This window comes from Oryctolagus cuniculus, chromosome 15 (genome assembly GCF_964237555.1).
Source record: "Oryctolagus cuniculus chromosome 15, mOryCun1.1, whole genome shotgun sequence".
NCBI classification, from domain to species: domain Eukaryota; kingdom Metazoa; phylum Chordata; class Mammalia; order Lagomorpha; family Leporidae; genus Oryctolagus; species Oryctolagus cuniculus.
This window is the reverse complement of record NC_091446.1, coordinates 11158207-11228103: the sequence shown is the minus strand read 5'-3', so window position 1 is coordinate 11228103 and position 69897 is coordinate 11158207. Positions and strand designations below refer to the sequence as shown.

The following is a 69897-nucleotide window of genomic DNA, read 5'->3' as shown; positions in this document are numbered from 1 at the left end:
AGTATCGCAACCTTGCCGCCCACTTGATGGCGAGGGTGACGGCTCCACTGCAGACCCATTCAACCAGGGCAGCCCGAGCTGGTGCGCAGGCTAAGCCGCCTCTTGGGCAGCCCGCATCCCACATCAGAGTGCCTGGCTCTGCTTCTCTTCCGATCCAGCTTCCTGCCGACACATCCTGGGGGCCGTGGGTGACAGCTCAATACTTGGGTTCCTGCCTCTCACATGGAAGACCTGGGTGGAGCCCCAGGTCCGTGGCTTCAGCCTGGCCCAACCTCAGCTGCTGTGGGCATTTGGGGAGTGAGTCGGCCAATGGAAGGTCTCTCTGTCTGTCACTCTGCCTTTCAAGTAAGTAAAAATAAATAAGGAAAAGGGAGCTTCTAGAGCCGGGGGCTCCGGCGTGTGTGTCCGAGTCTCAGCATCTCCGGCTACAACACGGGGACAGTGACAGTCCGGCTTCTGGGGTCATCGAGAGCATGTGATGAGGAGACCTCGCCCCGGGGCCCAGGAAAGGCTGATGTGTGTGGTCACCTCCCCAGCTGCCCGGAGAGGCGGCCGGTGCGAATCCCTTTCACAGAGGAGCAACCGTGGTTTGGTGGCTAAGACAGCTCGCCCAAGGCCACACGACTCAAGGCTGGGACTGGGGTTGACATCCGCCCTGCGAGCCACAGCGCCTGGTGCCTGCCCAGCCTCGCTGTCCTGGTGCCAGCCCTGATGCAGCCGGCCTCAGGGGGCAGGGGCCCTCTCGCTCGCGCCGCCCTCTTGGGCTCTGCCAGCTTCTCCCATCTCTTCTGGAGGCCTCCCTCAGGGCTGGCAGTGGACAGGCTCCTGTGGCCACGGGAGAGACAGGAACCTGTGGGACTTCAGATGTCTGGACCTGGCTTCCAAAGGACCCTGGGGTCAAAGTCCTCGCCCTCCCCCTCCCCTGAGCTGTCTCTTCCTGTCCACTCCTGCCTGCCGTCACCAGCTCACAGCCTTTCTGTCCCCACTCCTCTGCCAGCCACCCAGGCACCATATGCATGCCGCTCAAACCCCGGGGAGGCAGAGGACTGGGTAGCCACGGCATCTCAAAGCACTGGCCGTCTGCCCCCTGGGTGCCCGTCCTTGGTCCGGTCCCTGACAGCCCACAGTGGACAGGTGGGAGAGTGGAACGGGGCCTGCCAGGGGCTGTCCGCTCCAGCAGCTCTGTGCGAGGGTTCCTGACCCTGGAGTCTTTATGCCCTGCCTATTGCCCCCCCCCCAACTCCCCAAGTAGCCAAGACAGAGTCTTGGGGAGTGCAGGGGAGTCCAGGGGAGTGCCCCAATATCAAGTCCATTCTCAGGTACTGTCCTCCTCACATTCCTACTAATATGTCATAGTGCCACATACGCCAGTGTAAGCCCCAGGGTACCACAGTGCAAGCTGCCTCTCCCACCTGCCAGGCCAGCCCTGCAGCCCCGCAGCAGCCACCCGTAGCCTCCGACTCCCGGGACCGCAAGAGAATCGGCTTGGGCTGTGTGAAGCCACTGAGCTGTGGGGCTGTCTATGGCAGTGCTAGGAAGCTGACATAGCCTCCGAAGAAGGAAGAAAGGAAGGAAGGAAGGAAGGAAAAGAGAGAGAGAGAGAGAGAGAGAGAAAGGAAGGGAGGGAGGGAGGGAGGGAGAGAGGAAGGAAGGAGGGAGGGAGGGAGAGAAAGACAGAGAGAGAGAGAAAGGAAGGAAGAGAAAGACAGAGAAAGACAGAGAAAGAAAGAAAGAAAGAAAGAAAGAAAGAAAGAAAGAAAGAAAGAAAGAAAGGAAGGAAGGAAGGAAGGAAGGAAGGAAGGAAGGAAGGAAGGAAGGAAGGAAGGAAGGAAGGAAGAAAGAAAGAAAGAAAGAAAGAAAGAAAGAAAGAAAGAAAGAAAGAAAGAAAGAAAGAAAGAGTGCGCTTAGTTTCTGAGCTCGACATTTTATAAGCCCTCGTGTTTCCCTTGTTTATTTCCCTTCGGGCTTCGTGGCTGTCAGTGCAGTTCCATTCCAGACCCCCTGCCAGCATCCTGGAGCCAAGGCAAACACAGAACAGGAGCCTGCTCAGCCCGCGCTTGGCCAGACGGGAGCATGATGGGGGCGGGGCCCGCCTGCGGGTGGGGCTTTGCAGGTTGCTCATGCTCCCTAAATCTCAGCCTCTTTGTCTCTAAAATTCATCCACCCTCACCCCACAAATGGCCTTACTGGGGCTTACTATGTACTTAACGACGTTCCTGGCCCCAGAGACACAACGCACCAGAGAGGCGGAAGTCCCTGCTGTCATGGAGGTTACCTTATAGACAGGGACACAGATAAACATGTACGGCTGCTCTCCATGCGAATGGGCTCTGCACCTGTGGATCCAACCACGCACCCATCAGAAGTAACAAAAAAAAAAAAAGGAAGCCAGCGTTGCGGCACAAGGGGTTAAGCCTCGGTTTATGATGCTGGCATCCCACAGCAGGACACAGGTTCGAGTCCCAGCTGCTCTGCTTCCAATCCAACTTCCTGCTAATTCACCTGGGAAGGCAGAGGAAAATTGGCCCAGGTACTCTGGGTCCTTGCCACCCATGTGGGAGACCTAGCCATCTGGGGAATGAATCAGTGGATGGAAGATCTCTCTCTCTCTCTCTCTCTCTCTCTCTTTCTCTCTCTCTCTCCCTCTCTGGGCCTCTCTCGGCCTCTCCATCGCCATTACTCTGCCTTTCGAATAAATACATCTTTTTTAAAAAATTGAAAAACTGGGGGCTGGCGCTGCGGCGCAGTGGGTTAATAACACCCTGCTCTGAAGCGCAGGTATCCCATGTGGGCACTGCTTCGAGTCCCGGCTGCTCTGCTTCCCATCCAGCTCTCTGCTATGGCCAGAGATAGCAGTGGAGGATCGCCCAAGTCCTAGGGCCCCTGCACCCATGTGGGAAGCTCGGAAGAAACTCCTGGCTCCTGGCTTTGGATCGAGGCAGTTATCAGCCGTTGCAGTCAACTGGGGAGTGAACCATCAGATGGAAGACCTCTCTCTTTCTCTCTCTGCCTCTCCTCTCTCTGTGTAACTCTGACTTTCAAATAAAATAAATAAATCTTTTTAAAAAAAAATGGAAAAGCATTGCATCTGTCCTGATTGTGTACAGCGTTTTATCTTGTTGTGTTCCCTAGACAACACATTACAACAATGTCCACATGGCATCTACGTGGTGGAAGGTATCGCAAGGTATCCAGAGGTGACTGAAAGACTGGGCTACAACCGTGACCCTGTACACCAGGGATTTCCCAAAACTTCATGGAAAATGCATGTTATGGGGGGGGGGGGAATGGTATGGAGGCAAAACTTTTGCCCCAAAATCAACTTATCTTTTAATTCCATTTTCCCCGAACTTTTTGTAGTGCCTTGTACTCTGCACCTGGCTTTTTTCACTTAAAAGCACAACTCACAGACAGCTCTGGATCGGGCCCATAGATCGGTCTCATCGCCTTCTACCTGTCTCAGAGTCTGAGACACATGACTCTTTCCCAACCATTTACAAATGCTCGTGGGGTGGGCACGGGCTCCAGAGATTCCGTCCCCCGAGTGCCACCAAGGCTGTTGTCCACACCAGGCCTGTCCAGTGCACAAGCAGCTCGGCCATTCCCTCTCCCTGGGCTCGGGCTCTTCATCTGCAGAACAAGGGGGACCTTGGGGATTTCTTCAGGCCCAGCTGCAACCTCTGCTCCGCCCCCCTCCTTCTCGGCGCGGCACACGGGTCCTGCAGGGTGGACAGGAGGCTGAGGCTGAGCAGGTGCAGACCCCCAGGGTGAGCAGTGGCACACCTCCTCCCCGGGGGCAGCAGCACACCGGTGACCCCAGGGACGGGTTTCCATCCCAGTGGCCCAGCTCCGCCTGCCCTGCCCCTCTCCACCTGTGCACCCACCTCTAATCCACTTTGGTTTGACGCTGGGCTGACTCTCCCCCCTCAGCCCCTGTGCAGAGGGCTGGCTCCAGGACACAGCTGAGCAGATGGCACTGCTTCTCCAGGGGCAGGGGCTGCCTCTCCCGGGGCGTGGCAATAAGGTGGCCCAGGGACTCTGATGCGGTGCCCTTTAGACAGCCGACTCGGGTCGGTAACAAGGAGTCCCTTGGGCAGAAAGCAACAGCCAGATGATGAGGCCATGGGCAGGGTGGAAAGTCACCCCAAACCCAGCAACGCTCCTTCACCCCAACCTGGCTAAACTAGGCACTAACTGAACCAAGTAATCTCATTGATTGTCCTCTGCTCCTGAGAAAACAGGAAGAGGAAAAAACGCAGCCTTTGAAGTTTTGGCCTTATGTCTCGAGTGGTCCACACTGCTACAAACCCCCCGAGGCTGCCAACTTATAAAGAACAGAAGCTCAGTGCCCACGGTTCTGGAGGGAGGAGGTGCACGCCCAGGGCACCAGCAGGTGCAGGGTCGGCTGACAGCCCTGTCTCTGCTTCCCAGACAGCACCCTGGACGCCACATCCTTCCTGGGGGAGGAGCGCTCTATCCTCACGTAGCAGCCCTTCCACAGGGCACTAAGCCCACCTGGGAAGGCTCCACTCTCGTGATTCCATCTCTTCCTCAAGACCCCGCCTCTTAACCTGCCACAGAGCCGACCACGTTTCAGTGGATGGATCTGGGGGAAGCAGCCAGCCTTTGGCTCTCTGCATCCTTCGCAGCACGGTGCTAAGGAGCACTGAGTTGGAACATGAACTTCAGCCCACACCAGGTTCCCGGCCTCAGTTTCATCAGCTGTGAAACCTCACGGGTTGCTGCAACAAGGCAGACCCAGCGTTTGTGCAGTGCCCAGCGCGCGCCCACTCCATGTCGCTGGTGTGGCGTGGGCCCTGGGTTCTCTGAAGCAGAGCCCAAGCACTTGGGACATCTGCTGCCGCTTTTCCCAGGATGTTAGCAGCAGAACAGCTGGGGCTCAAACCTGCACCCATAGGTGCCAGCATCCCATGCAGCTGCTAAGCTCACTACACCACAGTGCCGATCCCTTTCTTTTAAAAAATGAAACAGAAGCCTATTCTTACCTCGGCTCTTCCTGTACAAGGCTGTGATCATCTCCATCAGGGAAGGCTGGAGGGCACCCAGCCCAGTATCCCAGGAAAATGTCACCTACAGCCAGAATCACTTGCTTCTGGGCAGAGTGCAGGGGGCACCTTTTGAGATGGGGGTGCGTGTGGCTGGGCCCGAGACAAGCCAGGCACCTCCAGCCTCGCAGGACCCCCCACTCCCACACCCCTACTGTGGCCTCCAAGGGAGGAGGGGAGTGAGGATCGCCGCCTTCCCGGACCTGGGCAGCGGCCATCCTCCAAACCGCCGCCCACATCCCTTCCTCCTTAGGCCGGTCCTGGGGGTGTTCCTGAGAACAGCGGGGCCTGTCTGACCAGCCTGCATGGGGGTCTCTGCTCGAGCCTCTGCTTCCGCCGCTCCTGTCCGGCTCTGGCTCGGACTCTCCGGTCTCTGGCTCCGGGTCTCTCGGCCTCCATCTCCCTGGGACTCTCAGGGGCTCTCTGCATCTCTCCACTTGCTCTCTGTCATGCACCCTCTCCCTCACCCTAACTTCCTGTAAGCCAAACCCCAGCTCTCCAAGTTCCCCCAGGAACATGGGGTTGGGGGTCCCCCAGGAGCCGCACAGTGAGGCCACCGGCGGCTCCATCAGAGGCTGTGACCAGGAGATGCACAGCTTTGCCAGCCTCCTCCTGTGCCCTTGGGGACATGTCCTGCATGGAGGAACAAAGCTCCACAGGTCCCCTCTCCCCGGGGCCCTTCCTCCCAAGACATTTTGTCATCCAAAACTCTCTGGGAGAACAGGCAAGGATGGGGTGGCCTGGTCCCAGCCAGCAGGGCCTGTGGGCACCCAGTTGGGCCTCCTGGGATTTTTTCCATGGCTTGTCCAGCCCACCTCGGTTTGGAGCTGGCTGTGTTTGGCACACCCTGGGTAGAGTGGCATCATGAGGGTGAATTCGCTGTGAACATGGCATTGCTCAGCGTGCTGGGGGGACCATCCGCCATCCACGGAAACATACTGGGCCCCTGGGACTCCCGCTGGGACAGGGAGTAGAGGGTGGTCCCAGCGGGACATGTGGCCTGGCCCTGGTCCCCACACCCTGGCTGGCAGCAGGGCTGGCTTCATAGTCGGCTGGTGGGATTGAGTCATGTTCATTGCCTCGGCAACACCCTGGCTCCGGCTCCACCTGGTCATTGGACCAGCGCCCCAGGCATCTCTCAGCAGTTGCCCAAGACCTTGCAAGTCCGCTGCCTGTGATTTCCAGTTCTGTGTCCGTCCCCACCCCTGGGCAGCTGGAAGGAGGTGGACAGTCACCAAGAGCTCTTGCCCAGTCCTGCACCGTCCAGCGCTTTCTCTGCAGGCTGTCTCTCTGCCTCCCACACCAGCAAGAAGAGGAACAGAGGCAATGATGGACAGGACTTACACCCCGGTATTGGGATTCCAAGAGGTCCCTTTGCCTTGCACGGTCCTGGCTGTCACCAGCACTGTCCTGAGCTGCTGGTCCCACCCCAAGGCACAAAGGCTTCCCCTTGGCCGTGGACCCAGGCTCACCGCTGCTTCCAAACACCACAAGAACGTTTGATCCTGGGAAGCGTCGTCCCGAGATTCCTTGCATGTTTTCATAAACACACAGCATTCACGCGAGCCGCTGGGAAAATTTGGCTGTGGAAACTGGACGGAGTGTGGAAGGGCAAGGTGGTCGCCACCTTGGGGTGGGGACAGGTTTCCAGAAGAGACCTCCCCCTGGTGGCCCTGGTGGGGAAGGTGAGTGCTGGGGCAGTTCCCAGAGCTCTGGGGGAGGCAGTGACGTCACTTCCCTCCGCACACTGCTGGCAGAAGCTCCGCAAGCAAGGCTCACAAAGAAACGACTTTTGAAAATGATCTCTCTCTCTCTTTTTTTTTTTTTTTTTTTTTTTTTGACAGGCAGAGTTAGACAGTGAGAGAGAGAGACAGAGAGAAAGGCCTTCCTTCCATTGGTTCACCCCCCAAATCGTGCTGCGCCGATCCAAAGTCAAGAGCCAGGTGCTTCCTCCTGGTCTCCCATGCGGGTGCAGGGCCCAAGCACTTGGGCCATCCTCCACTGCCTTCCCGGGCCACAGCAGAGAGCTGGACTGGAAGAAGAGCAACCGGGACAGAACCGGCGCCCCAACCAGGACTAGAACCCGGGGTGCCGGCGCCGTAGGTGGAGGATTAACCTATTGAGCCACAGCGCCGGCCAGAAAATGATCTTTTTTATTCTCTACAAAGACTTGGCTGAGCCTTATCTCTGCCTCCCCCACCATTCCAAATGTGCTTAGCAAGTGTTTCTCCATTCTTCACCCCCTGCCCCACTCTTCACGTGCCCACTGCCCGTGTCTCAGTTCGTGGTGCGTGCATTTTGCTCAGTGCCTAGAGCCCAACAGGGATCCATTTCCAGCTTCTTTGAATAGGACCCCGTGGTTCTGTGACTTAAACCTTGTTATAAAGGGGCTACTCAGAGAACAGGAATGCAGAGCTCCGTCTCACACCTGCCCCAGGACCCCTCTGCCTGCGGCTGCCAAGGGCTATCTTGGGGAGGAGGGGGCGCCCTGCCTGGCAGCCTTTGCCCATCTCTGTGCTGCGAATGAAGGTGCATTCGGGGCAGAGGCACACAGCTGGTGCTCACAGTGTGTCTTGCTGGGCCCAGGAGAGTGACCCTTCTGGGGTGGACAGGATGAGCTCCCAGGACAGAAGGGCCCCCACTCGCTGTCCTCCCCAGGGGCGTGGATGGCTTTCCCGCTAGGCGCTTGCCCTCGGCTGCCTCCTACCCTTTCCCCACTTCCTCCCAGCAGCCCAGGCTGCAAACCCATGCAGAGACACTGAGGGCTGTCTCTGCAGACAGTGAGGAGAAAACACCAGCTCGCTGCCGGGGAGTGAGTGGCAGGAAGCGGTTGGTGGTCTCAGGAGAAACAGACTCCTCGAGCCGAGGCTCAAGGGTCTCCAGTTCCAGTTCTGGAAGGTCAAGTCCTAAAATCGTGGAGTTTGTGGTTGATGGGGCTGGGGACAGGCTCGGGGAAAGAAGAGAAAGGCAAATCTTGCTTCACCCTCACTGAGACCTTAGCCACTCCTCATTTCATGGCCTTAAGCTTCCCATGAAAGTAAAAGCAAAGGTGCTCCCTTAAGGAAGTTGGGCCCCTGCACTAGACACCTGCTATGTCCTCACGAGCAACAGAGAGAGAGATGGAGAGAGAGAGAGAAATCTTGCATCCACTGATTGATTTCCCAGATGACTCCAATAGCCAGCACTGGACCAGGCTGGAGCCAGGAGCCTCATCTGGGTCTCCCACCCAAGTGGCAGGGGCCCAAACACCGAGGCCATCTTCTGCTGCCTTCCCAGGAAAAGGCCAGGAGTTGGGAACTCAGTTCAGGTCTCCCACATCAGGTGGCAGCGCCGCAAGTACTTGAGCCACCATCTGCTGCCTTCCCAGGGGTGCACTGGCAGGAAGCTGAAGTTGGAAGTGGAGGAGCTGGGACTTGAACCAAGCGCTCCAACATGGGAGGCAGGTGTCCCAACCAGCGTCTAACCTGCGGGAACACACGTGATTGGCTGAAGCCTCAGACCCATGTTCTTCAGTTTTCCTTGTGAGTGACCCACACTGGTCTGCTCACCGCAGTGCAGGGCAGGTGGCAAGGAGGGGAGCCGACTGCTGCTTCCTCCAGCACAGACTGTCAGGCTGCCCCTCACTGCCCTCTGTTCCCTCCTGAGCCTGGAGGAGGGGCCCAGGCTCCAGCCCCAGGCTCCTGCAGGCACCTCCCGACAGGGGCTCCATCCCACCCACGGGGGAGGGGGGGCGCCATGATCGGGCTCCAGGTCTGGGATTCAGGGCCCTAAGCCCACTGTGGCCTCTGTTAGGGCAGAAGTGGGATCCCTGGCAGATCACGTGAGCTCTGCCCCTCGGCACTGAGCCGGAGGAACACAGACCCGGCAGCCCCGCCCCTCCCCAGGCCTCTCCGGTGCATCATAAGCTTCGCAGACTTGCTTGCATCTTGACATCTTTTACTTTTCTACATTAAGGGGAAAAGAAATCCAGTGAACTGGCTCGACCCCGTCAGAAACTCCATGGTTTGCACAGCTGGAACCTGAGCGAAACTGCAACATCAGAAACTGCTCGCCTCTGTCTCGGCTGTGGAATCCCCCGACCCGCCTCCCCCCAGCCGCCGCCGCTGTGCAGACCTGGGCCAGGAGGGCCCCGGGAGGCTGTCTCAGAAAACACGCTCTGTCGTCCCCTCTTCCTGGCGCCTCTGCCTCGTCTGGGCCAGAGAAGGGGGCTCTCTGAGGACTGCGAGCCAGACCCTCTTGCCAAAGAGCTGCCAAGTGACTGCGTTTGCTTTGCTTTTTCATGTAAACCCCAAAGCCCTCGGCACAAGAACCCAGTTTCCCCCAACACCTCCTTTGAATTGGTTGCAAATTAAGCTGTAGAAGGCTCCGTGTCTCTGTCCCATTTAGGTTGACTTCTGCCACTTTGCTTCCAAGAAATACCCTGGTCCTCCCTCCAACAAACAAAACCAAGAAAGGACAAAGGCAGCGCCCTTGCTGGACTCTGGGAACAGCACAGACAGAGGCAGCCCTGGGCTCCCCGGCCCTGCACCCTCTGCGCGCCCACGCCAGCACTGCAGCGGAGCTGAGGCAGGCAGAGGCACGCGGGGCCATTCTGGAGGGACGGATGTCATTAGCAGTCTCATCTCTTTGTGTGTGCAGAATGCCACCGCCCACGTGGTGCTCTGCCTCTCATTTCCATAAACAACTTGCTAGGGCTTTGAGAGGTGCCTCCAACAAGCAGAGAAAGGCATGGAAAAACACAGATGCCGATTCAGCTGTGAGTTCCAAAGTTAGTTGAAAGTTGCTCTGGGGACAGAGAAGCCAAGCAAACGTGCTCACTCTTCAAGTCCAAGTTCAGATAGAAGGAGCCTGGGGTTCCAGGGGCAGGCAGCAGTGCATTGTGGGAGGAGGGCCAGCTTGGATCATCCAAAGTGAGTGCACCCCCTCTACTGTGCTCCTCGCGCGACTGTCACCTAATGCCTTTGGATCCCACTTTGCACACCTGCTTAGTGGGCATATCAACACTGGAGTGTCCATCTCCTGAGACAGGAAGTCCTTGTGATGAGTTGTTCAGGGGGAGCCTCGAGGGTCTGCACCCACAGAGGCGGCCCCATTCCGAAGGTCAAGCAGCAGAACAGGAAGCCTCTGGGCCATGCCCTCCACCCGGGGCACCCCCCCCAGCCCCTGCTCACACAGTCTGAGGGCTAACAAAGCCACTCACACAGCCCCTGCCTGTCCACCTGTCCAGCCTTGGCAGCTGTGTTTTTCTCCAGCTTTTCCCAAACCCCAAGGGAGAGCCAAATTGTGAGTTCTAGGAATTTCCTGAGCCCCCACGTGTCCCCTGCCGCCCGTGGCCCTCCTCCTGACGGCCACCCTGCCACCTCCCTGCCGCCTCCCTGCGGCCTCCCCTCCGCCTCCCCTTTCACATGCCCACACCCCCCCATCCCCGACACCGGCCTGTGTGGCCAAGCCTCGCCCCGCGCTGCTCAGGGGCCAGCTGGGCCAGGTTAAAGACGGCTGGTATTGGGGAAGGCTCGCAGGCTCCTATGTAGGATCCAGTGTTTCGTCCCAGGACCCAAACTTAAAGGCTGCTGCAAATGTTGAAGCAAATTATGCTTTCGGGCTTCTTTTTCTCTCCGAAATCTCCGGAGCTCACGGCCTGCTTTCCCTCGGTGAGAATGAAGAGCAGTGCCCTTTCTCCAGCAGCCTCTCCCAGCGAGAGGGGGCTCAGGGCTCTGGAGTCCAGTCCCAGTGACGCCTGGATCTGAGGCCGGCATCCCAGCCCGTGACCGCCCTGCCTCTGCCTAAACACCTCCCAGGAGGGGACCGCTGCTGCCTCCTGACATCGCGCCCCAAGCCCTCCCAAGGGCACTCTGGCCTTCCCAGCCCACAGAGCACACTCCCAAGAGCGGGGGGAGTCACGCAAGTGCCCACTCGGTACCTGGTGTCCAGCACGTTGCAGAAGTTCAGAAGGAAAACGACCTAAACCTGATCTGTCGGCATTCTAAACGTCTCATCTCAGATCTGTGACTCGAGCTGTCTTTGGGAAGGGACCCAGGCCCACAATGCAGTCAGCAGCAGGAAGGCAGTGGGGGCACGGGCCAGCCACAGGGCCTGCTCACAGCACCAGAGGCAACACGCAGCTCTGCCAGCCACGGACCACCTGGGGGCCTTGAACCACTCCCACACCGCGCCCCTACCTCTCCATCTCCAAAATGGGCTAACAGTCCCTGCTCGGCAGGCCTCACAGGCTGTGTCTAGCCTCAGTGGAAATGAAGCCTGTGCGAGCTGGAAGGCAGGGACTTTGGAAACACATGGGTCTTTCCCATTCTTCTTCCTAAGGACTAAAGAACAAAGTCACAGAAGGCAAAATCATAATTTTAATAATTCACCAAGAAAATATTGATTTTTTCATAGAAAAGTGCTCCAAACTCCTACCTCCTGAGATCTGGGGCTAACTGCCTCATTTGGGAACTGTGGGGGCTGGGGGTGGCAAGCATCCATTTCCCCGGAAGCAGCAGCTCTGTGGCGTCCACCCCGGCTTCCCGTCATGCCTCGACGGACACTATTTCTGCACCGCTCCGAGAGGCTGCTGCAGGAGCTCGGGCACGGGCTGGGCCTGTGCATCAGGTCTAGCACACCTGGGCTCAGGGACTGGCACACAAGGTGGGCTCAACCAGCACTGTTCAAGAGAATGGGTTATGAGGTGGCGCCGGCACACCGGCTTCTAGTCCCGGTTGGGGTGCCGAAATAGTGTCCGAGCTGCGTCCTCTTCCTGTGTAGTTAAATGTGCTCGAGACTTTTTCCCGGGTCTTTGGGTGCCTGCCTCCGACCCCGGCTGACGGAAGACGGTCAAATGGTGCTCGGCCAGGGTTGCCTGTCAACCCCCACGGAGAGGAAGGCACCTTCTTTACCCACAAGTCCCCCAGGGGCTGGGAGAGTGGACTGCAGGCCCTTTGCATCCTGCGGCCCTTGAACTTGGGCCATCCGGCAGTGTGTCTCAGAACAGGGTTGTACATAGAGAAGTCAGCAGGCCTGGCGTGCTCAAACCCCACCCGTTCCAAAGAAAGAGCTGGCCCTAGACGACCTCCTGGAGCTATGGCCAGGCCCTGGGGTATCTGCGTGGAAAGAATGTCTTCGCATACCTAAGGTCTTGGACCAGGCCAGGCTGATGCTAACAGGTGCTCTCTGGCCGCAGCCACACAATTCACTTGGACCTCCGGGGGAGGCATTCAGAGAGAACCAGCACGTGGGAGACACTCTGTCTCTGTCTTTCAAGTAAATAACAATTTATTTAAATAAATAAATTAGAACATAAGAAGCACTGTGTTCTGTGTTTGCTTTGTTGAGGCAAAATCATTCTGAATACAGAGAGAGAGTGTGTGTGTGTGTGTTAGTTTCGTTTGCCTTCAAAGAACTCGCAAGGCGGAGTTACCAGACCTTGAACCCTTCCTGTGGTTCACAAACTGCCCCCAGGGCACCCAGAGGCCCCGGCAAACCCACAGGGGAAGTCTAGACGCCTCTCCTCTTCCAGGGAAAAGCAGCAACGCTGACGCCACGCGGCCAGGACTCACGCTCAGCCCTGCTACGCTCCTCCCAGAGGAGCTGTCTGTGCAAGGCTGCATTTCAGTGGCTGCTGTGACCAGGAGGAAGCATCGCACGGAAATCGGGTGGGACAGGAGACCAGGCAGTGATGCTGAGCTGACCGGGAGGTCTGCGCAGCTGGGCGATACCCACAGGTGCACACTGCCCATTTGTGAGTGACTTTGGTTATTATAGACAAATAGAAATGCTCATCTCTCTTGCAATTTATGCATTTTTCAAAATAGCAATTAATGGTTACTGTGGCACAACACTTATTAAGTTGTTGGGGTCCAACTTTTTAATAAAGAGAGCTGTCAGTTTTTCATTTGCTTGATCTAAAAATATTACGAGAAAATTACTGAGACACCAAGGGCATCACAGACTGAGACAACTCAGGAACTGCTGGACTGACAGGGAGTCGGCCTGAGTGAGGAGATTTCCTTCTCAGAGTGGAGGAAATACAAGTAAAGCGACATCGGGGCCGGCGCTGTGGCCTAGTGGGCTGGGCCTCCGCCTGCATCCCGTACGGGCGCTGGTTCGTACCCCAGCTGCTCCTCTTCTGATCCAGCTCTCTGCTAAGGCCTGGGAAAATGTAGAAGATGGCTCAAGTGCTTGGGCCCCTGCACCCACGTGGGAGACCCGGAAGAAGCTCCTGGCTCCTGGTTTTGGATGGGCCCAGCTCCAGCTGGTGCGGCCAATTGGGGAGTGAACCAGTGGATGGAAGACCTCTCTCTCTCTCTTCCAACCACCCCTCTCATCTCTCTCTCTGTAACTCTACTCCTCAAATAAATAAATAAAATCTAAAAAAATAAATAAAAATTAAAAATAAAGGGACACTAAAAATTATCCATAAGACAAATCCAGGCGCAGGGCACTTTGCTCTGTATTTGGCTTGGTCCCTTCAAAAATTCAATGCCATGAAATACAAGGTTGGGTTTTCTAAACTGAGAGCCATCACAGCGCAGGCTCCCCGAGTCCCGGCTTCACAAAGGCCTCATCCCAGCACTCTGCAGTGCGGAGGGCTCGAGTACAGGCTGGGTGTTAGGAGATACTGGGAATCATTGCTTATTTCATTCAGCATAAGAAATGTCCTCAGGTGCTGCATCAGGTTTAATCTTCCTTAAAATAGTTTGACAAAAAACATGAAGAACACGTGGCAGTGTTAATAAGCACTGAATATAGGCAATTTTTGTAATTGTATTTTTACTGCTCTGAAAGATTTTTTAATTAATTAATTTATTTAAGAGGCAGAGTTACACACAGAGGCAGAGAGAGAGAGAGGTCTTCCATCCACTGGTTCACTCCCCAAAGGGCCGCAATGGCTGGAGGTGCGCGGATCCGAAGCCAGGAGCCAGGAGCTTCTTCCCAGTCTCCCACACGGGTGCAGGGGCCCAAGCACTTGGTCTGTCTTCCATTGTTTTCCCAGGCCGTTAGCAGAGAGGTGGACAGGAAGAGGAGCAGCCAGGACACAAACCAGCACCCATATGGGACGCCAGTGCCACCGGCGGAGGCTCAACCCACTACACCACAGAGCCAGCCTCTGTTCTGAAAGTTCTGGAGTCTTCCCAGTAAAAAGATTTATTTTTAAAGTGATGGGCGAGTAGCAAACAATAACACAATTCACTGCCATTGAGGAAGTAGGGATGCTGCGATATTGACGAATCCACTGAAATCCCTCCCAACTTTGCCACCAAATTGGACCAAACCACCTCGGCCGCCGAAGGCTTGTGAAGTGACCAGCTTCCCCAGCAGCAGCAGAAAGGGGGGCGGGGAGGAGGAGGAGGAGAGAAAGAGGAGGAGGAAGACGAATAAGGAGGAGGAGGAGGAGCCCATGCAGGAAGCAGGGGCCATGCAGGAAGCAGAGGCCACACAGCGGGACGAGGAGTGGGACAGCACAGAGTTGGGCTTTCTCTACCAGCTGAGGACTGAGACCCCAGGGGGAGTCAGGACCCTCGACCTCCACCCAGCTTCGCCAGTCTCCCGTGAGTGGGCTTCTCAAGAAGACCCTGCAGTGGTCTGAAAGTTCACGACCCCTCAGGCCATGTTCAAGACAATGACAAGTGCAACAGCGACAGGAGGCGGGGCCGTGGGCGGGGTTGATGGGGCCGTGGGCGGGGTTGGCTAGTCTCTGGGCAGGAGCCGCCTTGCCCCTTCCACTGCATGAGGACATGGCCAGCAGGTGTCCACCATGAAGGGAGCTGACCCTCACCTGACAGAGCCTGCCAGGGCCTGGAGTTCTCAGCCTCCCAAGCCATGAACAGATACCGCCCATTGTTTATTCGCCACCCCGTCGGAGACACTATGGCATAGCTGCTCAGATGGACTGAGGCGATGCCCTTAAAAGGTGTGCCCCACGAACACGCGTGTGGCCAGGCGGTGGAGAGGCCGCCTGGGACGTCCACACCCCACGTCGAAGGGCTCGTGTTTGAGTCCCGCCTCTACTCCCAATTCCTGCTCACGTGCACCCTGAGAGGCAGCAGGTGACGACTCGAGAATTTGGGTATTTTCATCCACGTGGGAGACCGAGCTTCAGGCTGGTCCAGCATTGGCAGTTGCGGGTATTTGGGAGTGACCCAGCAGATGGAAGCTCTCTGTCTCTGCCTCTCAAATAAGTAAATAAATAAGCAAGTTGTGCCCTAGATGGTGGAATTACGTAGACCAATGTGGACGTTCACTGAGCCGCCGTCTAAGGTCTGTATACCCTACTGAACATTTTTAACTGAACCTCAGTTAAAAAGAAAAAGAAGTCCCTTCCTCCTACTCCCCAAAAATAAATGCATCCCAGAGAGCCGGGGAGGATTAAGTGGAATTTCAGCCTCTTACAGTAGAAGCTTCAGAACTCGCCAGTACATTAGAACGGACCCCACCTCCCCCAGTTCAGATATTTATTTATTTTACAATAAAGCTGTGGGAAAGGAAGACGTTTGAGAACTCCGCCACTGGGAACCGTTTCGCCCCTGTGCACGCAGCCAGTCACTTCTTGATCTCTGCTAATAGGACTTAGCTACCAGGTCGTTTATTGTACAAGGACCAGCAGTTCTTTAAGTAATAAACTCTCTTGGCCGGCGCCGCGGCTCACTAGACTAATCCTCCACCTTGCGGTGCCGGCACACTGGGTTCTAGTCCTGGTCGGGGCGCCGGATTCTGTCCCGGTTTCCCCTCTTCCAGGCCAGCACTCTGCTGTGGCCAGGGAGTGCAGTGGAGGATGGCCCAAGTACTTGGGCCCTGCACCCCATGGGAGACCAGGAGAAGCACCTGGCTCCTGGCTTCGGATCAGTGCGGTGCGTCGGCCGCGGCGGCCATTTGAGGGTGAACCAACGGCAAAGGAAGACCTTTCTCTCTGTCTCTTTCTCTCACTGTCCACTCTGCCTGTCCAAAAAAAAAAAAAAAGAAAAGAAAGAAAAAAGAAAAGAAAAAAAATTAATAGACTCTCATAAGACACAGTTTCTAAGCATTTCTTTAAAAAAAATAGTATTAATTGGGGCCAGCACTGTGGCGTAGCCAGTAAAGCCGCTGCCTGTAGCATTGGCATCCCATATGGGTGCCGGTTTGAGACCCGGCGGCTCCACTTCTGATCCAGCTCTCTGCTATGGCCTGGGAAAGCAGTAGAAGATGGCCCAAGTCCTTGGGCCCTTGCACCTGCATGGGAGACCAGGAAGAAGCTCCTGGCTTCGGATCAGCCCACTCCAGCCATTGCAGCCATCTGGGGAGTGAACCAGCAGATCGAAGACCTGTCTCTGTGCCTTTCAAATAAATAAATCAGGAAGGAAGGAAGGAAGGAAGGAAGGAAGGAAGGAAGCAAGCAGCCGGCCCACCCTCTCCTGCCCCATGTCAGCTCCTGCGGCACTCACACCTGGAAGCCAGGTGGGTGGTTCTGATTATACCTGGCACAGACCTGGCAGTTCCAGGCCTGCTCACTCTGGGCCTGGGCTCTTGTGAGCCATCAGCACAAGACCCTTCACACCTGGAATTGGGGAGGGGGCTCCACAGAACATCTCTCTGGGGGCTGAGGAGGTTGCTACAAGGATGGGTGCCCTGGGTCTGGGCGGGCCCCGTCTGGGCGGGCCCCGAGTGTCCAGTGGCTCTCTCCCTTTATGGCTCACCAGCTCCCCCCTGAGGCAGAGTCAGGAACTTCAGGAAGGCCGGCCTTGTCCCCAGTGTTTGTCCGCTCATTGAGTCCAGAACATTCTGAAAGGCAAGGACAGCTCTTGCCAAGGGAAAGTCACTGAGGTCCGAGTGGATCCTCGCAAGAACGGCGTGGGATCCCCTTCCCCTTCCTTCAAATGCAAACTCTCTGGAGAGGAGGCACCTGGCTGTGGGTTGGAAGCAGAGCCACATCCTGGGTGCCAGGGGCCCTCGGCCTCACTCCTCTGAGCACCCAGCCGCTTTCAAGACTGCAGTCGTCTGAGCAACGCTCAGATCCAGCCAGCTGGATGCACGCGAGCATGCGTGTGCCTGGGGAAGGTGGGTGACCAGGAACGAGCCCCAGCCAGGGAGTCAGGGTCAGACCAGACCAGGAATCAGTTGCCCATCCCGGTGGAGCCTTGGACAGAAGACTCCACCTCTCTGTGGTCGGTGGCCCCATGATAATCACTGACCTGCACTGTCCCCTGCAGGCCAGACCCCACTCTGCATGCACATGTGTTCTCGTGGAATCCTACGTGTGCTGGGTCTGAACATTCGTGAACACACACGTGGACTCCTGACACCCGACGTGATAGGTGGGACGGGGCGATGAGATCAGCAGGAGGCAGACCTCAGGATGAAAGTAGGGCTCTTGTAACAGAGGCTGGGGGGTGGGGCTCGGTTGTGGCTTCTGACGCATGGGGACACGAGGGGAAGGCGCCCTCCCTGGGGAATGGGCCCTCGGCAGACACCCAATCTGCCGGCGCCTTGATCTCGGGCCTCTGAGCCTCCGGAGCCTGAGCAGCACATTTCTGCTCTTTGCTGGGTTCCCGGTCTGGGGAGCTTGGGTACCGCAGCCCGCGCCGACCAGGGAGATGTCACCCCCATCTCCCAGGGTCACACGGCTAACGGGGACAGAGCTGGCTCAGAACCCAAGCAGCCGACCGTCACGACAGGATCATAATCCAAACCCTCACGCTAACAGTGGCAAGATCATCACAGCAAACTTTTAAAAGATTTATTTATATATATTTGAATAGCAGAGTTATATAGAGGCAGAGGGAGGGAGGGAGGGAGGGAGGGAGGGAGGGAGAGAGGGAGAGGGAGAGAGAGAGAGCTCTTCCACCTGCTGGTTCACTTCCCAATTGGCCGCAATGACCAGAGCTGGGCCAATCGGAAACCAGGAGCCAGGAGCTTCTTCTGGGTCTCCCACATGGGTGCGGGGCACAAGGACTTGGGACATCTTCTACTGCTTTCCCAGGCCATAGCAGAGAGCTGGATGGGAAGTGGAGCAGCCAGGACTCGAACTGGCGCCCAAATGAGAATGCCAGCACTGCAGGGGGCAGCTTTTACCCACAGTGCCAGCCCCTCACAGCAATTTTTAAAAATGGCAATTGGCAGAGGTTCTTCCACTGCTAACAATCCGGGAAAACCTGCAGAGCCAGTAAAACAAAGGTGTTCCTTTGACCTTGCCCAGCTAGGAGGACACAGATGCCCCCTACCGGAGGGAAGGGACGGGCTCCGGGGGGCCCAGGCTGCCCTATTTGGCCAGGACCCGCCTGGGGCATGGTGCTCGTCCCATTCCCAGCAGGGTGAGGGGCGACCGGGGACCCAAGCCACATCCTGGCACAGTCAGCTCTCCTGGGCTTTTCCCAAGAAACGATCGTACGAGGCAGAATCTCCTCTCGGACAATCCCTTTGCCACAACAGTTTAAAACATGGAGTTTCGGTGCTTAAATAAGAAGAAAACAGTTTGCCTGCGTTGCAAAACGGCACATAAACTGTGCTGGAATTAGCACAGGGGAAACATTTATCTTCCAGATAATCTCAAAACAGGACTTCTTTGGGATGGTGTATAATTGTGTTTACTGGCATGGAAAGATGCTCATGACGTATGGCTAAAGGGGAAACACTGGTTGCAAAGACAAAGCCAGACTTTTTCCACGGAGCAGGAGCTCAGCTTGGCTGGCTGCGGCCAGGCTCTCTCTGCTAACAGAAGAAAAGTGGGACTGGATGCAGACAGCTGGGAGAACAGGGACAGAGTTGCACTGTGCAGCTGGAGCGACCAAGGGTGAGCCTGAGCTGCAGCCTGACCCTGGTGGAGGGCGAGAGTTGCGGGGCTCCACAGCCCTGGGTCCGGTCCTGCCACGGACCTCGCCCCCCTATGACCTGGCCAGGGTCAGTTCCAGGGACACAGTGGAAGTCACGCCCCTGTATGCACACCGGGGAGGCGCTCAGGACGCGGTGGGCTCCTCTGGGCCTGTGTTTTTGTGACAGTTGCATACATTGGGAGCCACACTGAGGCGGCAGTGAATGAGACCCCGGCCATGGTCCCGCAAGCCCCACGCCGGCCATGCGCCCAGCACCACCTGTCCGCGGTGCCCACTGCTGCACCGCAGGAGACCCTCGGTGGGGAAAAGCCACGGAAGCCCTCGGCGAGCTAGCGGTACGGGACCGTGGAGCACTTTGGGAAATGCGAGTCCTCGGACAAGTACAGCCGAAATGAAAGTAAATAACGCCCGAATGTGAGTCATGACCGCCGGCCTCGCGGTTCGCGTTGCTTGTAAACAATGCGGCCTCCCAAAGTGGGAGCCATGGCCTGGGCGCCCGGGACCATGCCTCGGCCCCCCTGCGGGAGAGGACCCGTGTCCTCAGGAGCTGGGCCCCGGGGGCCTCGGGGGATGACCCCGTCGTGATCTGGCCAGAACAGAGCGCTTGTTTTCACGTCTGGTCAAAGAACGGGCCTCACCGCCAGCGTCAGCATCCTGATATTTAGGGGAAAGGCAAAACAACTCAGCGGTGAACTTTGGAGATGAACACAGCCGACGGCTCACGTGCCCCGGGCTCCCCTGGGGTGGTGGTGTGGGGGGGTGCTGGCCACTTTCTGTCTTGAGGCAGTTTTGGGGACGATCCCACATGGTCTCTGACCAGTTACTGCCAAGGGCCCCCGTCTTTCATCCCCCTCCATTCCTGGGTCTAACGTGCAGTAGACGCTCACTGAAGTTTGTTCCGAGAGTAACCGAGCGTCTTTGCTGCAGGCCGACATCCGCCCCAGCCCTGGCTGCCTGGAGACAGAGTGGGCGCTGGCCTGACTCCGACCCTCACAAGCAGGTGCTTTGTGCCAGTGTGCAGGGAGTTGCAAGGGGACCGCAGCACGCCTCAGGGGAGTTCTGTGATTGAGAAGGCAAGATCCGCAGGACTGTGGGGAGAAACGAGACCATAGCTTGCTCTCAGAACGCCAGGCCGGTCAGCAGAGCAGGGATGGAATGCGAGGTCACAGAGGAAAAGGCTACAGGGCTGTGTTCCGTGCACACGGGCAATGAGATCAGGGCCCAGATTCTGGAGCTATCAGATAACACACATGTGAGGCCTTGCCGTAGGGCTACAGGAACAGTGGCCCACTGGGGGTTGCACAGGGACTCCGCCTAAGGCATTGACTGGCATTGGAAGATTCAAAGCAGGTGCCCCAGCGGACACAGCAAAATGAACCTGTGGTCTGCAGGCTGAGCGTGAGACCCCTGTGCATGGTTGTTTTTATTCTGATGCTTGGACATCCGGGGCCTTGCCGACACTGGAGGGACTGCCCCTCCCAGGGCTAGCTACTCCCTCGAGATGGCAAACCAGCAGAGTGCACCTCTCGTATGCACCCAGCCCAGGCACTGCCCTCATCTAGCCACCTGCTCTAATCACGCCAGGGCCAGGCACCAGACGGCCAGGGGCAGTCCCTACGCTCCAGAGCCCACTGAGACGACTCAAACCTGCAGGCCCTGCTGCTCTCCCAGGCAAACACAGGAAGGGCTCCTGCCCACACTTTCCCCTGCTTCTGCCTCCTGGTTGACCCGGGTGCTTCCCCTAAGGGTCCCCACACCAGATGGGTGCTCCCTCCTCTTGGGGGTCGTGAGGAACCAACTGCCTCCACAGTGGCACCTGTTTCCTGATCTGGTGGCCTCACTATGTCTGAGTGATAAGGGAGCCTATTTTTTAAAATCCCTACAGAAGGTGGACTTATGGCACAGTGGTTAAAATGCTGCTTGAGACAGCGGCCTCCCATTCAGGTCCTGGGGTCTGGTATCAGCTCCACTCCTGACTCCAGCTTCCTGTTATGCAGGTAGCAGCAGGGGATGGATCAAGTACTTGGGTTCCCACCACCTACGTGGGAGACCTGGATTGAGTTCCAGCCTCAGCTGTTCCAGGCATTTGGGGAATAAACTAGTAGATGGAAGCTGTTTGTCTCTGCTTACAAATCAATAAAAATTAATTTTTAAAACATCTGTAAGATCCACTGGAATGTAAGTCATCCCCCCATTGCATGTAAGTTCTTGCCACCATCGGCTCTTGGTTAGCTTCACAGTCTCTGGTGCACGGCAGGTGCGATTTAAACGGATGGATGGACAGACGCAGGGATGGAGGGGCTGGACAGATGCACTGATCCGGCCACGTGGGTTCCCTGCACTTCAGCCTCACTCTTGCACTTGCTCAGGACACCGGATTCTGTCTAAGCCTCGGTTCTGGGATAAGCGTTGACCTTGATGGTCAGCAAAGCCAGTGGAGGCAGCGTGTGAGCCCACACCGGTGGGAGTCAGCTGGGGTTAAACTTCTGCAGCTGACGGGCCTCCGCTTCTCAGGGAGCTCCTAAAGGGGCTGGGGTGGGGTGTTTTTCTTTCACAAGCTTCTGGCCAACTCTGGCTTTTTCCTTGATTCAAGTGCTCATCAAGAGAGTGCCATCGCAACAGCATCTCGGAACCCAGTGGTACAAGGGGTGAAGTCAGACAGAGGCCTCCGGCGCTGGGACCTGCCCAGGACAGGCTCTCCAAAGGGGGCTGGCCGGGCTGCCCTGCACCTGCCTGCGTTCACAAGGGGGTGTATGCAGGTGGGGGTCTGCACCCCTGCACTTTTCTTATGGAACCTGGGCTGTTTCTCATCTTCACTCTTTAAAGTGCCTCACGTGCTCTGCCTGGCACAGAGCTGAACGTCTCTGACGGCAGGATTCTTGAAGTCATCGTCACTGTCTCACTCCAGGTCCTGGAGGCAGGGAGGGAAGGAGAGGGCAGAGGCAGGAGGAGGCCTGGGTGGGGAGTATCTGTGGAGCGTGGAGAACCCCTGGCTTGCTCTTTCTGATGAGTATCCAGGTTATACTGAGCAGTGAACGGGGCTCCCAGAAACCATTCCTTCCCCCAAGCCCAAGAAGGAAGGGGTGGAACACAGCAAGAGACAATGAGGCCACAGAAGCTGGGCTGTGCCAGGGGTCTGCACAGCGGCGGGTGTGTGGTGGAGCTACTGTGCACTTTACACAGAACTGTGGCTAACCACAGGCATCACCCCCATACTACTATTAAGCTGCCCCCTACCGCGCCCTGAGCCCCATCTCGCTCCAAAGTGTCCTGGTTTGATTGATAAATTACCAACCCAGTCTCGGGAATTTGCAGATGGGGGAAGGGTCTGGGTCTGGAGGCAGCCGAGGCTGGTGGCTCCGTGCAAAAAGGAGTCTCAAGTTTTAGCCAAACACACAGGGGGAGGTCTGGCAGCAACGCCCAGCGCTCGCAGGGCACAGACGTTAGCCAAAGGGAACCGAGCCTGACCCTGGAAGCAGCGCGCCCAGGGCTGGCAGGGACACCCTGGCAGAGCTGCGGTCACGGGCTCCCTCCCGGGAAAAGCAGACTCCAGCCGGAGTGAACCAGTCCCGCAGTCGGAGAAGCAGAGCAGGAAGGTCAGGCTCTGACCGCAGATGGGCCCCGGGAGCAGGGGACTCTGGGCTCCTACAACCCGCTCAGCACCCGCCGTGCGCCACTGTCCCATCAACACCACCTCGAGCTGCCACGGGGCCCTGGAACAATTTCCCACTTGTCTCTTTTTCCGGCTGAGATCTTGTTTCTATCAAGATGAACCGTGTGTCTGTGTTGCAGGAAATGTCACGACTGTGGGCTACCCCAGCACCAACCCGCACACGGGAACTCAGCACCCCGAGGGCGCTCACGCTCAGGCTCCCCCGGTCTTCAGCGGTCGGTGACTCAATGTCCTTTTCTAGAAAGGGACTGGTTCTCGGGCACTAAAAGGCTATGAGCAGATGATACCCCCAGCAGCCGGGATCTGTCAGATCAACTCACACTGTAGTTAATCTGCCAAGTGGATCTGTGGATACGCACAACTCCGAACCAGAGAGGCAGGGCACAGACTGACCAGGTCAGAGGTGGCTGCACGGTTCGCCTTGTGGCCTCACATGAGGTTTAATCAAAGGATAAAATGCTCAAAGTGTCCAGTGTTGAAGGAGGCTCTGTCTCGTGAACTAAACTTTCCAAGCTATTTGTTTTTATGTAAGATTAGCCATCATGCAAAACTTACGGGTCAAGCAGTTAATAAAACACGCACAGCCCACAAAAGGGTTTGCACATTCCAGTCCTTGCACACAGCAAAGCCACTGGAAACCCCGCACGGTCCTGAGTGAGGTCCTTCGCTTCCTCCCGCCGGCGCCCCGGAGTCTTGGGGGGCTCATGTGTTGTAAATTCTGGAAGCCCTCTTGGCCGCAGTCTGCGTGTCGGGCGGGTCTTCTTCCTCTTCCTCGGTTTGCTTGTGTTTCAGAAACAAGTCAGACTTCAAGAAGCGGCTGTAGCTGTCATACTTCATGAGATTGAAGATCTGAGGAGGAAGAGAGAAAGACTGTGAGAGCGGAGTCTAACCCAGGCCATGAATCATCCTATCCACTATTTATTAAATACCTCGTCTGTGCCAAAGAAGACAAAGACGGAGAAATAAACACAGGGAAAGCTAAAGTGAGCGTGCTGGCCGAGATTTCCGGGGGGTTCTGGTCGCCGTGCAGACATCCCCGTGGGGTAACAAATACACCTTTACTTCACACAGCACCAACACAGCCCCTTGATTCAAGGGGTCTGTCAAGGTCTCCACTTCATCGGGGTAAAGAGCACAGGGCCGTGTCTCTCCAAGGACCTGACATAGAAGGGCACAGGCAAGGCGTGTCAAAGGTCACTGCGGATCAGACGATGCCCAGGGCGTGAAGACACCTGTCTGTCTGGCACCTGAGACCTCACCCACACCTCTCAGGATGCCGCCAGGCAGAACCAGGCTTCCTCACCGCAGGGCGAGGGAGTAAAGCCACAGCCTCAGCAGAGAGCCCGCAGGACCACGTCCCAGCGAAGGAACAAACACGGGTGCGGGGAGAGCGGCTGGGGAGCAGTCTAGAAAAGCCATCGTCAGGTGTGTCAGCCTGGGGGCCCTGACGGGGCCTCAGGCTCTGGGTTAGAAGCTAATGCTGCTGGCACCGCAGCTGCTCAGAGCACAGAGCCCCCTTGGCTTCCTCTGCACCTCTTCCGGACCAGGGTCCTCGTGCCCAGCGCCCACTCCCCCACTCCCACACCATCGGGCTCCTCCCCTGTGCTGCGAGAGAGGGAAGGAAGAAGCAAAAAAGCAAGTGTTTCCTGCTGGCGAGGGCGTCTCTTACTCTTCATCTCTCTCTTTCGCGCTCTCTCTCGCTCTCATTCAGACTTTTTTAAAAAAAATTTATTTATTTAATTTATTTGAAAGGCAGAGAGGCAGAAACAGAGAGGGAGAGAGATCTTCCATCTGCTGGTTTACTCCCCAGATACCCACACCGTCCAGGGCTGGGCTGAGCCAGGCAGAAGCCAGGAGCCCAGAACTCCTTCCAGGTCTCCCACATGGTGGCCATCACCTGCTCCCTGCCAGGGTGTACATTAGCAGGAAGCTGGAATGGGACGTGGAGCCAGGATTTGAACCCAGGACTCTGCTATAGAACGTGCACATCCCAAGCCAACTGTCTTCACCGCAGTGCCAGACGCCTGACCCTCTCAGACCTTCTGACTCAACTTTGAGAAGATGCTGCAGATCCAACATCCACACACTGCACCCTGGAGCCTTCCCTTGGTGGCACGAACACAAGCTCCACCACGTGGAATGTTCCAGAGGCGTCCGGAATGCTGCTCACTGCCAGGCGGAGTTCTCAAGTGAGTGGCGAAATCCTGACATCTTTTAAACCCACTCTCGCAGCACGTGTGCACACACAGACTGAGTAACACAGCATCTGAGGGTCCTAAGGACTCGGAACACCTGCTTGGGGGACTTAGGGGGCGGGAGAGAATCCGGACCTCCCACCTCGACTGACACCTTCACTTCCGGAGACGGCTCTGACAGGGAAAACTGCCCGTGTCATTTTGCTCCTAAGCAGAGTCCACCACCCAGGGAAAGACTTAAGACTCTGGCGTTCTTTAGCCTGTCAGGCCACTGCCTGTCCTCACCCGGGGCCCGGCCAGTCTTGCCCAGGCTCTGAGACCCTCTAAAGCAGTCCCCGGTGTCGGAGGCATCACCTTGTGATCCCGGATGCGACTGTCCTAGGGGAGGTTTGAAGAAAGTGCTATTTTTGTAATCCCAGAAGACACAAGCCACAGCCAGGGGTGAGGAATGCCATTCGCAGCCGTGCTAAGCGAAAACACCCCAAAGGCGACAAAGTCAGGGATGGGTGCTCACGGTGAGACTGAAGGAACCAGCTGCATGAGGGAGGGGGAGGGCCCCCTGGCTCCCAGCCCCGCGCCCCCTCCCCACCAGGTCCCCCAGAGCCGGCACCCTGAGCAGGATGCGGCGCCCCGTCACATCTGAAGTCTGCGCGTGTGGGAGAGGAACATCCTGTTTGCCTGCACTGGGTCTGAGGCTCACTCTTCAAAGGAAGGAAGAAAAAAAGCCGGGGCTACAGGCTCCCAGGGCCAGAGCAGGTGGGGAGGGTAGGGGGCTGCTGGGGTGGGGGCAGAGGTGGCCCAGGGCTCTGCCCAGCGGTGGGTGTGCCAGGCAGGCAGAAATCACCTCTCACCGTTCTGGAGGCTGGAGGTCGAAGATCAGGTTGCCAGCAGGATGTGGGGTGTCCCACCCCCACCCCCGTCTGTGTCTTCATCCCCTGTTCTTAGGGAACACCAGTTGGACTGGATTAGGGCCCACTTGTGTGACCTCACACGCTGAGGGACGGGGTTAGCACTTTAACACGTGAACTTGAAGGGGGACACGATTCAGCCCCCCGCAGTGCATGGGAGACAGGCAGGACACAGGCCCTGGCAGGCTTAGCTCCCGAGCCCACCCCTGACCATCAGGCTCCGGGGCCGTTCATACAACAGAACACACGGTTGTTACAGCTGGGGAATGGGACAGCATTCGGCCCCGCTGCGAAGAAGCCCTTGAGGCCATCAGAGTGCTCAAGCCCCAGCTCCACTTCCAATGCCAGCTTCCTGCTAATGTGCACCTGGAAGGCAGCAGGTGATGGCAAGTGGTTGAGTCTCAGCCACCCACGTGGGAGGCCTGGACTGAGATCCCGGTTCAGACCTGACCCCGCCCCAGGCATTGCAGCCACTGGGGAATGAACCAGCAGATGAAAAATTTTCTGTTTTTCTCTTGCTGTCTCAGTCACATTGCCTTTCAAATAAATAAATAAGTAAACCTTTAAAAAAAAAAAAAGAATGTGACCTTAACTGGATATAGGACTGGTTAAGGGTCTCAAGGTGAAGTCATCCTACATTTAAGGTGGGCCCTAGATCCAAGGACTGGTGTCCTTCGAAGAAGACAGGGTCACACAGAGGGAGTGGCCATGTGCAGGCAGAGGCCGTGGCCAGAGAGCCGCACAGCAAGCCCGGCACGCCAAGGGCTCCCAGCCACTGCCAGCTCTCAGGAAGCCGGGACGAGACAGGAAGGGTCCTCTCCCCTAGGGCCAGCAGAATGGGCCCAGCCCGGCCGACACCTCGACGTCCGACCCCGGCCTCCTCAGCTGCGAGAGAGCAAGTCCCTGCCATTCCAGGCCACTCTGTTGCGACGGCTCTGGCAATGAGCAGACCAGCTGACTGATGTCACTGTACTCTCACTCAAGACTCCACTGGGCCAGGACTCCCGGATGGGAAGTGCTGGCCTCACCGGGGCTGGACCATGACGGCCACCTGACCAGCACAGCCAGACTCCTCGCGACATCTGCGGGAACAGAAGAAAGCAGGGACAAACTGGGAGCAGGGGGAGCCTCAGGGTGGGCAGAAGGCCTGGGAGCGCAGCTGAGCAGGGGACCGGTTCGAGGCGGGCAGCCGGGGAGGCAGAAAGCTCAGGCTCGCAGAGGAGTTTCCTGCTGTATTTTTTTTTCCCAGCCAAGACAGCTGTGGCTTTGCACGGTTTCAAGTTTCGGCAGCCCCCGTGTCTGTGAGCCAGATGCCTGCACTGTGGACTGGTTAGCATCCACCACCGCCTAGGGATCCGCCCTGGGGGGAGGACATGGAGAGGAGGGAAAAGGGAGCCACCCAGGTGCCATACCCTCTCCGGATCCCAGGCTGGGCAAGCAGTGACCAGGGTTTACCTTCTGCAAGGGCAAACATTCACCTTCAGGCTGCTCACCCTCCCTGCAGAGAGCGAGGAGTCCAGCATTTTGCCAGTGACTCAGTGCCTTGCATTTTAGGCCTGGTCCACCTCATGCCACTTCTCAGACAGCAGGTGCACCTGCAGACCCGAGCGAACCCTCCACCGTGGCATCCAACCAGCACAGGGAGGAAAAAGCAGCCCTTGAATGCAGATGAGATTTCTATTGGCTTCAGGAACTTGGTTTGGTTTTTATACGAAACTTGCTGAGATGGCAGCAAGTGCTGCTGTCTCTGGACTGCAGTTCTAGGAGGTCCCCTCCCACATCCAGACCCAACATGCTTTCGCAGACAATGGAGAGCGCAGAGGCTCCCCTCCCTGCAGGTAACAAGGGTGGAATTCTGGGCGCATGAAGCCTGCATGGGCAAGGCACAAACGGGTGTGCCCACACACCCCCCCCCCGAGACGAAGACCCCTCCCCTTCCTCTCCAGTAGAAAGGTGCACCCAGGAGCCCTGGGGGCCAGCATGGGCCACATGGAAGGTTCTGTCACCATGGAGGGCGCCCCGTCCTATAGACAGGCTCACCAGAGATGGAAGGTGTGCCAGGGCTGGGATCAGAATTCCAGAGCGGGCTGGATGCAGCCAGAGAGAACCCCTGTGTGGGTAGAATCTGCCCGGCACAGTGGTGCGTGGGGCCGTTTGTCCACTTTCCCAGGGAATCCACTATTCTCCAATTCAAAGCCCCAGTGACGTGGTGCTTCCTGACTGCAGGGAGGTATTTTGCTTTGTCTTCTGTCGCCAGAGGGAGGGTTGAAGGCTCTGTGGCACCCGTCTGCCCCTCCTCTTCCCCTAGACACCATTTTACAACTGTAAAAAATGCTCAGAGAGCTTCCAACACCATCACTTATACCCCATCCCTCGAAGGCAAAAGGCTGTGGTTGACCTAAGGAGCCGGCTCTGCTTCCATTTCCAGGACAAACCACAGCCTGCCCTTCTGGCTCTGCACGCTGGGAAATGTTGGAAAATGCTGGATTCTGGGCGGGTTTGAGGTCTGGGAGGGAGCGTCAGCTGATACCCACGAGACTCTGACACCCCGAGCCAGCGCTGGCCACCTCTGCAGCCCAGGGGAGCTGGCCATGCAGGGGAGCTCAGGCTGAGGTCCCATTTGGAGAAACAGGGGCCAAGGTGGGGGGGAGTGGACCCCCAACCTCCCACCCCTGGGCTAGGCGGCCCCTCCTCCACCCCAGGTCCTCCACGGCTGCTCCTGTCCTTGCTTTTCAACTTCTGTAAAGGAAGCACTTCTTGCGTCTTGGGTTCTGGGGAAAGTCAAATTGCACTGCTTATAAAGGGGCTCAATTCCAGGTCCTTTTCTGTGGGGGAAGTGGCTGGGGGTGCAGGTGCACCTGCGGCCAAGTCAAGCCTCTGAGGCTAGGGATTTCCTTTTTTTTTTTTTTTCTTTAAGATTTATTTATTTATTTGAAAGGCAGAGTTACAGAGAGGCAGAGGCAGAGGCAGAGGCAGAGAGAGAGAGAGAGAGAGGTCTTCCATCTGCTGGTTTACTCCCTAGACGGCTGCAATAGCCAGAGCTGTGCCTATCCAAAGCCAGGAGCCAGGAGCTTCTTCCAGGTCTCCCACGCAGGTGCAGGGGCCCAAGGACTTGGACCATCTTCTACTGCCTTCCCAGGCCATAGCAGAGAACTAGATTGGAAGTGGAGCAGCCAGGACTCGAACCGGCACCCATATAGGATGCCGGCATTGCAGGCAGCATCTTTACCCACTACACTACAGCGCCGGCCCCTAGGGACTTCCTTTTGAGTGGAGTCAGCCACCTCCACTCTGCCTTCCAGGCTAAAATTTAGTGCCCACCTGAGTCTGGGCATGGCAGCAGGGCAGCCATCGAAATCCCTTCTTGGGGCTGCTGCTGTGGCACAGCAGGTTAAGCCATAGCCTGCAGTGCCAGCATCCTGTACAGATGTCAGTTCAAGTCCTGGCCGCTCTGCTTCCGATCCAGCTCCCTGCTAATGCACCTGGGAAAGTAACAGAAGATGGCCCAAGTGCTTGGGCCCCTGCACCCAGAAGTTCCTGGCTCCTGGCTTCAGCTTGGCCCAGCCCTGGCCATTGTGGTCATTTGGGGAGTGAACCAGAGGATGAAAGACATGTCTGTCTCTCTCTAACTCTGCCTTTCAAATAAATAAATAAATCATTTTTTAATAAAAAAAATCCCGTAAGTGTAAGCATTGTGACCCCTAAAATTAATGAAAGCTAATGAGTGCTCCACTGCCCCAAACCTATGCCATCCCTTACACCGATGGGGGAGGCAAGGGTCTCGAGACTGCCATTTGCAATGGCCTTGACCTTTCTCCTTCACAACCACTGGGTCCAGGGGACCGATTGAGCTGTGCTGGGAAATTCAACCCGGAGCCCTCACAGCAAGAAAGGTGTGTGAACTAGTGCTCAGGAACCCACTGGAGCCAAATTCTTGTGTTTAATCTTTCCTACAGGTCTGCATTGTTAAGCCACTGCTTGTGATACTGGCACCCCATTTCAGAGCACTGGTTCAGATCCTGGCCGCTCTGCTTCCAATCCAGCTCCCTGCCAATGCACACTGGAAAGCAGCAGATGATGGCCCCAGTGCTTGGGTCCCTGCACCCATGTAGGAGATCCAGGCAGAGTTCCGGGTTCCTGACTTCAGCCTGACCCAGTCCCAGCTGTTGTGGCCATTTGGGCAGTGGACCAGTGGATGGGAGAACTCTTTCTCTCTGTCTCTCCCTCTTCCTCTGCCATGCCATCTTTCAAATAAATAAAATGAAATAAATCTTAACAATGAATAAATCTTTCCTCTGGCACAGTTCCTCATCCCCAAGAAGACTGGTAAGCACTCTTTTTTTCTTTTATTTATTTTTGGACAGGCAGAGTAGACAGTGAGAGAAAGAGACAGAGAGAAAGGTCTTCCTTTTGCCGTTGGTTCACCCTCCAATGGCTGCTGCGGCTGGCACACCACGCCGATCCGAAGCCAGGGGCCAAGCGCCTCTCCTAGTCTCCCATGTGGGTGCAGGGCCCAAGCACTTGGGCCATCCTCCACTGCACTCCTGGGCCACAGCAGAGAGCTGGCCTGGAAGAGGGGCAACCGGGACAGAATCCGGCGCCCTGACCGGGACTAGAACTCAGTGTGCTGGCGCCACAGGTGGAGGATTAGCCTAGTGAGCTGTGGCACCGGCCTCTTTTTTTTTTTTTTTTTTTTTTTTGAGAGACAGAGAGGGAGAGATCTTTCATCTGCTGGTTCACTCCCCAAGTTGCCTTGACAGCCAGGGCTGGGCCAGGCCAAAGCCAGGAGCCAGGACTCCATCTGGGTCTCCCACCTGGAAAGCAGTGGCCCAAGTACTTCAGCCATCTGCTGCTGCTTTCCCAGGCCCTTCAGCAGGGAACTTGAAGGGAAGGAAAGTATCCAGGACTCAAACCAGCACTCGGATACAGGAGACCGTACCCCATCACAGGTCACAGGTGGCAGCTTAACCCCTGCCCCACAACACCGGGCCCCCAGTACCGTGTTTTCAGATGTTCCCAGTAAGGTCTGCCAGAACCAAATGGATTTCCCACTAAGAAGGCAAGAGAGGTAGGCCTGAGGGACACTAACTTCACTTCACCGTCTCCGAACTACACAAGCTTTCTTTTCTTTACCTTTACAATGGACGTGTACTAACTCAACAATTAAAAATAATTTTAGGGCAGGTGTTTGACGCAGTGGCTAAGACACCACTTGGGACACCCACTGGGACGTCCGTGTCCCATATCAGCATGCCTGGGTTCAAGTCCCGGCTCAGCTCCCACTTCTAGCTTCCTGTTAATGCATACACCGAGAGGCAGCAGGTGGCGGCTCAAGTAGTTGGGTTGCTGCCACCACCCAGGTGGGAGACCTGGATTGAGGTCTGGGCTCCTGGCTTCGTGAATTCTGGCCCAGTCTTGACTGCTTCAGGCATCTGAGGATTGAACCAGCAGAGGGAAGACCTGGGGCCCATGGTGGGGCACAAGAGTCGGCTGAGGGGCCGGCAGTGTAGCATGGCAGGTAAAGCTGCCACCAACAGTGCTGGCATCCCATATGGATCCCATATCCCATCCCACTTCTGATCCAGCTCTTTGCTGTGGCCTGGGAAAACAGCAGAAGATGGCCTAAGTCTCTGGGCCCCTGCACCCACGTGCCCACGTGGGAAACCCAGAAGATGCTCCTGGCTTTGGATCAGCTCAGCTCTGGCTGTTGCAGCCATCTGGGGAGTAGACCAGCGGATGGAAGACCTCCCCCCAACACCCCCTCCCCCTGCCTCAGCCTCTCTGTAACTCTGCCTTTCAAATAAATAAATTAATTTAAAAAAAAAAAAGAGCTGGATGAACCAAAGCCCTGGGCTGCAGTTCTGTTCCCAGCCTCTCCATGTTGCACAACCTCAGGCTGATCGTGTCATCCCCCTCTGTGACCCTGGGCCAGCCGTGTGCCCTCCCCGACAGAGAACCTTCTCACTTACACACTGAGGCGCCAGGTCCTCCTTCCCTAAGAATGCCTGAGAATCACATGAGCTGCACACAAAAGCGTCGGGTGAACCGCGAGGAAGTGTCGTCTTAACGTTGCCCAGGTCTCGCTGAGGTATAGGAGACTGACACACGCACTCTTCGTTGTTGGCAGGTAGGGACCCGAGGCTTCCTGAGGGTCAGGCTGGGAACTCTGCCACACTTTCAGAAGTCACGTGAACCCAGGGTTCCCCCACCTTGGCACTGTCACACTTCGCACCAGATAATTCTGTGTCGTGAGCTGCTCTGTGCACTGTGGAGTGCAGAGACACATCCCTGGCTTCTGCCCAGTAAGCACCAGTAGCAAGCCCCTCCCCCGAGCTGTGACGATCAAAAATGTTTCCAGACACTGTGCAGTGTCCCCAGCTGCCCCCCAGTCAGGAACCACTGCATCCAGCATCCACCCTCCCGTTCCTTTTGAGAGGGCATCCGGCAGCCCGGGAGTCAGCTAAGATGCCTGCGCCGCTGCCAGAGGACCGGGGCTTCATCCTGGGCTCGGGCTCCTGACTCCAGCTTCGAACCAATGCACACCCTGGGAAGCAGCAGCTCGGGCCCCGCCCACCACTCACTACCCCACGCTCCAGCACACTGACCGCCCACACACACCCAGCTGGTTCCTGCCTCAGGGAGTTTGCACCTGCCTGTCCCAGGAAGGCCCTGCCCGCCTGACAGCCGGGTCTCAGCCTCCAGAGGAGCCCTCCCTGCCAGCCTCAGCCCCCTCCTGGCTGCTGTGTTTCCTTCCTGGCATTTCTCTTTCTCTGTTCTCAGGGGGTGGGCAGGCACGGACCTCGCTGCACACACACAGCTCCCAGCTCGGTCCCTGGCACACAGCAGGCCCTCCATCTAGACTGGTGGCAGAAAGCAATGAATGGAAGAACAAATCCACAAACTGAGACAGATCTCCAGGGAGTGGGCTTTGAAAATAAAACATTTTATAAAAGAAGACACTGCAGGAAATTCATCAGCGAAACCAGCCCTTTGCAGGAGGCTGGCTGTCTGCCTTCCTGTTTCCTTCAGCATCAGGTTATCCACAGCCAGCACAGTGCCGGGTACACAAGCAGGCCAAGTGTGCGAACTGAACTAAATCAGTGAATGACCTCTTCCCTCGAAGGACCTTCCAGGTGGCAAACTCTCAAGCCCCCAGGCCTCTCTTAGGGTGTCCTTGCTGCCACAACCTAACTTTGGCTCGGTGCTGTGGGGTCGTCTTGGTCACCACCCTTTAGCTCAGGGATGCCCACAGTGTGACGTGTGGCAAGGCGGTCCTGACTGTCCATCACGCCACAACCCCTTCCGGCCCCTCAAATCTGCTCTGAACTGAAAAACCAGGATCTGTCAGAACCATGTAGAAACCAAGAGTAAAGAGGACCTGAGTGAGAACACAGGACGCTCTCCTTTAAACACCGGGCAGGCATGTGACCCGGCAGCCCTGGATCCCGACTCCAGCCTCCTGCTAATGCAGACCCTGGGAGGCGGTGGTGATGGCTCAGGTCTAGACCCCTGCCACTCAACATGGGAGACCTGGATTGAGTTCCTGGTTCCCAGCTTCAGCCATTGTGGGCATCTGGGAAGTGGGCAGACTGGAGTGTTCCATCTAATTTTAAACAATTTAAGAATAAAATCAATACGGTGCATGGATATCAGGCCCAGCGATCGGAGGCCCGCCCTCTAGATTCCAGCTGTGCCCCCAAAGCCAAGGCCGCCCCCTCAGCACCTCCCGGGAGGCACAGCCAGCTCTGCCCCACCCACGAGGCGCCCAGCTGGTGAGCAGGGTGCGAACGCAGCCCAGCGTGCTCCAAGCCGGAGCCCGCAGGCAGCTTTCATGGATGGGACAGCACCTGCTGCCGCCTGTGTTCCCCTCTGCCGCACAGGCCCCAGAGGGGGCCTCCGGGGAGCCACATTTCCACGGTTACCCAGGCCTGAAGCACTTCTCCAAAGTGAAACAGAGCCCAGGGACTCTGTGACAGCTCAGAACCCAAACCTCTGACTGTCCCCTGATGATGCCTTGGGACAACTGTCAATGCCTCTTTCTCCTCAAATAAAGGGCAAAAAGCACTGTTTACCATCAATCGTTTGCAAACCACATCTACTTAGACGTGTGCACGTGTGTGTATATAGGAAAAAAGACAGAAAGTCTAGAAATCAGGTAGTACTTAGTGGTTCTCTACAGCTATGGAATCATGAGGGCTTTTTTCTTCTTTTTATTTTAATTTCTCAAGCATCTTTTGTTTAGCATGTATGCCTTTTAAAGTTAGGTATGAAGTATAACAAAATGTTTGGAAAAACTGGAGTTAAAAGATAAGTTTGTTTTGGTGCTAAAACTTGTATAATCCATGCATACCAGGAGTCTTCAAAGACCTCATGAAACATGCATATTTGGAAAAAATACAAATGAATTTCAAATTTTTCTGCACCAAAATAAACTTTTTTTTCTTTTTAAAAGATTTGTTTGCTTGAAAGAGTTACACACAGGGAAAAATCTTGAATCTACTGGTTCACTCCCAAGATGGCCCAAGATGAAGTCAGGAGCTTCATCCAAGTCTCCCACATGGGTGGCAGGGGCCCAAGCACTTGGGCCATCCTCCACTGCTTTCCCAGGTACATTAGCAGGGAGCAAGATCAGAAGTGGTGCAGCCAGGACTCAAACTGGTGCCCATATGGGATGCTGGCATTGCAGGGGGTGGCTTTACCCTACTGTGACACAATGCTGGCCCCTAGGCTTATCTTTTAATTCCATTTCCCCAGGACTGTTTTGAATATGCATGTACATGCCAAGTATGGCAGGGAGCTCACCAGGCCAGCTGTTGGTAGGGAGTGTTGTGATACCTACAACACCGGCCTGACTTTAAGCACGCTAGGAGCTTTGAAGACATTCTGAGGTGCGGGGGTGGAGGGGAAGGAGATCTCCATGTGACTCTGCCCACAAAAGCTTCCTTTTCAACACACTGCCACTTCCTTTCCCTTCCAAGTGCATGCCCACGGCACCCTCCCCACTGGCTCAACATCAACACCTCCAGGAGGCCCTTACGTCTAACTAAACGGGAACTAAAATTCCTTGATACCCACATTTCATTCCGAATTCATGTGGAATCTGCACTTGCCACTGTGTTTCCTGGGAACCATTCCCATCTGCATTTTTCCTCCTATCTTGTGTTCCAATGCCGAGGCCTCTTGGATGCTGGAACACGCCCCGGGCTCTGTGCACGACCCTGGCTGGCCAGCGTCTGCAGCATCAGCATCACCTGGGCACGCCCAGGAAGGCTGGCTCCGCCCACCCGGGAACCACAGTGAGTGGTTAACTCCCCACCACCTGTTTTAACAGGCTCTGAAGGTGATTCGGGTTGGCTCACATTTGGGAACCGCTGAATTAGAAGCTAGTCTCCACCGGTGCCGCAGCTCACTGGGCTAATCCTCCACCTAGCGGCACTGACACACGGGGTTCTAGTCCCGGTCGGGGCGCCGGATTCTGTCCCGGTTGCCCCCCTTCCAGGCCAGCTCTCTGCTGTGGCCAGGGAGTGCAGTGGAGGATGGCCCAAGTGCTTGGGCCCTGCACCCCATGGGAGACCAGGAGAAGCACCTGGCTTCTGCCTTCGGGTCAGCACGGTGCGCCAGCCGCAGCGCGCTGGCTACGGCGGCCATTGGAGGGTGAACCAACGGCAAAGGAAGACCTTTTTCTCTGTCTCTCTCTCTCTCTCACTGTCCACTCTACCTTTCAAAAAAAAAAACAAAAACAAAATAAAAAATAAAAAAAGAAGCTGGTCTCCACCTGTGCTGGCGAGGGAGGCCTTTGCTTCCTCGGTTGGAACAAGATGCAGGAGTCCTGCCTGGTCTGTGTCCTCCGGCTCATGGGAACAGAGCCTAACAGGAGCAGTCACATCTGTCATCGGCATCTACAGCAGCCCCTCTCCTTTAAGTGCCAGAAAACCAGCACCCGCTCCCCTGGGTCCACCTGCCAAACCTGATTTCTGGGGCCAGCATTGTGGTGTGACAGGTAAGCCACTGCCTGAGATGCGGGCATCCCACATGGCCCCTGGATGACTCCCTGATGCTCCATTTCTGATCCAGCTCCCTACTAATGGCCTGGGCAAAGCAGCAAAAGATGGTCCAAATACTTGGGCCCCTGCACCCATGAGGGAGACCCAGAAGAAGCTCCTGGCTTCAGCCCGGCCCAGCCGCAGGTGTTGCAGCCATTTGGGGAGTGAACCAGCAGATGGAAGACCTCTCTCTCTCTCTCTCAAATAAATACATAAATCTTTAAAACAAACAAACCAGGCTGATTTCCCCTGTAATGTGCAGGTGCAAGGTGCTGCCCAGTACTGTTCACTCTGCACCTGGCGCAGGGGTCGTGTACTGATCCAGCTGACAGAAGCAGCAGGTGGAAGCGTTTGAATGGTCCACAGAAATAGCCCCGGGCTCCCTGCCCCTGTGAGACCCTGTGCTTGCTTTCTGGATTTTCCGTCCGCCCCTACCTTCGGCAGTAACCACACGGCGCCGCCTCAGTGTTGGTTCCTCCACCGGCCCCCAGCCTCCCTCCCCATCTGGGTTGAGAAAGAACAGAACCCTGATGGTTCACACTGTGTATAGACCAGGACTCAACAGGCGGCAGGGAGACTCCTGCAGGTCACCCCGAGCCTGGGGGCGCCGTGTCCTTGCCTGTCCACACCACGACCCCTCAGTGTGTCCTGCAGGTGGGGTGTCCCTGAGGGCTCCCAGGCCTGGGCTTACTGCAGGTTTTCCAATCCAGGTGCAGGCAGGGGAGTGAGTACCTGGTCCTGGAGCTTCTGGAACATCAGCGGGTGCGGCTCCTCCAGGATCTTTTCATTGAGCCGAGACTGGCCCTCCACGTTGACCTGTGATGAGGCCTTGCTGGACAGGAAGGTCATGTAGATCTCCTTTGCTTTTTCTTGCATCTGGAGGACATGGTGGGGTGGGTGTTATCTCCAAGCACAGCCCTTCCTGGCTTGAACCCAGCTTACCACCCCCCCACCCCCCCACCCCCCACCCCCCCGGCCAGGCTCAGATGTTGCTGCCACAGCAAGAAAGCAGCTGCCACCTGCAGCCCAGCTCCACCGGGGAGCTCCTGGCAGCCCAGTCCTGACCCTGCTCCCTTCCAGGAATCTACAGCCACATCTCCAGTCACAAAACTGCTCTGCTAGCCATTTGCAAATGAAGGCAGAGTGAGCATTCAGAACACTTAGGGTCATCTTGGGAATCCTCCAAAGTGAGGAACCGTGGGACTATCACTCAGCCATGAAAAGGAATGAAGTGCTGAGCCAAGGGGCCTGCACTGTGGCGTAGTAGGTAAAGCCTCTGCCTGTAGCGCCGGCATTCCATATGTTCAAGTCCCGGCTGCTCCACTTCTGATCCCGCTCCCTGCTAATGCACCTGGGAAAGCAGTAGCAGACGACCCAAGTGCCTGGACCCCTGCACCCATGTGGGAGGCCCAGAAGAAGCTCCTGGCTCCCAGCTTCGGATCAGCCCAGCTATGGCCCATTACAGCCATTTGGGGAGTGAACCAGTAGATGGGAGATATATATTCTCTCTCTCTCTCTCTCTCTCTCTCTCTCTAACGCTACCTTTCAAACAAATAAATAAATCCTTATTTAAAAAAATACTGAGCTGTGCTATAACCTGTATGGACTGTGGAAACAGTGCTAAATGAAAAAAGTCCTAGGGCAGCAGATTCTAATTCTGGCTGCTCCACCTCTGATCCAGCTCCCTGCTAATGCGCCTGGGAAGGCAGCAGAGGATGGCCCAAGTGCTCAGGCTCCTGCACCCACGTGGGAGACCCAGATGGAATTCCAGGCTCCTAACTTCAGCTTGGCCCAGCCCTGGCCATTAGGTCATTTAGGGAATGAATCAGCAGATGGAAGATCTCTCTCCCTCTCTTTCTCTGTTACTCTGCCTTTCAAATAAATAAATCTTGAAAGAAGGAAGGGAGGGAGGGAGGGGGAGAGGGAGAGGGAGAAAGAAGCCAGTCCAGCATAGAAGGCCATACTGCGTGACTTCATGCATAAGAAATATCCAGAATGGGCAAATCCACTCAGCAGGAGCCCAGTGGTTGCGGGGGGCTAGGGAGTGGAGAAGTGAGGGCTCTGCCTGGATGATGACAAAGCTACAGAGGCAGACCGTGATGACGGCTGTGCAACTCTGAGGATGTACCCAACACCACTGCATGTGCACTTGCAGATGTGTGAAATGCTATAATGAGGGCCTATAATGGCTTAAATGGTAAATTTTGTGTAATGTGCATTTTGCCACAATTTAAAAAATCAAATTAAATGATGCACACATATCCTACAGCTATCAGACACGTGCTAGGTGTGGTTCCGTTTCCTCAATCCCCTGAACACACAACCCAGTGCCATCCCCGGCAGGTCCCTTGCCAGGTGAGCACAAGGGCCGGGACACGTGATGCAGCTGAGGAAGCTCCCAGGGAGCTCAGGCCTGCTCTGCCTCCCGAGCCCTCGGATGTGCTCCGTCCACACTGGCGGGAGACCCCTCGGCCTTCCCAGGCAGGGGGTTCCTTCCTTCTGGTAACGAGGCACTGAGGACAAGCTGTGGGGACCGCTTCCACTGTCTGCCTGAATTCCCAGGTGCAGCCCTGCTGGGAAGCACAGCCCTCCTGAAGCCCCCACTGCCTCCAAGATGCCCCCTGTCTGCACTCCTGTCTGCCCAAAACCCAACCACGCAGCCCAGGCCCACGCGCTGATGGGCAGGGGACGGCACCCAGCGCGCCTGCTCCTGCAGGGCTTCCCCCGAGAGCTGTTTTCTTTCAGAGAAAGGAGACTTCCTGTGCAGGAGCACCCGGATGGGGGCTGTTGCTCTCAACAGTCGCTCCAACGTGTCTCCTTACCCTGCACTGTGAGGCAGATGGCAGAGGCCTTGACGTGCAGCCACCCAGCTATGATTTGGGGGTGGTGGAGGAAGTTGGGGGGGTCTGGAAAACTACCCCCCTTTCAGCACCCACCTGGTGCCCCAGGCATGCTGCAGAGCAGGGCTTAGGGAACCCCAGGTGCTGAAAATCTTGGCTCTTAGAGAAGCCACTAGAAGGTTTCAATAACGGGGGCCTGAAGACAGGGGGACGGTGGTCCCTTTTTGGCCCCAAGAGGCCCAGGCCTGTCCAGCTCCGTTGTCCCCAAGAAGGCCAGCCTGTCCCAAGCTTGCAGGCAGCTGGCCGGGGCGCGGCCTGGCCCTCCCTGACCAGCAGTGAACTGACACCAGACCAGGGGCCCAGGACTGGCCTGGGGTCCGGGGGTGAGATCCAGGCATAGCAGTACTTGGGAATGGCTCCCCGAAGCCACTAGCCGCCCTCCTCCCACCCCCACTGTCAGGAAGGAATATTTTTGGAAAACCACTTCCTGTTTGAAAGCTACTTCGTAAATGTCCGATTTCAGCCGGCTAGAGGAGCAAACTCCACACAGAGCTCCAGGGGCCGAAAGCATGCGGTCCCCTCCCCCCACCCCAGCCCAGCCCAGCCCTGTGCACAGGTGCAAAGCGGACCCTGGTTCTCCGGAGTATATTGAGACCACTGAGGCTCAGGGGGGAATAGGTAGGGCCCAGGAGAGGAAGCAGGGACCAGGACCACAGGTCTGTAAGTCCCAGGGCCTTCAGCCCCTCCCGAGTCCCTGCCGGAGAGCAGGGTGGGTGCCCAGGGCGGCAGAGCACGTGCCGGGCCTGTGGTGTGGCAGGGCTTATCTCGGTGGGGATAGGAAGCATGACTGGGAAGGGAAACCCTGAGACTGGCGACCGCAGGCCAGTCACGGGGAGGCCTGCTGTCCCGGCTGAGAACACTGGACAGAAAAGAAGAACCAGTCTGTGGAGCTATTTCAGTAGATTTTTCCAGAGCTCTGTTAACCCTAGCGCGGCCATTAGGGGCCTAAGAACCCAAGAGCCGCCCAGTGCGGGGCGGGAAGGGCAGTTGGTTTCTTTTCTCTCACGCTGCACGTGTGCCGGCCACAGCCCAGGCCACAGACCTCGCCCTCGCGGGGACACCACCTGTGCCCCGCAGCCGCGGGAGAAGGCCCCTGCCCAGAAGTCAGCACCCAGAGCCTGCTGCCAGCGAACGCATGCGCAGGAGGAGCAAATGCTGCCTTCCTCAGCCCCAGCCTCTCCACCTGCTCAGAGGCCACCGCGCGCAGCTCCAAGCTTGGGAGGGCGTGGCCTGCTGCACCGGTTCTTCTCCCGCATTCAGAAGACGCGCTCAACCTGCCCCCAACGGGAAAATGAAGCAAAACCTCCTTCGGCTTCACAGCCCTGATAGCTCCGCACCCCCAAACTCTCACAGAAACATCTCCGAAGAAAGGGTGCCCTGTGTCTCACCGCCTCCCTCGCAGTCACTCAGCCCGCTGGTGCTGGTTCCCACCCACCCGGCTTGGCCCGCTCACTGATGTGCTCCACCGGCGCCCCCTGGACCCTGGCCTGGCCCACCGTTCCCACCTCTTCCTCTTCTGATCCCTCTCTGTAGGAGTCTGGCCCTTGGGGGCCAGCGCTGTGGCATAGAAGGTTGAGCTTCTGCCTGTGGCACGAGCATCCCATATGGGTGCCAGCAAAGTCCCAGCTGCTCCGCTTCTGATCCAGCTCACTACTGCTGACCTGGGAAAGCAGCAGAGGATGGTCGAAGTGCGTAAGCCCCTGCACCCACGTGGGAGACCCAAAAGAAGCTCCTGGCTCCTGGCTTTGGATTGGCCCAGCTCCTGCGTCCTGGCCATTTGGGAAGTGAACCAGCAGATGGAAGATCTCTTTCTCTCTGTCTCTCTGTCTGTAACTCTGCCTCTCAAATAAATAAATAAATCTTTAAAGAGTCTGGTCTCGGGATTTTCCGCCACCTCCCTGTCTCCTGTTCTGCACCTTCCCCAGAGCTCTTCCCAGTTGGCTGACTGTTCCATTCTCTCCCAAGGTTCAACCCAACACTCTCCCCAAGCACCTGGTCCAAGTAGCCAACTTTGATTTTTTTTTTTAATTTGATAAGCAGAGAGACAGAGTTTCAATTCCCTCGTTCACTCCCCAGATGCTTGCAATGGTCAGGGTTGGAGCGGGAGCCAGGAAATCAATCCAGCTCTCCACACGGGTGGCAGGGACCCAGTCGCTTGATACATCACTGCTGGCCCCTGGAGGCTGTATTAACAAGGAGCCGGAGCTGGGTATCGAACCAGGCCCCCCAAAGTGGTCCATCAGTGTCTTAGCTGCTAGCCCCCTGACTCTACCAATGTGGGCACTGATCAACCAGACACCTCAGACTTAACCAAAAGGGAAGGAGCGGGTCCTGCAGTCTCTACCCCAGGCAGCTGGAAACTGGGATCCCCTTCGATGCCTCCTCACCCCACATCCTGTCTGCTACCAGGTTCTGCCCCCATCAGCCCATTTCTGTCCCTCTGCCAGAGATGGGCCATGGGACAGAAGACGTAAGAGAGTTAAAGGATCAGACTGCTGACTCTGTTAATATCCACTTAAGAAAGAGAACGAGGCAGAGAAAATACCAAGGACGGGATGCAGAACACTTTCGAAAACCGGCTCAGGAAATGGAAAGCGGTTGGAGGGAAGCAGGTGACTGTGCAGAGAGCAAGAACAGAGCTGGGCACCCGCAGGCTGGGGCAGGGGTGCGGCAGAGCCAGAGCCGCGTCCCATCATGGCAGGCCCAGGGGCATTGCACAACCCGGACGGTAGTGCCAAGGAGGGTGGCAGGAAGAAGCTGTCCGACCCCAGGTCCTCAGCCCCTACCCCACCCCTGAGCAGGCAGGGGACTCTCCCTCTACCCCTGGGGGCTTCTGGAAAAAGAGCTGCAGAACAGAGAACGTGGAGGGCAAAGATGAGAAACAGCAGAGGAGGGCTTCAGTGACATTCACACTCAGACCCCAGCAGCTTCCCCCAGGCCAACCGGCAGAGATGTGTTTGATTCATAACATGTGGTGCTTGTGGCCCACCAGCAAGGGTAGAGGGTCCTGTCAGGAGAAGACAGACGGATTTGAGATAAAGGTCGTGATATCCAGAAGTATAAACCGAAAGCCAAAGAGATGGAAATTAAGAGGAAAAGAAAATTAAGGGCTTGATCAGAGGAAAGGGACCATCGCTGGGGAAAAATGGAGAAAAACATAAGGAAGAAGTCACTTAAAAAGCAGCAGCGAGAGGATGCTTCCCGGGCTACGGGTGTCCAGATCACGAGGCTGTGCACGGCGCCCACCCCATGAGTTTACAGTTGGGAATACTGTCACGAAAAGAAGACTCGATTCTATTCCAGAGAGGAAAAAGCAAAGAAAAACACAAAACAGGGGCTGGCACTGTGGTGTAACCAGTTAAGCCGCCTCCTGCAACATGGGCATCCTAAACGGGACCTGCTCAAGTCCCGGCTGCTCCACTTCTGATCCAGCTCCCTGCTAACGCGCCTGGGAAAGCAGTAGCAGATGACCCAAGTGCTTGGGCCCCTGCACCCATGAGGGAGAACTGGAAGAAGCTCCTGGCTCCTGGCTTTGGCCTGGCCCAGCCCCGGCTATTGCATCCAATTGGGGAGGGAACCAGTGGATGGAAGACCTCTCTCCCTGTCTGTCTGTCTGTCTGTCTGTCTCCCTCTCTCTCTGTAACTCTGCCTTTCAAATAAGGTAAAATAAATCTCAAAAACAAAACAAAACAGTTTACATACAAAATACTGATTTTTAACAAAAGTGGAAGATAGTCAATCTTCAAAATTCCAAGTGTCAACCTAGAATTCTATGCTTCATCCAATTTTTTTAAAAGATTTATTTATTGGCCAGCGCCATGGCTCAATGGGCTGATCCTCCACCTGCCGCGCCAGCACCCCAGGTTCTGGTCCCAGTCGGGGCTCTGGATTCTGTCCCAGTTACTCCTCTTCCAGTTCGGCTCTCTGCTGTGGCCCGGGGGTGCAGTGGGGGATGGCCCGGGTGCGCAGTGGGGGATGGCCCGGGTGCTTGGGCCCTGCTCCCTTGTGGGAGACTGGGAGGGGCGCCTGGCTCCTGGCTTCAGATCAGCGCAGTGCGCTGGCCGCAGCAGCCATTGAAGGGTGAACCAACGGAAAAGGGAGAACCTTTCTCTCTGTTTCTCCCTCTCACTAAATAATAATAATAATAAAAAATAGAGATGTATTTATTTATTTGAAAGGCAGAGTTACAGAGAGAGTGGGGGAGAGAGAGAGAGAGATCAATCTTCCATCCACTGGTTCACTCCCCCAAATGGCTGCAACAGCCAGGGCTGGCTAGGCTTAAGCAAGGAGCTTCTTCCAGGTCTTCCCTGTGGGTTCAGGGGCCCAAGAGCTTAAACCACCTTTCACTGCTTTTCCCAGGTGCATTAGCAGGGAGCTGGATCAGAAGTGGAGCAGCCAGGACTCAAACCAGTGCCCATGTGGGATGCTAGTGTCACAGGCAGGAGCTTCACGCCCTACGCCACAGTGCTGGCCTCCCTCCATCAGACTATGAGAGAACTGGGAAAGTAACATTTTTACCCTACCAGGTCTTTCCATGTCTCCCCACCGGGTTCCCTTTCTGAGGGAGCTACAGGTTGAGCGTCCCTAATCTGCAAATCCAAAATCTAAAATCCAAAACATGTTTTGCACTGACATGCCACCAATGGAAAATTCCATGCTATGAAACTTTGTTTCACGCGCAAAGCTTCTTAAAATACTTTATAAAATTAGGAGCTGGAGCTTGACAAAGCGATTAGGTCACCTGTTGAGAAGCCTGCATCCCACATCAGAGTACTACGCTGGATGCCTGGCTCCAGCTCCTGGCTCCAGCTTCCTACTAATGCAGACCCCGGGAGGCAGCAGTGACGGTTCCCACTACCCACATGAGAGACCTGAATTGTGTTCCCGGCTCCTGGCTTCAGCCCCAGCCCTGGCCCTGGTCCAGCCCCAACCCCAACCTCAGCCATTGCAGGCATTTGGGGAGTGAACCAGCAGATGGAAGTGCGCTCTCTCTTCCTCTCTCCCTCTCTCCCTCTCTCCCTCTCGCTCTCTCTGCTTCTCAAGAAAAAAATATTTTAAATAATGTAAATGATGAATACAGTGGACAGGGATATAAGAGCAACCTCAGCTCCAGGAAGTCGACAGATCCTGTCTAAAAGTGATGGAGGCGCTGTGGCTCACTAGGCTAATCCTCTGCCTTGCGGCGCTGGCACACCGGGTTCTAGTCCCAGTTGGGGCGCCGGATTCTGTCCCGGTTGCCCCTCTTCCAGGCCAGCTCTCTGCTGTGGCCAGGGAGTGCAGTAGAGGATGGCCCAGGTGCTTGGGCCCTGCACCCCATGGGAGACCAGGAAAAGCACCTGGCTCCTGGCTCCTGCCACCAGATCAGCGCGGTGCGCCGGCCGCAGCGCGCAGGCCGCAGCGGCCATTGGAGGGTGAACCAACGGTAAAGGAAGACCTTTCTCTCTGTCTCTCTCTTTCACTGTCCACTCTGCCTGTCCAAAAAAAAAAAAAAAAAAAAAAAAAAAAAAAAAAAAGTGATGGAGGAGCCACAGCCATCTATGGCTTTTGTCTAGAAAAACAACATCAACAACCAGGAGATGTAGACAAAGCAGTCCAGGTGGCTTCGTGCTGGGAGGTAAGAGCCCGGAGCTCACGTCCCGATTCTACTCTACGTGTATTCATTTTAACCTTAACCTCAGTTTTCTCAGCCATAACTTGGGCATGAGAATAATACCATCTGCCTCACGAGTTTGTTGATTACATAAAATAATCCACATAAAAGTTCTTGGCACAGTGCCTGGGACAAAGAAGTGTAAGTATCACGCACTGTCTGCAGGCACTGCTGTTATTTTGACAGTTCCGTTCAGATTTTCATTCCTCACTCCTGAAGGGGATCTAAGAGGTTGGAAGGGCAAAGATGATTTTTTTATAAATGTCAAGTTTTAAAGCGACACAGTAACCTCTCAGACACAAAACACTGCTCTCGCACTGGGTTTCATTTCCCGATTTTGAAAAGAAAGACGCGCTACTGGCACTTTCCTAAGGCAACAAGGACCACGCCCACTCTCCCCACTCCCCACTCCCCACTCCCCTCGAGTGGTCCACGGACCAGTCACTGCCACTGCCAGAGGCGCTCTGGGCTGAGGCCCCTCAAGCAGGGGGGGACCCCCTGGGCCTCTGCCCTCTAACTCACGGGAGAAGGAACCAAGGCCCGGGCAGGTGAGGCCAGGTCCCCAAACCACACAAGGGGCAGCTGAGCCCTCCAGGCCTGAGCTGGACTCAAGTCCATGGCAAAGGCGCCGTGTTCAGACTTGTGCCACAGGCCAAGGCTGGAAAACAACCTAAACCTAGCGGTGTCTGAGCTTTGGGGGGCACTGAGCGGGGAAGGAAAGGGACCCCCCCATCCACTCAGGGAGGGAATGGGCTTCCACTAGGAGTAGCTATCTCCCCGGGAATTCTAAACACCTTTAAAAGTAAAACTCCAAATCATACTCGGCACTATGATCAAGTCATCATGTTAAACAATCTAAGTTATATTTACATATTGCTTTAAATAATTTATTTGTGAGACAGCGCTCCTATCTGCTGGTTCACTCCCCCCAAACGCCCACAACAGCTAGGGCCAAAGCCAGAAGCTCAGAACTCAATCCAGGCCTCCCACGTGGTTGTCAGGGCTCCAACTACTTGAGCCATCCCTGCTGCCTCCCAGGGTCCGTGTTATCAGGAAGCTGTGCAAGGAGCCAGAGCCAGGGATTGAACCCAGGTACTCCCGTTTGGGACAGAGGGACTTAACCGCTAGGCTAAGCACCTGCCCCCATGACATTTTTGAAGCACCCTCCTCCAGGTGCTGATTCATGAATGAGTGAATGAATTCAGGGGCAGCTAAAGAGTAAGCACCTCGCTGGACTTTTTCTGAGGTCTTACGAGACCTGGATGCTGGTTTGCTTTCACAGCTACACAGGGCTCATGTGCTAATTCGCAAGGAAGAGGCTCCAGAGAGAAAAATCTTAAACCACAAGCAAAACGAGAAGGAAGAGAACGGCTTTGAAAGCCAGCTGCTGACTATGGAGCCCGGGAACACACAGCAACCGCAGGGACCCGAGGAGGGGGCAGGAGGTGTGACCCTCCCGACTTCCTCTACGTCCCAGCATCCCCACGATCCACGCCCAGTGTCAAGACCCTCCTAAGGGACAGGAAGGCAGCAGGACACGGAGCCGCCACACTGGCGCTTCCGAGAACAAAGCCCCAGATGAATAGAAAATGTGTTCATGTCTCCGCTCCATTGGCCCGACCGAGGCCGCAGCAGGGGCAAGAGACCTGCATCAGCCCCAGAACTGCCCAGGCCGACCATGGACAGATCAACCCTCCCACGGACGCGAGGCCGGCCGTGGACAGATCAACCCTCCCACGGACGCCTGCCCGACCCTATGTGCTAAGTCTGGTTGTGAAATTCACTTGGGCGGCTGCTCCCAGCGCCTCCATCCTCCTCCACCTTGGAAATCACTGACAGCTCAGAACCTGCGGGGCCCACGAGAGAATGCCAGAATGCCGGGGCCTGGAGTCAGAGACCCGCCTCTGCGCAACAAGCCTCGCAGCTAGAACCGGCGCCTCCGCCTCCTGCACAGACGGACCGACGGGCGCCCATCTTGGAAGTGGGCCTGGGGGACAGACGTGCTGCACGATGTGGACGGCGGGAAGTGCAATCCAGCATCTGCCTGGCTGGCCAGAAAGCCAGAAGGTGGCAGAACTGAAGGCTTTACCCTCCCCCCACACCATTACAGTCTTACCCTCCCCCCACATACACCATTACAGTCCCCCAGACATACACCATTACAGTCTTACCCTCCCCCCACACCATTACAGTCTTACCCTCCCCCCACACCATTACAGTCCCAAAGGAGCTTTCCCAGGCCCCAGGGGTCCCCACTCTCTCCCCTCAGCTCTTCCTCCCAGGCCTGCTCCCCTAAGTGCTGTCCCCTCCCCCCCAGGAAGAATTCCCCACTCCACCCCCACCACACTTTAGGTCGCACTTGAAAGACTCCTCAGGCTGGCGCTGTGGTGTAGCGGGTAAAGCTGCCACCTGCTTTGCCAGTATCCCATATGGGCATCGGTTCAAGTCCCAGCTGCTCCACTTCCGATCCAACTACTGCTACGGCCTGGGAAAGCAGTAGATGATCCAAGCACTTGGGCCCCTGCACCTGTGTGGGAGACCCGAGGGAAGCTTCTGGCTCCTGGCTTCCGATCGGCACAGCTCCGGCCATTGTGGCCAATTGGAGATGGAAGACCTCCCTCTCTCTGCCTCTGCCTCTCTGTAACTCTACCTATCAAATAAATAAATAAATCTTTAAAAAAAAGAAAAAGTCACTCCTCCAGGGGCCTCCCCGGTGATCCACAGCCCCATTCTTTCCACCTCTAGGCTTGTGGCACCTGCGAAGCCTCCCCCGGAAGATGCTCCTCCAACTCATTCCTGGGCTCCATGATGCCTGGAGTGCCAAGGGCTGGCAGCAAGTGTACAGGGGATGCCTGGGTGACCTCGGAGTGCTGGCGCAAGCCCCAGTTCTGCATGGTGCAGGGCAACACCGACTTCCTTATCTACACAGCAGGGGAGGCCCCGGGCCACCTGGGCCTTCCCACCCTCACGCTCGAAGAATAAGGCAGACAAATGCACATGCGCTCACCTCTCGACTCTGAGCTACAATCTTAGGGTGAGCCTGGCCTCAGCAGGTGCAGGTCCAGCGTGCACCTATGGTTGTCGGCAGCCCTGTCCTAGGTGCTGAGAAAAAGGGGAACCAGGAGTCCTCACTTTCCCAGAGGCCCTCCTGCCTGCTTTCATTTCCCCCAGAGGGCTTCGCTACCCAGGAGGCCCCAGCCAGAATCGCCCTGGGGGAAGAAGGCAGAAGAAAGCAAAGCCCAAGGGTCATACAGGGAGGGCTTTTAGGGCAACCAAAATGCAACCCAGAGGGAGCCCCTCTCGGAACGTGTCCTCACCACCTGCAGAGAGGAAGCAGTGCTCCCTGTCCTCACCACCTGCTGCTCCCCCGGAGCTGACCAGTGCTCTGCCCTGCACAGAGACCCACCCAGTGCACAGCCTTCTTCCTCGTGATCTGATGCACCTTTTTCATGCCCAACCTTCAGTGGCAAAACCCAGCGGAGGGGAGCGACAAGAGGGCACCCTGAAATGAGCACACGGCCACCCGGGAGAACGGTCAGCAGCTTCCTGTGCGGGAGGCTCTGGACAGGCGCACGGACACATGGAAAAATCCCCCAGGTGCATGCAGGGCTCCAATCGCCACACAGCATCCAGAAATGCAGACGGGCCAGGCCCTGGGGGCGACCTCCTCATAACGTATTCATGAAGACACAGCCGTGCACACTGATGATCTCCAAACGACACCAATGGTGATTTTTACTTTAAATATCGGTCCCTTTGAACAGCTCCATTTCAAAATGGACTAAATCACTCCTTTTTGAATTATTAATATTTGATCAACACAGGAGACCCGATCTGAAGCAGAAACCTTCCCCTCACGTCTAATGTGAACCGAGTTCCATTAGACAATTTCCAAGTCTCCTGCAACGGCAGCTGTGACTCCATGAAGAGCGGGGGAAGTGACCAGGAGTCATTAGGAACGGAAGGGTTACCTGCTTCTTATCCTGCATTTTCTTAAAGTCTTCACATGCCAGCCAAAACAAAACATTTTCCTCGCTGAACTCCTTTTTTAAAAATTCCTATGGATAAAAACAAAAACCATTCATTTAATCTTCTCTTTACGAAAAAAAAAAAAAATAATGCATTTCCTGACAAGCACTGACTTGGCAAAATTCAATAGCTGAGCATGGTCCAATCAGCCCTTGAAAACTCCACCCTGAAAAACAAGGAGTAGGATTAATGTTCAAGCCAGGATTTCATATGCATTTGGCCTCAATGGCTTTGACGTAGTAAAGAAGAATAAAAATGAGGCAGGGATCTACTCACACTGCTTAGCTGACAATAAATTACCGAAAAGTAAAGTAAAGTGGAGATGCGTTAGTTCCTTCCAGACAGTGTTTAAACAAAGTGCATTCCTCTAAAATCAAGCCCATTTTTTTTAAACAAAAGGAAAGGAAAACAGGAGGCCTGTCGAGAAAGGCCAGGAAGAAAACTATTTTAAGTCGGAGGTGTGTTTCCTTTTGGCCGAAATCGGAGGGCTGGTGGCACGGCCAGCTGCTCGACAGTGCAGAGACCTCCCTGAGGTCCAGACGAGGCTCACAGCCTGGTGTCACCAGGAACTGGGGCCCTGGCTCGGCTGCCACTTCCCGCCCGAGAGCCTGACCACACAGGGCTCCTCCTGTCTGACTCAAGACCTAAAGACAGAAGTTGCTGGAACCGACCCTTGAAATTCACATGTGGTCACCTGGGGGTTCCAGTGGCCAAGGAAGTGACTTCTCCGTGACATCAACACTTCCCCAACCACCGGTCCTCCCTCTGGGGTCCCTTCGCCAAGTCGACGCTGCCAGCTTCTCTCACTCTGCCAATGATGCACCCCGAGACTCCCCCAGGTGCAAACGGTCCCAGCAGAGAAACTCAGACAACCCACCCCCCACCCCCGAGGTGTCACAGAGCTGCAACTCCTCCTACAGCCGGCAGCAATGGGCAGGGGACCTTCTCCCTACCCCAGCCCACTCCCACCTACACAGGAGCAGACTGCACACGCCCTCAATGCCAGTCCAGGGCTGTCCACACGGGTGCTACCAGCCATCACAACACCGGAGCCATTCTTACTGTCACATTGGGACAGACAGAGTTAAGGACTGTCCTGTTTCCCCCACCTCTGCACATGACACACCCTCCCTGATTAACAAGAAAAAAGGCAAACCCTAAATCTTTTGACGCCTTCTGGGTCTTCCAGCAGATTCTCCAAGGAGGCCGCCCACTTGGCTGTGCTCCTGAGGCTCTGGTGGCCGCTGCTGGAGCCACCATCACTGTCGTGGATGTCTGTAAAACAGAGCGTAGACCCCATCACAGGATACAATGCCACCATCACCATCACGGCTCACATACAGTAAGTTGCGTGATGACCTAGCACGTGGCAGGTTCAAAGAGTTCCTCCAATTTACAGATAGGAAAACTGAGGCCGGGGTGATGAAGACTTATGCAACACACCTTCCCGCACTGGTCAGCGCACAGGCAGGCCCCAGGTTTCCCTCCACACCCCGTCCCCCGCCTCGGGGCTGTGACTCAGCAGCAGCCATGATGCGGTGCAGAGAACATCTCGTCTATTCTACAGCTCCCAGCTCACTGGCAGGTGCACAAGGCAAAGTGTGGAGCAGGACACAAAACCTAAGGGAAGGGAGTTGCCAAAACACTCAGGCATCAAGATAAACCATGTTTTCATACAAGATTTATTTAAAACAAACTTGATACCAAAAAATTCACAGTGAACCAAACATCCAAAGTTCAAATGAACAGAAGATCGATATTGCTGCTTTTTCTTTTTGCCTGGGGCTCACCGCAGCTCGGCATCCCACAGTTACTCATCCTTGCTTTATTTAAACTACCGATATTTAGTTTATCATGGAAGTTTATGCATTAATTTTAGATCTTTTTAAAGATTTATCTTATTTTTTAAAAAAAGATCTATTTTATTTGAAAGATAAGAGTTCGGGGCCAGCACTGTGGCACAGTGAGTTAAGACACGGCCTGCGGCTCCAGCATCCCATGTGGGTGCCAGTTCAAGGCACGGCTGCTCCACTTTGGATTCAGCTCCCTGCTAATGCACCTGGGAAAGCAGCAAAGGATGTCTCAAGTGCTTGGGCCCCTGCATCCACATAGACATCTCTCTCTCTCTCTCTGCTTCTCTGTGTAACCCTTTAAAAAAAAAAAAGAGTTATAGAAAGAGGGATCTTCCATCCACTAGTTCATTTCCCAAATGGCCACACAGCAAGGGCTGGGCCAGGCTGAAGCCAGGAGCCTGGAGCTCCATATGGGTCTTCCAAGTGGTTGAGGGGCCCAAGGACTTGGGTCAGTTTCTGCTGCTTTCCCAGGCACATTAGCAGGAAGCTGGATCCGAAGTGGAGCAGCCAGGACTCAAACCAGCACCCATTTGGGATACAAGGGTCTCAGGTGACAGCTGAATCCATGACATCACAATGCTGGCCCTCATTGCCATTATTTTAAAGCAAGAAACATGTTCCTATTTTTAAAAAGGGGTTGAATCTGGGAGAAAATAAACTTTTAATGAAATGAGGAAAGCAAATCACTTTTAAAGAATAAATTTTAAGTTTTAAAAATATTCATCACTGGGTGGGCGTGTAGTCTAGCAGTGAAGAGCTCCATTCCACATTGGAGAACCTGGGTTCATGTCCAGTTGCAGCTCCTGACCCTAGCTTTCTGCCAATGCAGACCCTGGGATGTGCAGTAATGGCTCAAGTGACTGGGTTCCTGTTGTTCACATGGGAGACCTGGACTCGCTTGGACTCCTGCCTTGGACTTGGCTCAGCCCTAGTACTTCAGGGGTGAACAAGCAGATAGAAACACTCTCTCTCCCTCTTTCTCTCTCCTCAATCTCTGCCTCTCAAATAAATAAATACCTTTTACAAAAGACAGTAATTGCTGCAAATAAGTAGGGACCACACAGCTAACAATGCTTTTGGAGAAAACTCATTTCAAAACACACTGAACTTCACAGTAACAAATCCAAGACCCCTGATGTTCACTGGGGCTAAACTACTCATCAGTCTCTTCATTGGCTGAGACTTGCATGCCAGCACCTCGGGACATACCTGGGTTTTAGCATTCACTGGCTGAACTTGGGTTTAAATAAAAAGAAAGCAGAACCCAGAAACCCAGCAGAGACTGTGCCTCAGTACTCATCTGGGACAAATCCATGCTGCTCATCAAAAAGTAAATGGACTCAACCACATCACCCAGTGGACTTGGTGGTCACGGGTACGAAGTCAGGTCCCTGCCCTCTTTGCAAATGCTGGAATGACAAGCTCCTGAACTCGGAGTTTCTTCCCCACAAGGCACAAATCAAATTAAAAGATCATCAGGACAAGAAATTCTGCAGCAGGGTTCACTCTGCCAAGCATTCCACCGACTCCTCTGCTCTTGAGCAGGGAGCACGGATTGACAGCTTACTCCATTTCCCCAGCAGACCTCGTAAGTAAAGAAACACAGAGACTCAAGTTTGTTGATCCAGGACCAATTTCAGGCAGCCACAAGCTTCTCTCGCCCCTAAAATGACGACTTTGGCTGTAAGTTGTCAACCTCGGCCTGAAAGGACTCCAGAACTCTTGGACATTCTTTGCAATAGTAAGGCAAACCATATGTGGGTTTTCAGTGCCACACAGTCTTGCAAGGAAATGCAACAGTGGATTCCTGCTTGGCCAAGAGTGTGCTGAGAAATCCAAGCCGGCCCCACTGGTAGACAACTGCTAAATCCCTGCCTTTATTTCATGCTCTAATCACTTGTGCACAATGGGGTCTGTGCCAACTTTCATTTCATTAAACAAATTTTAATTTATTTGAGGGCTGGCCTTGTGGCATAGCGGGTAAAACTGCCGCCTTGTGATGCCAGCACACCACATGGGCACCGGTTTGAGTCCCGGCTGCTCCATTTCTGATCCAGCTCCCTCATAATGGCCTGGGAAAAGCAGCAGCAGATGACCTGGGTGCTTGGGCCCCTGCCACTCACATGGAAGACCTGGATGGAGCTCCTGGCTCCTGGCTTCAGCCTGGCCCAGCCCTGGCTATTAAAGTCATTTGTGGAGCAAACCAGTGGATGGAAGATCTCTCTCTGTTTCTCCCTCTCTGCACCTCTGACTTTCAAATATATAAATCTTAAATTCAAAAAAAAAAAAAAAAAGGACTTATTTATTTGAAAGGCAGAGTGGCAGGAAGAGAGACAGAGAGAAACAGAGAGAAAAAGACATCTATCTGCTGGTTCACTCCCCAAACAGTGACAACAGCTGGGGCTGGGCCAGGCCATAGCCAGGAGCCTAGAGCTCCATCTGGGTCCCCTACTTGGGTGCAGGGGCCCAAGCTCTTGGGCAGCCATCTTCTGCTGCTTTCCTAGGCTCTTCAGCAGGTAGCTGGATGGAAAGTGGAACACCTGGGACTCAAACGGATGCTCATATGGGTTGCTGGTGACTATGCCAGGCAGTGGCTTAACCCACTGTGCCACGATGCCGGCCCCAGCAGCTTTCATTTCAGCAAAAAAGTTTTAAGAGCCTAAAAACCTATGCATCTGGGCCAAGCCCCTGAAAGACTCCAAGCAAACATCCAGAAAAGGGAAGGACCCATCCGGAGTGAGCCCACGAAGGAATCACTGGGTGGGAGCCTTCTCAGGATCTATGTGCAAGGGCAGCTGTCCCCTGTCCTCACCAGGACCACCTCAGTGAGACCCCAGCACTCATTGGAACGCAGCCTGAAAGCCAATGGGCCCTTCCTTCCCTGGGCGGCCCCCTCTCTGGGCTCAAACCTCATGCTGTTTTAGACGGCGTGGAGCTTTCTCTCATCACCCATGGCTACTGCTGCCTTGGCTTTGGCGCCCTGAGTAGAGAGAAATTCCTTTTTGCCTTTTTGCCTCTTTCTGTCCCCCTAGGAAGCATCTAAGATTCTTCCATCCATTGCTTTTCTGTGTTTGCCTTTGGCCCCCAGAAACGCTGGTGTGAATTTTTCCAAGACTCCCTGAGGGTCTTTGAGATATGATTAAGGCTTTTGGCTATGCCCCCCTCCCTTTTTTATCTTTAAAATTCCTTTGAGAGACACAGACAGAGAGGGAGAGTAAACTCCCTCCTACCGGTTCACTCCCTGAAAGCCCACAGTGGCCAGGACTGGGCTGAGGCCAAAGTCAGGGGCTGGGAACTCAATCCAGGTCTCCCACGTGAGTGACAGGAATCCAGTGACTTCAGCCATCACCCGAGCCTCCCGGGGTCTGCAGGAGCAGGAAGGCAGCTGGAGCCAGGCATCAGAGGTGGGTCTCGAACCCCGGCACTGCAATATGGGATGCAGGCATCTCAACCAGCATTTTAACCATTAGGCCAAACACCTGGCTCAGATGCCCCCTTTTAAAATTCTTCTTGAATGCATCAGTACAGACAGAGCATGAGGGGGCCGCATTTGCAAACCCCTTCACTTAATGGCATTCCCTTCTGCAAGTCATTAACCTCCAACGAGATTGATCCACTCCTTCAGGCACTGCTCTCGAGATGGTCCTTTAACTAACAGGCCGTCTCCATTACTCAGGGCTCCCTGCCCAGGAGACGTCTGCTACCCCCCCCCCCCCCCGCGAGCCAAAGACGGGATTCCTCAGCCATCTGAGGACACTTTAAAGGTCACAATCAGTCCAGCAGTGTACAGGAGAGATAAATAACTGATCCACCAGCAAGCAGGCGTGCTTTTGAACTTCAGAGTTAAGCCAAATCAAGGTTGCACAGCTGCCCAATTCTGGGTGCTTGGACTCACAAAGTCCCAGTGTTCTTCCACCTCTTTTCATTGATAAAAATGTCCATTTTGGATGGATTACACAAGATTTGCTGGAATGCAAAGGTTGGAGAAAAAATATTCCACCTGTTCCCTAGCAGTTTCAGGTAACACTTGCTTCTTTAGCCTTCTTGGCTGCTTTGTGTTTAGTTCAATTGTAAAACATGGCTGCAACACGTAAAAGGATTTTGTCTTTTTTTTTTTTTTTTTTTAAGCTCCTGGGCTCTTACATCATTTTAGATCTTTCTAAGTTGGCATGTCAAATACTTGTTTTTCAAGGACCTCATCTTCCTATTCATCTGTATTAGGGAATAATAAGAGTTAACACTTGCAAATTGTTCGCCTTGTACCGGTACTGCTTGGAGCTTCCTTTGTAGGTTAAATCATTCAGTTTTCACAAAAGCACTCGCGTGGTTAGTATGCCCACTTTACAGATGGGAAAGTGGGGCACAGCAGAAGCAAAGGATCAAGGTCCACACCCAGGCAGTTAGGCTCTTTCCCAGGAGCCTCCCTGCCACTTTCACTGTTGCTATCTGCTCATCTCGCTTACACAGGACAGACGGTAACAGCCTTGTTGAGGCTGGAAGCAGTCACGCCACGGGCAAATGAAGTCACGTAAGACAGGTGCAGCCCTCCAGCAGCACCACGCACACATGCCTTCCTCTCAGGTTGCTGCTGTTCGTGTGGTTTCTGACTTCAGCAAAACCATTATTCCAAAGGTGGGTGCGGCACCAGCGCGCAGATGGCTGGAGCTGGTTGTGCGCAGCCTGTTTCGTACTGCATTATTTATAGATGTTATGATGTCATATCTCACAGAGACCATGTCCAGACATTAATTCCTTGGACTCCATTCTCAAAAGACATCTGTGACACTAGTCAGAACCGAATGCTCAAGCACCAGTTTCTGCTCCTAGTCTGCAGGAGAGCGTGTGTCACAGTCCAGCACAATTTCCCGAAGTTAGAGCACGGCTTTAGCAATATCTCAATATCCAGTTTCCTCAACAGCTCTGTCCTAAGCTCCTCTCTCCCCCGCAAACTCACAGCACGTTAAAGAAAACAAAGCAAGCATCCGAGCCCAGGAAAAGGCAGTGATGCGAACCCTGTATCTCCACGTGGCTAATTGTCATGCACACACAACCTTGGCAACGAAGTTTCAAGGAAAGTACACAGCCCACAAAACCTACTGAAAACCGCACATCAGCCGGCGCCGCGGCTCACTAGGTTAATCCTCCGCCTGCAGCGCAGGCACCCTGGGTTCTAGTCCCAGTTGCTCCTCTTCCAGTCCAGCTCTCGGCTGTGGCCCGGGAGGGCAGTGGAGGATGGCCCAAGTGCTTGGGCCCTGCACCCACATGGGAGACCAGGAGGAAGTACCTGGCTCCTGGCTTCAGATCGGCACAGCACCAGCCGTAGCGCGCCGGCTGTAGCAGCCATTTGGAGGGTGAACCAACAGGAGGACCTTTCTCTCTGTCTCTAACTCTGCCTCAAAAAAAAAAAAGAAAGAAAGAAAGAAAACCTCACATCACCTATCCCACATCAAAAGTATTATATTAACAAACAGGAGGCACACCGATTTCCAATCAGAGCCCATTTGTTACAACTGGTGATCTGCAAAAGGCTCCGGGTGGGTCATGGAAACACTGTATCTAGAGATCGCTTAGGTGTTTCTCCACCCGGCTTCCAGCTTCTGAGAAATGCCTTTCAGGCAAGCAAGTCCCCAGCCAGGGAAAGTTGAGGGAACTGCAGATAGCAGGAGGTAATCACAGCGGTGAGGTCGTTTTAGAATAACCATAATCAGAGCCAGCACCCAAGACAGGAGCAGGCAAGCCCGGAAAGAGGGCTGCCAGGCTTAGGAAGTGCCTCGTGGCGTTTTTGCACGGGGGCTCAGCTTCAGAGAAAGTCAAGTGCCCTCAGCGGCCCTTCAGGAGTCACCTGTGCACCTCTGTGTCTTCAAGCACACTCCCGCTGCCCCCGCCTCCCTGCCCCAGCCCCTGCCTCGCCCTGGGCCAGGGCCAAGGCCACGGTGCGGGGTGCCGGGCAGCCGTTCCTTACATGCCATGCTCTGGGTCCACCTGGGGCGCTGCACGCAGACCAAAACGCCGCCGCCTTCTCGCAGTCGCTTTGTGCGAGACAGGCAGAGGGCTGCAGGGCTCTCCAGCACCCTTGGGTGCCAAGGAAGAACAAGCCCCAACATCCTCTTTTGAGTGGACTAAACAACAGATGGCCCCGTCTCCAGCAGAGAGAAGGAAATCAGGGCGCCCGAGTGCTATTTGCAGCCTCCCCACAATCCTGGCCGTCTAGGAGAGCCCTCTCCTGGGGGTGGAAATGCAGACCCTGCCATTGGTTCTCTCCAGTGCCCAGAAGCCCCTGCGCTCCATGCCAGACATCCATGCATAACTGTGCCCTGGCTCCCCCTCCCCGCCCCCACCCCCTGCAGCAGCAGCGGCTTTCTCCCTCCGGCACCAGTCAGGTGGACAGTGCGTTTCTGCAGAGCAAGGGCAGTGCCCTCCTGGGGTCTGCACAGCATCTGGTGCTCCTTCGTGTGTGTGTTTTTCACTGATCAATGCCAGGCCTGCGTGAACGGCAGAGGGCACGGAGGGAAGCATTCACTGTGCACGTACTATATCCCACCTAGGCTACACAACGGCCTCTGGAGCTTGATCCCATCCTTGGCCCATTTTACAGATGAGGAAACTGAGACACAGAGAGGTAAAGCAACTTACTACTCCCCCCCCCCAAAAAAAAGAGTGCGCCTCTTTGTGACACAGGGAGTTAAGCCTCAGACGACAGACGAGAGACTGGAGTGCTTGGGTTAGAGTTTTGCCTCTGCTTCCCCCGATGCACACCCTGGCAGGCAACAGTGATGGCTCAAGTACTTGAGTCCCTGACACCCATATAGAAGATCTGGATGGAGCGCCAGGCTCCTGGCTTCAGCCTGGCCCAGACCCAGGTTTTGTGGGCATTTAGGGACTGGACCAGCAGGTAGAAGGAAATATGCTCCATCTCTCTCTTGCTTTGCTGTTCAAAGGAACACAAATAAAACAAACTTAAAAAAAAAAAAAAAACAGCAAAGATGGGGAGGGACTAGGACCCCACCCCTCCAGAGAGAACAGCCCAGTGGAAGATGCAAGAAACAAAACATAGAGGACGGCCGGTAAAACTGTGCCTGTGACACTGACACTGCTGGCATCCACATGGGTGCCGGTCCATGTCCCAGCTGCTCCATTTTCTATATATATTTTTAAGATTTGTTTATTTATTTGAAAGAGTTACAGAGAGAGATCACTCCCCAGATGGCCGCAACAGCCAGGGCTGGGCCAGGCAGAAGCCAGAAGCTTTTTAGCTGCCTGGAATCCAATGAGCACCCATATGGGATGCCAGCGCCCCAGGAGGCGGCTTTACCCACCACACGACACCAGCCCCAGCTGCTCCACTTCCGATCCAGCTCTCTGCTGTGGCCTGGGAAAGCAGAAGATGCCCCAGGTCCTTGGGACCCTGCACCCATGTGGGAGACCCGAATGAAACTCCCAGCTCCTGACCTCAGCCTCACCCAGCCCTGATCCTTATGGCCATTTGGGTAGTGAACCAGCGATGGAAGATCCTTCTCTCCCTCTCTATAACTCTGCCTTTCCAATAAATAAATTCTAAAGAGAGAGAGAGAGAAACGAAAGGCAGACACCTTTTCCTCACAGAACGTGAAGTGACTTGGGAAGACCAGGCCAGGCTGGGGAGGAGTTGCTTTCACTGGTCTGTGAAGAAACGTGGACGGGGATAAAGAACCACTGACCAAGCGCTGGTGAATTCCGTTGTCAGTCCTGGGCTGTGTTTTGGGTTAGTTTTTTTTTTTTTTTAAACAGACTGTATCTATAGTAGTCCCCCCACGTGAGGCTCCATCTGCCTCCGTTTCACTTACCTGCAGTCAACTGCAGTCCCAATATATTAAGTGGAACATTCTAGAAATAAACCACTCATGTAACTTGTATTTCAGCGTGGTATAATGGTCCCATTTTATCACTGATTGCTGTTGTTAATCTCTTCCTGTACCTAATTTATAAACTGAATTCTATCATAGGAAGAACACAGTTACAAGGGTGCTTGAAAGAATGCAGAAAATGGAATTAAATGGTGAGTTTGTTTTGGTGCAAAAAATGTTTGAGATGCATGCATACTTTTTTCACAATACTCTTTTTTCTGACCTCAGGGCCATCTGCAGCCTCAGGCAACCGCTGGGGGTTGGGACAGGGCATGCAGCTGTGGCACTCAATAGCCACAGCCCCCAGCTGCCCAGTGCTTCTAGAAGATTCTCCCTCCTCAGATTCTACCTGTCCTACTTTTGTGAAGTGATAGAAACAGCTGCTGATGGCTTCATCTGTGTTTAAGGTGCCGGCTGGCGAAAGGACGAGGGTGGGGAGGGAGAACAGTCGTCAGCTCCACAGCCAGCCTCGAGGCATCTCAACAAGGCCACAGCAGAGGCTGGGCGCTCCGGGCCCTGGACTGGGCTCTGAGACTCCCCTCGCCTTGTCTGGTCTGCCGCTGCCTCTGCAGCTCTCCAGAAAGAAGGGAAAGGGCCCTCCGGCTTGGACAGCCTGCGCCGTCAGACGCAAAGGGCTCAGAGTTGGGACGTGGTGAGCCATCCCCCACCCCACCCCCAGGTGCAACGCCCAGGTGGGGATGTCCAGCTCTCCCCAGGGACAGGTGGAGACGCTGGAAGGAGGGCAGGCCAGGCTTCACCCCGGCACGTGGAGGAGCCCCCAGGAGAGGAGAAGTGACTTGGAAGGGAAATGTGTCCCTGGAGTCCGGGGGGGCCGTTTCACTCTCAGGGACGCCTCCTGACAGCTCTTATCCAGGGCAGCGGCTGCCAGCCTGGGCCCCTCTGCTCCCGCCGCCACCCCCGGCTGCACGGCCAGGAGCTATCTGCGGGAAGCAGAAGGAACTGGAGAGGGTAAATTTAGTGCTGTTTAAACAGCAAGTTCCCGGAGTTCAGCATGGAGGGGCTGCAAGCATTACTCAACCCGTGGAGAGAAATGACTCCGTTCGCCCAGGAAGCCCCAGACAATGGCCAGGCCGGCCACCTGCCTCGGTTTCCACATTTTCAGCCAGCGAGGAAAGGAGGCATCAGAGCAGCTAAGAATCACAAGAGACAAACAAGGCCCCCAGGCACCTCCCCACCCCTGCTGTCTGCGGGCTGCTCTGGGGGCCAGAGCCAGCTCCATCCACTCAGCTGCTCACAGGGGGCCCCGGCCAGCACGGCATTTCTGTCCCTGAAGGCCCAGGCCTGGGCCACTGGTGTTCTGCAGAGAAAGTCTCCCCAGCATCGAAGGCTGATTGTGAAAACAAAGACGTTAAATCGCTATGCAGACTGTCATCTCTAAATAAAAACTTGAGCCCTGCAATAAATCTGAAACTGTTCCCAAGGGTTTAATGAGATAATGTGTAACAGGCCTGGGTGGCCTGCCTGGCAGGGGGAGGATTCCCCTGACAGTCACCCCTTGGCCTGGCTGCAGGGTTGGGGGGGCCGGGGTGTGGCTTGGGCTTCGGAGATCAGGTGGGCCCACCCCAGTGGTTATCAACAAAGCCAGGAGCTGTGGAGGCAGGGTGGGCAAACAGACTCCAGGCAGGGGGCCTCCCACTTCAGTGGGCCAAGAACTGGGGGCAGGGGCACTTGGGGACAATGCAGTGACTCTCTCTCCCCACCTCCCACCCCCAAGCTCTAATGGGCACGTCTGGGGCGAGGCTGGGGAGCTGAATTTATCAAGGCCCCTTCCCCTCCATGTGGTTGGTGGAACACACTTTGAAAAAAAAAAAAAAAAAAAAAAAAACCTCGGAAAGGAGGAGGGAGAGGAGGGAGTCCCATGTTGAACTTGGAAGCAGGCTTTCATGTCAAGTCAGTGTCCTGAAGATTTTGCCAAAAAGCTGAAAGGTCTCACGAAGGCACCTGAGGCCGCAGGGCGCCAGCCAGGCCTAAATCAGGGGTCCTGCAGGGGTGGACCCAGCTTTTGTGGGGCCTGAAGCTTATGAGATTTGGAGAGTTTCTTTGAGAAGAATAACACCAACCCCCACCCCGCCCCAATTCAGTGCAGGTCCAGAGGATCCCCTTGCCGGTTCCTACATCCTCTGAGCTTCTGGAATCTCACTGGGTTCCTTCAGTTCCCACTGACAGCAGCGAGGATAGACTTTAACCCTAAAAATCCCAAGGAAACCGGCACTGGGGCCCAGGCGTGCAGCACCAGCCCGTGATGGGTAGCCGCCGACGCTGCCATCAGCCTTCCAGTCTGTCGCCCTCCGGACTGGCCTAGTGGTTAGGACGTCCCCATCTCTTCCTGCAGTCCCAGCTCCAGCTGCTCATGCAGACCCTGGGGGGCAGCTCAAGTACCCAGGTTGCTGCCACCCAGGTGGGCAACTGGAATCGAGTCCCTGGCTCTCAGCTGCAACCTGACTCAGCCTTGGTCACTGCCACCATTTGGGACGCTCACTGGCAGCTGGGAGAGCTCTGTCTCCCCACATCTCAAGACAAAATTGTTGTCCTGAAACAGGTATTTCCCTAAAACTGTCATCAGTCTTTTGGGGGGTACAGCCAGGTTACAGGCAAAAGCACCCAATCCACATATCTCCCTGCATTCAATAGTTCTATTTGGGAGTCTTTGACCCAAAATGATCCATACATTAGCAACCTGAAGGTCATCCAGAGCAGCTTTGGGTATCACAGGAAGAGAGAGAGAAGACAGCTGCTAATGATGACCATGCAGTTACTATGCACCAGGCTTCATCTATTTGCATCTACTCCACAGCTTTATGAAACCCATTCCACAGATGGGGAAACTGGTGCAAATGGGTGCTGGTATGGGGAGGGGGGAGAAGGAGCCTTGATTTTTAGCATTTGCTGATTCCCATGGTGTAAATATCTCATTTCAAGCTACCTATGGTTTAGCAAGCAGTCTCTAAATTTCCCAAATTTTTAGCAATTGGGCTCTTGCAAGCCAGACTGAGCCAGCTGCAGCACATCACCGAAACTGAGGCACAGAGAAGCGGCTCACTCAAGGCTGAAGGAGGGGCAGGGCTGGGACCTGAGCCTCTGTCCCTTCCATAAGCCTGGGCCAACAGGCTGGGGTGACTGCCACTAACACCCACAGGGGCACACGCGCCACACTCAAGGGTGCACTCAGGGAGCACCGGACAGCCACGGGGGACGGTCACCGTGACCCTGGAAGTCCTGTTCCATTAGGCTTGCTCTACAACAGGCTGGGATGACTGCCACTAACACCCACAGCGCACACGCCACACTCAAGGGTGCGCTCAGGGAGCACCGGACAACCACGGTGCCACACTCAAGGGTGCACTCAGGGAGCGCAGGACAACCACGGAGACGGTCACCGTGACCCCGGAAGTCCTGTTGCATTAGGCTTGCTCTACAAGTGCATAATTTGGTGGGTGGGCGCCAGTGAATGTTTGATCGAGAGGCAGCCACTGCCGGTATCAGCAACTTGCAGATCCTCCTTCTGCACCAAGCACAGAAGAAAGTTCCCGCGGTTAGTGGTACAGGTGGCCTGGACCCAGCGACTCCAGTTCCCCTCTCTGAACCACCGTGCACCTCATAAAACGTGATGCTGGGAGGAACAGGGAAGCTGCATGTGCAGACTCGCGGCTCAGGCAGAAGTGAACCTTGGAGTGGATGTCGCAGGACCACTGGACCCAGAAACCTGCTGAGAATCAAGCCAAGGGACCCACCACCCCAGCCCCTGGCTCCAGGTCCTCTCTGCCATCGTCCAGCCTCCGGTCGTCCCGAGGGGGAAGATTCAGGGGCAAAACCGCTAAGAGCGGTGCAACTGCGGGCACCCTGGCCACTCCGCGCGGGTTCTTGGTCCTTCCAAGTTGCTCCCAAGTGTCGTCAGGCCGGCCCCAGGGGACACCAAGGGACTCCTTCCCGATGTCAGAGCCTCGCGGGCGCGAACCACACAGGCGCCCTTCACCACCCAAGGGCTCAGCCACCCACGCGGCCCCAAGCTTCCGCTCGGCAGTGCAGAACCCAAGGCCCCCGCGCCCCAGGCCCCGGCGCCCGGGGGATGCGGGTTGGGGGGGGGGGGTGTCCAGCCGTCCCACCCGCGCAGGCAGCCGAGCGGATTCCAGCTCGGGGAAGCCACCCACTGTTCTGCTTTCGGAATCTGGATCTCGCTCTACCTCCAAAGTTTGCGGGTCTGGATCTCCTTTCTCCCAGACCGTCACTAAAAAGAAAACTGCTGCTCTTCCCCTTTCAGGCAAACTTCCTCCCTGCGAGTCTCTCCGGGCTCCGCGCTCGCGCCGCGGTGGGACCGAGCGCGGAGAGGCGGCGCGGCCGGCAGGGGCTCCCGTCGGGGCGCACTGCCCAGCCCCGCCCGAGACCAGGAGGGAGGATGCCCGGCAGGCAGCACCGGCCCGGGCGGCGCCCCGACCCGCAGCGCGCCGGCCCTGGGAGCCGCTTACCTGACGGCGGCCGCTTCCTGCTCAGCCGGCTCACGGCTCGGTTAAACATCGCCGCGGGCGCCCGAGGAGGAAGGAGGAGCAGCCGGCGCGCCGCGCTGAGCCCGAGGAAGGCGAGGAGGAGGAGGAGGAGGGCGAGAAGGAGGAGCCCGCTCCGCACCGCCCCGGCGCGCCCGGACCCCGCCCCGCGCCCTCCTCCCCGCGAGGCGCCGCGTGGCGCGCTCTGTGCGCCCTGCCCGCCCGCGCCGGTGGAGGCCGTCGGTCCCATCCCAGCCAGGGTGCCAGGGCGGGGCCCCCGGCCGCCCGGAGCCGACCCCTCTCCCCAGCGAGGCCATCACCCCGGGACCTGGGCTCCCCGCCAACGCGATCGGCGCGTCCCGGGGTCCCCACGCCCGCGACGGTGCCCCAGGCCCCGCGGCCACCGCGGTCTCCCTCCCTCTCGCCGCGCCCCCCGAGAACTGGGCACGGCGCCGGGGCGCTCGGCGCTTCCCAGATCTCAGCGCGCCTTTGCCGGCGAGCGGGGTGGGGTCCCTTCCCAGAGCCCAGATCGCAATGCCGAGGCCACGCGGTCCTGCGGGGCCCGTGCGCTGCCTGCCCCGCGGGACCCAGGATCCCAGCGCGCCGGGACCCGCCTGCGCTGACCCCCTGAGCGCGGGACCCAACCGCGCGGCGAATGCAGGCGGAGCGTCCGCGGGCCAGGGCCCCAGTGCCCGCGCGCCGAGCGGGCCGAGCCGCCGCGGGTGGGCGCCTTCTCTCCGGTCGCGCCGCGCCGCGCGGGCGCCGGGGCGCTGGCGCCTTCTCCCGCGGCCTCGCGGCTCCCGGGACGGACTCGGAGGAGCCCGGCAGGAACCCCTAGCGTCCCGGCGCCAGCTCGCGGGCGCGCCCTGGGCGCTTCTCTAACTTCGGAAACGCGTGGGCGCAACGGGGCCTTCGAGCTCAACACCCGGGTCACTCGAGTGTCCTCCGCGCTCACCGCGTGTCACCTGCGCGCTCGTCTATTGTTTGCTTTCTTCTGCGAAACAGCCCCTAGAAGAGTCGTCATTAGCCCCGGGTTTCTTGAACATTTGGTTTGCAAGGAATTGTCTTTCTGGCGACTTTTATGTTTCTCTTTGTGTATCTGGCTTTGTCTCCAAATTGGTCTTTATTTTTAGCTGTACTAATTGCTATTTTTCTCAGCCGTTCCCCGCACCCCCACCTCCTCCCCGCCCAGCCTTGTGTGGCAATCGCGCTGGCTGGCACTTTCTCTCACGTCTTCTATTCTGAGCTGTCCCGCTCCGCTGCTTCTCCCGTCTTCCTCTGCCCAGCCCACAGCCTCAAGGCCACTTCAGCTCGGGCCCTCCAAGGATACTTCCCGGCTCTCTGGCTCTCTCCGTACCCTTCCCCTCGCAAAGTCATTGTCCCCCTCTGCCGACAGGAGCGGATTGCCAGGCTCCTGAGGGTTCCAGCTGCAGGGGGAAGCCAGCGTGACCACGAACAGGGTTGCAACCTAGCCAAGAAGCTCCACGGTGAAACCGCCTCTGCCTGGACACACCCCGGGGACAAGCCCCCGCTCGCCCCTGTACTGCGATCCAGCTGTGTTACTTAAACCACAGGCGAGCAAATGCACACTCTAAGCCCACTCTTGTGTAAAAGCAGGAGTTAAAATGCTCACTGAGGCCTGGATCCAGATGAAGCCACTTCGATCTCATGACAATAATGGAATCTGTGTGCCTCCCCGCCCCCACCCCCCGGGAAAACTTCCCCAAAACCAAACTACAAGCAATCCTTGCACAGGAAACAAGGAAGCTGGCACCTCAGGGCGAGAGCAGGCAAAGCCAGCTCAGTGTTGGCACGTTCTCCTTCCCCACTGGACCCCAAACAATGCCGGCACCGGCTCCACATGCCTCCGAGTCCCCCTTGAGCTAAGAACCCAGGCCTGCTTTCACAAAAGGGAAAAATGATGACAGCTTCAAATCACGTTTACTCTGTTAGCACACCAGATAGTACACACACACAGACCCACAGCTGAGCTTTAAGTTTAAAACTTTTGTGTTGGGACACGGCAAGACCGTCCTCATGAAATTGTTGTTGATACCTGTGTTCTGTGGCTAAAGATCCAAAAGCCAGCTTTCCATGTGCACGCTGCAGCAGACCAAGAATAAGATTATATGGGGCTTTGTGGTGGCACAGCAGGTTAAGTCCTAGCCTGCAAGGCCGGTGTCCCATGTGAGCCCTGGTTCGAGTTCCCACTGTCCTACTGATCCAGCTCCCGGCTAATGCGTCTGCAAAAGCAACAGACGATAGCCCAAGGGCCACCTGCCACCCGCATAGGAAACCCAGATGGAATTCACGCTCCTGGCTTCAGCCTGGCCCTTGCAGCCATTTGGGGAGTGAACCAATGGGTGGAAGATTCTCTCCCCCCCCACCTGCCTTTCAAATAAACATATCTTTCTACAAGATAAAATTATAAGGCTCCATGTTCCTAAAGTTTGCCCCCCAACATGCTTATGCACACACACTCACACACGCATGTGCACACAGCTCAGCTCAGCCAGTGGTTTGTGTTTGGATTGAAGGTGCTCACCTTCCACACAGCACCAGTGCTGCAAGTCCAGCACTGCCTCTGAGGCCTTCACAGACAAGGGCAGCCAATTCGGGTCAGAAGAAAGCAGTTCAGCCCCTGTCTCCCCTGCTGACCTCACCTGTGGTTCAAGGCCAAGAAGCCGGAGCCCTGGACAACCCTTGGTAAAGCAGAGTTTCAGAGGAATCATTGATTTTAGGGTTCAGTATTTTTTATATTTGAAAACTTGAAAAAATTGCTAAGCTGTGAATCTATTTCATAGTCTCTCTATCACTGGAATCTGTGATTGCCAACTATTCCACACCATTTGACGGATGAAGTAAGGAAAATAAATAAGTGCTTGGCTTGAAGTCTAGGGATCTGGCTTGTGTGTCCTCAGACACATCACAGCCTCATGGGACAGGGCAAGGAATGAATGACACCTACATTCTAAGGGTGTGGCATTCGATCACAATCAACAAAAAGGCATGTGGCAGAGTGCCCAGGATATTAGGCACACAGAGAATCATGGCAATCTGAATCACTCTTATTCCTCCTACAACTCCGCTTAGATAAATAGTAAACGTTAGCCTATGCTGTCACAAACTGAATTTTTTGATGGATTGTAGCAAGTTGGCATAGTAACAGTGGGATGCTCAGAAGACTAAGGGAGAAGCTAAATTGCTACTACCTCTCTGGAAGTCAGGAGAGGCAGGTGTACGAAGATGGCTATTTGGCTGGGGCTGGTGCTGTGGCATAGCGAGTAAACTGCCGCCTACAGTGCTGGCATCCCATATGGGCGCTGGTTCAACTCCTGGCTGCTCCACTTCCCATCCAGCTCTCTGCTATGGCCTGGGAAAGCAGAAGATGGCCTAAGTCCTTGGGCCTCTGCACCTGTGTGGGTGACCTGGAAGAAGCTCCTGGCTCCGGAACGGCACAGCTCCGGCTTCTGCAGCCATCTGGGGAGTGAACCTGCAGATAGAAGACCTCTCTCTCTTTCTGCCTCTCTGTGAATGAGTCTTTAAAATATAATTCTCTAACTGGTCATTTGTGCCAAAGGATGAGCAAGCCATGCAGACTTATGAGTAAGGTGGAACATCGTAACATTTCTATCAGTGTTACTTGTAGTGGCTAAAAATGCGCATTCCGAGAATGGCCAGGGGCTGGTGGTGTGGTGCAGCAAGTTAAGCCACCACATCTCACATGGGAGCTCCAGTTCCAGTCCCAGTTGCTGGGTTTCCAGTTCAGCTTCTGCTGCCACCCATGTGAAAGACCAGGTTGGAGTTCCTGTCCTGGCTTCAGCCTGCCCAGCCCTGGCTGTCACAGCCTTTCAGGGAGTAACCTCGTAGATGTCTCTCCCCCATCTCTCTGTTGCCCTACCTTTCAAATAAATAGCATTGAAATCGATCCTGCCGACATCTTAAAAGCTTTAAAAATTATTAAAAAGAAGGAAAAGGGCATGACTAAGTTACAACATGGTCCTAGCAGGGAAGATGAGTGACAGCGGCACTCCTGTTTCCAGTTTGGCTTTCTGTGGTTTGTTGCCTGCGATCAATTGTGGCCTGAAAATATTGAATGGGAAACTCCATAAAATAAACAATTCATACATTTCATATAATTGCTATGTTATTGCTTTTGTTGATCTCTTATTGGAGCTAACTTGTAAACTGAGCGTCCTAATAGGTATAGGGAAAAGAAGAGCATATATAGGGCTCGGTTCTGTGTGCGATTCCCAGCATTGGGGGTCTTGAAATAGCACCCACAGGTAAGAGATTACTGTAGCTGCAAAACATTGTGTGAAGACTATTGGATGATGTGGGGATATGCTTATGACAAAGCCAGCACTTCAGAAAATCAGGCTCCCCAGGGCAGGCATATGGGACAGTGGTCAAGTCCCCACTTGGGACACGTGCATTCCATATCAGTCCCTGTGTTCAAGTCCCGGACACTCTACTTCCAGTCCAGCTTCCTGCTCATGTGCACCCTGGGAAGCAGCAGACCATGGCTCAAGTAGCTGGGTCCCTGCCACCCATGTAGGAGACCCAGACTGAGTTCCCAGCTCCTGGCCCTGGCTAATGCAGGCAACTGGGGAGTGAACCAGCAAATGGGATCTCCCTTTCCCTCTCAAGTAAAATGAAAAATACTTTAAATTAGAAAAAAAATCAGGATACAAATTATAAAAAAGTTTCAGTGGGAAGGAGAAGGATGAAATATTGGTGTCTTTATGTATACAAAACTGGCAGTTAATTACACAAAAATATTACTAGAATTTATCTCTGGATGATAGGATAATGGATGATTTTAATTTTCATTATTACATTTTCCTGTTTTGCAACATTTCTGCAGTGAATATGCTTTTATATCGGAGAGAAAATCAGCAATCAAAAACTGGCTGGAGTCTCCACTGGGTTTAACGCTATAAATACGTAAGCCTTCATTTTTACGTTAGGTTTGCTTTATTTTATTAAATGTAATATGTCTCTTAAGTATCTATAAAGCAATGTGTATTTTGGTTTAAAGTTGGCACTGTTTTAGGTTTGCTTTCTTAAAACTCCGAATTTCCCAGGAAGCAGCAAGCAGACACACAGTGCCTTTCCCATCTTGGATCTCTCTTGAATCTCAAGTCACACATTCCGGCATGTCAGAGCTAGGACCCACAGCGATCAGTGTGTTGTGCTGCAGACCAGGAAACTGAGGCACAGAGAGCAGTGACCCTACTCTAGAGAGGACACGGCGCCGGCATCTGGACCACAGGCTGCGGGTCTTCCTATAGTGCTGTGCTGCATCCTTGAAGTGGTACCTAACAAGGAAGGCCTGTATGCGAGTCCAAGATAGTATGTTTTTAAGGTTTATTTATTTATTTATTTATTTTAAAGGCAGAGTTACAGAGAGGCAGAGGTAGAGAGAAAGAGACAGAAAGAGACAGAGATTTGCCATCCGCTGGTTCACTCCCCAAATGGCCACAACGGCCAGAGCTGTGCCAATCCGAAGCCAGGAGCCAGGAGCTTCTTCTGGGTCTCCCACGTGGGTGCAGGGGCCCAAGGACTTGAGCCACCTACTGCTTTCCTAGGCTATAGCTGAGAGCTGGATCATAAGTGGAGCAGCCAGGACTTGAACCGGTGCCCATATAGGCACTGCAGGCGGTGGCTTTACTTGCTATGCCACAGCACCAGCCCCAAGTCTAAGATTCTAAAGGGGAAAAGGAGGGCAGGAGAGGGTAGACATCAGAATCCCATATTGGAGTGCCCAAGTTCAAGTCCTGGCTCTGTTCCCAAATCCCCATTCCAGCCAATGTGGGCCCTGGGAAGCAGCAGTGGTGGCTGTCGTCAAGGACACCAGATTTCCCTGTCTCAGCCACTCTCAGGCTGCTAGTGGCACCCTCCCTCTCGAGCCCCTTCCTTCCTTTGACCTCCTTCCCAACGTGTGCAGGGCCTCAGTGGTGCTGCACCCCGCCTTCCAGGGGCTCGCTCCTTCCCACCTCTGGCAGGGCCACTCCCTTGACGGTCTCATCAAGCCTCGTGGCTTCAAGCACCACTCTTGAAAACCAGACTTCATTTCGTCAGAGACGTGTGACGTTTACAGAACAATGAGCAGAGAAACTGCACCTGCCATGGCTCAGAGGATCCTGCAGCCACGTCTCACATCTGTGCTCTCGCCCCCAAGCAGCACCCCCCAAAATCACCCAGAACCCCACCCTCCTCTGCTCTACCAGCTCGCTCCGCCTTGCCCCTCTAACACCTCTGTGTACTCTGTTGAGTCTGGAACACTCTTCCTTGGCATGAGTGTGGTCCCTCGGTGGCATTCCGTTAAAGCGCCACTCGCCTGCTGCACCGCCACGCCTCTCCCCTCTCCACCCCTGCCTCGAGTCTGCAGGGTGTGCCCCCTCCTCACCTCTTTGCTTCTCTCTCTGCTGTCTCCTGCACAGCATCCACCTGCCCACACAGGAGCTTCTCCCTTCGCATGCACAAAGGTGGGGATTTTTCAGTTTTGTTCATGGCCGTCCCAGCACTAGATGCGTGTCTGTCACACAGGCACCGCTCAGCACAAAGGCGCTGCTGAACGGCACCCAGATGGCAGAAACCTGCCTGGACCAGGTGTGAGAAAGGAGGCAGCAGTGGGAGATCCGCCCCCTGCGACAGGGATGGGCAGGCAGAGGTGGACTTGGCAGGAGGAGCCACCACGTGGCGGCCAGGCGGGCACAGGGGCCGGCCAGGAGCAGCCGCTTCTCAGAAACGCATCCGAGGAGCCTGCAGGCCACCACGGCAGGACGGGCCAGGGCTGCAGACAGAGGACTGGAGAAGAGTTGGCTTCAGGGGCCTGCCCCACCCAGGAAATACAGACTGTTGCAGGCCGTGCTGGGCACAGGGGCTCTGCACACAGGGCCCACAAGCCGAGCCAAGGTGCGGATGTGCTCGGGGCTCGAAACAGGGAGGTAAGTCGAGGTCTGGGCGGACTGAGAGGCCCTCTTTGCCGGCCCCTTCCTGGTAGCGGCATGGGCCAAGCAATCCCCCTCCAGAGCGCAACAGATGCTAACATGCAGGGTCCCCAGAGTTCATACTGGTCAGTCAGAGACAGCACAGCCCACATGCTTCTTACACACACACACACACACACACACACACACACACACGGCGGCCATGATGTACTGGTCAGTCACAGAGACAGGCACAGTCTACATGCTTCTTACACACACACACACACACACACACACACACGGTGGCCACAAGCTTTTGACACCTCCCTGAAGGCCATGCACGGTCACAGACATGTAAAGAATGCCTCTAAAATGAGAGGGAGACAGAAAGAAATAGAAACTAGCAATGTACAGGAAATACAATGCAGAGAATAGAAACAAATCTTTCTAAAAACTATAATTAA

General features: G+C 55.4%; 1 protein-coding gene across 2 annotated transcripts; it reads right to left on the bottom strand.

Moving 5' to 3' along the window:
* Positions 1-22946: 22946 nt before the first annotated feature.
* On the bottom strand, positions 22947-62662 carry RGS10 (regulator of G protein signaling 10). Of its 2 annotated transcripts, none has more exons than XM_051824239.2 (5): positions 62484-62662; positions 49420-49538; positions 48206-48292; positions 36417-36560; positions 22947-23387 (listed from the first exon to the last, which is right to left on the bottom strand). In XM_051824239.2, exons 1-5 carry the CDS (start codon positions 62530-62532, stop codon positions 23241-23243), a joined length of 546 nt encoding a protein of 181 aa, XP_051680199.1. In that variant the 5' UTR covers positions 62533-62662; the 3' UTR covers positions 22947-23240. The 2 variants fall into 2 exon arrangements, with proteins under 2 accessions (XP_051680199.1, XP_051680200.2); XM_051824240.2 differs by lacking the exon at positions 62484-62662 and adding an exon at positions 56079-56228.
* Positions 62663-69897: the final 7235 nt, after the last annotated feature.

Excerpts from the sequence above, each read along its gene's own strand:
- RGS10 (XM_051824240.2), bottom strand. The coding sequence starts at position 56,220 with ATGTTGGGGCTTGTTCTTCCTTGGCACCCAAGGGTGCTGGAGAGCCCT. Across the intron at positions 48,293-49,419 it reads AAGGCGTCAAAAGATTTAGG|GAATTTTTAAAAAAGGAGTT; the intron begins GTTTGCCTTTTT and ends TTTTATCCATAG. Across the intron at positions 23,388-36,416 it reads TCCAGAAGCTCCAGGACCAG|ATCTTCAATCTCATGAAGTA; the intron begins GTACTCACTCCC and ends CTTCCTCCTCAG.